Raw genomic sequence first — 70,850 nt, forward strand, 5'->3', positions numbered from 1 at the left:
TTTTATAATGGAGAGGAATTGTAACAATGTAGGGCCATTATTGGAAAAAAAAAATTGTGGGACCATGAGTAAAAAAGTTAGGTGTGAAATTCAAAGTAAAATAAATAATAAATGTGAGAGTCATGACATGTGAGTTATAGTAGAAAAGTATGAGTGTGACTATACATATTTAATTTACATGAATTATAAAAATAAGTAAGTGTATAATTCAATGAATAATTTTTATTGTTTTAAATCTTAACTTATATAGAATAATAAGTTGTTCATGAATTAGTTTTTAATTTCATTTTTAATGTCAAGACTTGACAAAAGTAAGAGTAAGTTGACTTGATAGATTTATTTTATTTTCATTGTTCACCGCCCTACAACTTGGATTGATGTGAGAATCTCTATGTTGCTAATCAAATTTATTTATGAAATTCTTTTCCTAATTGGTATCATATGAAATTGAACTTTTAATTGAGTTAAAACAATTTTTATGTGATCTAAATAATTTTGCATGCATATATTTTAAATGTACTTCACTTAGTCCAATTCCATTCTAACTTGTCATCCTAAATTATCCTTTATCCTCAAAAATTCATCTACTACAATGGACTGCGAATGTTGCCCCGTAACAAGGATATTCCATATAAATGGAACAAGTTTCCTTAATTCATGAGACCTAATCCTTCCAAATCAAAAGCTCTTGTATCTAAAAGTCAAGATTCATATGAAATAGAATCTCAATTTCATTAATAAGTTCTTAAAGCAAGAAACTCTTTCATTTCAAAAGAGTATGAAAAACAAGAAGATAGAAAAGCACATGCTTACCATGCACTCTGGAAAGAGGTAAAAAAAAAAAAAACAAATTCCAACTCATCATTTCTTGAAGAAAGCATTTACGAGCACTGGTATTATATATCTTCAATCCCGTGTGATTATTAAATATTTATTTTATTTTTATTTTTGTCAAGTTTCATTTATTTTTGCTTTTGCTTTTTCAAAAGCTGACATACATGCATCATTTTATCAACTTTAGCTTTTATTTTTTTTAAAAAATTGACAGAAATGTGCCCCTTTTATCACACGAAATATGGGAATTGCATTCCACGCCTGTCGTACCGTGTGCTCATCAGGATCATGAGCAATTACGACTCTCTATTTCATCCTAAATTAATATTTAGTGTTCATTTAAATTAATTTTTAAATATTTTTAATATTATATTTATTAATATAAAAAAATAAAATTTTAAAATTTTAATACATCTATTCATCACTAATTTAATCAGTACAAATTTAATCTAGTAGTCCAATTTAATATTAAAAAAATTTATAATTTTATAATTTGATTATACGAATAAACTCTATACAGTTCAAATATAATTTAGATAATATAATTTAACACTAAAAAATTTATATATAAATTAACCATTTAAATATACTTTAAATAGTCCAAATATAATATTAAAAATTTTTATATTTTTATTTTAATAAATATAATATTAAAAATATTTAAAAATTAATTTAAATGGATGGCAAGGATTAAATGAGGCTGAAATGGAGGATCAAGATTGCTCTTAACCCTGATAAACATTTGATTCTTATCACACTAAGGAGCATGGAATGCGGATGCTGAAATATGCTCTTTTCCTACCATCATTTATATAAAAAAGCTTAAATTATATTACGATGTAAAGTTGGTTGAAGTGTTTAAAAGGAGTGTGTAAGCACCGTCAACTAAGAAATTAAGGGTGCGTTTGAGAAACCAGCTTTTTATATTTAAAAAGTTATTTTTTACTTTGGAAAAGTTAAATGGTGTTTGGGGATTATTCAAGGTGCGTTTGGAAAACCATCTTTTTACATTCAAAAAGTTGTTTTTTACTTTGAAAAAGTTAAATGGTGTTTGGGGATTATTTAAGGTGTAAAATTAACTTTCTAAATGTGCTTTTCGAACCTGGCTGAAACAGAAAAAATTAGAAGCTGATATCTAGAGCTTTTAAAAAGTCAGTTGAGGAAAGATATAATACCTATTATTTAAAACGACCATGATACCCCTGGCTTCATATTTGTCTTTTCGTCCTACCCGAACTAGTCTTCTTCGTTCTTCAGAACTCGCCTCTCTTCATCACAGTTCTCTCTTCTCTGTGCTCTACTCTCGTCCGCCTCTTCCGCCTTTGTCATATCTCCGGTGACTCTCGTCATTCTCTCCTCCGTCTTCCCCTGCCATCTCTAGTCACATATCTGACTTCTTCATTCTCTCTTCTCTGTGCTGTGCTCTGGTCTGCCTCGTCCGCCATCAGTCGGCCTCTGTCCTCTATATCTTCGATGACTCTCGTCCTTCTCTCCACCATCTCTCCCCTGCCATCTTTACTCATAGATTTGACTTTTCTTCCTTCGCTGAGCACGTGGTCTCGTTCTGTCGTCCATCCCTGCTATTCCGGTCACCATTTTTCATTTATAGCTCACGGATCGAGCTTCTTTTGGGTCTTGGACGGCATTGTGAAGCTGATAGAGTAAAAACACCTGAGGCTTGAACTGAACTCGGACACTCGGATGCTCGAACGATTAGAGCTTCTTTTCGATCTTGGACACTCGGTGGTTCTCTGATTTTTTCTCTAGATCGCTTATGCTCTATTTTTTTTCAGTTGAAGGTACTTCTGCTCTGTTTGACCATTTCTTCCACTTGTATTGGTAATCCAAAACCTGAGAGCTTCTGGACGTTAGGAATCTGAACATTGAAGAAGAAGGACTAGTTTGAACTTTTCTCATACTCAATAAACAGGAATGTTGTGAATCTGAACGTAGTTCTGCTTTGTGTGTATGGTTCAAACTTTTCTTATGTTGAATGAATAGGAATCGAAATGGTGGAAATGCTTGGTTCTGTTTTCAGATGTTGAATTATTTAAGTTCAAAATTAGTTCTGCTCTTTATATATGTATGTAAATTTTCTTATAATCAATGACTGATTCCTGAGTTTTGATTTCTTTTCTTGAGAATGTGTGTTTTAAATTTTTTTTTTTGCTCAATTACTGATAAATTATTCTAAATTTATGTGCATTTATATGTGTCTTTTCAAGTTTTCTTTTGTTCAAACTAATGTTGAATTATAGGTTTTGGTATGGTTTCATAAATAAAAATTGGATGATTTTACTTAATTAATTATTAGTTGCTTTGTTTCCTGTTAAATGTGGGTTGACAAATAGGTCTAATTTATGTTAATTAATTATAGAGAATGTAATATTTTGATGGTAAATATGAGTAAGGAGAAGGCATTGTGGACTACCGAAAAGACCGAACTGTTCATCAAATTAGCTCGCCAACAAGTTAGAAAAAATGAGTGCAAGGGCTCTACCTTATCAAAGGAAGGTTGGGAAGCATTAATGCAACAATTCAATGCTTTGAGCTCTAGAAGCTATGATAAGAAGCAATTAAAGAACAAATGGAACAATTTGAGGAAAGATTGGAATATATGGGACAAATTGCTAAACAAAGAGACCGGCTTAGGATCGAATAGTGAAAAGAATACTGCATCAGCACCGGATAAGTAGTGGAGTCAAAAGATTAAGGTATATAATTATATACGGCATGCTATATATTTGATGCTTTATTTTGTAAATATATTGAACTCAGTTCTTGTAATGTGTAGGAGAATCCTGAGTATAGAAAATTCAGACATAGATCACTTCTATATGTACAAGAATTGACATAGTTGTTCCAGCCAGTTGCAACACGAGGTACTTACATGTAGACACCTACGGCTGATGACCTACAAGATACGTATAGGCCTCAACTAGATTTGACCAAAGGATCAGGAGACAGTGATGATATGAGAAATATTAGTGGAAGAGCTCTCCCACAAATTGGGTAGGTCAACTTGAATAATGCATACAGTGGTGGTACTAATTCGGGGAGCAAGAGAAAGAGAGGTGAAAGTGGTCAAAACAAGAAGGGAAAATGTCTTGCAACTGTAATGGTTGATTCAATGAGTCGCTTGGTGTCCACACAAGAGAATAGGGTTTCAACACTGAAGTCAATTCTTAATTCCATAGAGGGTGGGACAAAACCAGTTGATCAAAATGTAGTAGATGTTGCAAAGGAACTTTATGGAATCGAGGAGATTGCTTGTAATGAGGCACTTCTTGGACAATGTGCTGTGGCTTTGTTAGATAAGACTGCAAGGGACATGTATATTAGGCTTAGGGACAACAGAAGAGCATTAGTAGTCTATTTGAAGTGCTTGGGCAAAAAAGCAGATTAGATCAATCCTAACTTGCCTTCTCAATGTTTTAAATTTAGCTAGTGCCGTTTATGTTGTTAACTTTGTTTTGAAACTAACTGTGTTATTTGGCTCTTGTGTTATGTGTTTCTTATGTTAAGTCATGGACAATAGTGTAATGGTTGTTTAATTATGCTATGTAGTTTTTATGGATGACAATATATAATCTCGCTTATTACAATTACTTGTACATGCGGAAGACGATGAAATTGAGGCTATTACTGCAATAATATCTAGTTACTCAACAACTTTATTGAAAGAGCCTTGTAGAACCAGTTCACAATCAGGTCATGATGGGTGCAAGAAATTTTACAAGGGCATCCTCAGAGTTGTTATGACATGTTTCACATGGAAAAAGATGTTTTTTTTCAACTTTGTGATGAACTGGTGCAATATGGTTTGTGTCCAACCAGAAGAACAGGGATTCATGAAATGGTCGATATGTTCTTAAATATTATTGGACATGGGATGGGGAATAGGATGGCATAAAAATGATTTTAACATTCAACAGAGACTATTCACAGACATTTCAAAAATATATTGTGTGCTTGTGAGAAGCTAGCAAAGGAATATGTCCAACTAAAAGATCGCACTTTTCAAGATATTCATCTAAAAATTTTAGGTGATCTGTGATATTGGCCATTCTTTAAAGATGCCATAGGAGCAATCGATGGAACACATATCCCGTGCGTGGTTAGTGTTGAAGAGCAAGGGAAATATATTGGAAGGAAAGGTATTCCAACACAAAATATAATGGCCGCATATGATTGGGATATGTGCTTCACTTATGTTATGGCTGGATGGGAAGGGACTGCCCATGATGCTCGTTTGTTTGACTATGCACTCACAAGGCTGGACATAAAATTTTCACATCCACCCCACTATCTAATTTAAAATAATTTACTCAATATTTTTTGGGATCTTATAATTTTTATTGGTAGGTAAATATTATTTATTAGATGCCGGCTATCCAACGCCACATGAATATTTAGGTCCTTATAGATCTTATAGGTACCACCTCAAAGATTTCAGGCGTTCATCTGGATTTGCAAATAATAATGAGGTTTTTAATTATTATCATTCAAGCTTAAGGACCATGATTGAAATGACTTTCGGGGTTTGAAAAAATAGATTTGCAATCTTGCGACATATGCCTAGCTATCCATTTGTGATGCAAGTTCATATCGTTGGTGCAACAATGGCTATACATAATTTTATTAGAAGAAAATTTGCAACTGATTCTGACTTTAGGTGTTTTGAGAATGAAAATATGGTTAATACTAACTATGATAATGATAAACATGTATTTTCATCAACAATTTCAAGTGCAATTTCAAGCGTAACTTTTGATAGAGAGATGAATAGGGTTCGAGATTCTATTAGAGATCAGATTGTATATTATAGATCGAACCATTAATCATGTAACTATTTAATATTGATGAATGTTTAACTATTTATTACATAAATTTGTCCAAAATTAAATTTTATATTTCTTTCTTATTATTTAACATTTTAAATTTTATGTTATTTTAAAATTTGTTTCACATTTTTCAAACATTACTAATATATTATATTTGCATAATAAAAATTATAAATTATCATTTTTTAATGTTCTTTTTGGTCATTATATATTAAAAAGTACATTTTAAAAAAATAAATTTTTATTAATCCAAATAACTTTCTATTTGTCAAACTGACTTTTAAAAAAATATATTCAAACACAAATTTTGTTACAACAATTGACTTTCATCAAACTAATTTTTATCAAATAAACTTTCATCAAATTAATTTTTGTCAAATTAAGAATCAAACACACACTAAATCGGTGTGCTTTTTCTGTCTTTCTTCTAAATTTTTTATTCTATTTTAAAAGCTTTATTGATTTAGTAATATCTTATTTTTATCCTACAAAAATTTAAGAATGTTCTGTACTTGTCTTTATGAAGAACCTATACCTTACAATCCATGAGTGTGAATCATGTTGATATACTTAGAGATCCATAATTTTTTGTATCAAGGGATTTAAGAATCTTAAAGTAGCCATGCTCGCCAAGAGTGGCATTCAGGATGCCTTAACACGGATCAATATTATCCCAAAATACAGTGCACGATACTGGGGCCTATTGCTCGAGATTTTCCTATTAATTTTTGTCGATCCAACATTTTGAGCAAGTTTTGTGCAAGTGGACAAAGATCATAACACCTAATCTAACTTTTTCTTTTGGATGGGACATTATGGGAGACAATTGAAGACCAAGATGATAAAAAGCAGAAGACTTTAATTTTATTGAATTGACTCCTGTTTCCCATTGATTTCTTGCTTTACTAAATCATAAGAGCATTTGGGTTTTCTTGTCTAGCAAGGAGCAACACCCATCTCAACTAGCTACCATGGCAGCGGAGATATCATTTTCCTCTTCCTCTTCCTTCAGCTATGAATGGACTTATGATGTATTTCTCAATTTTAGAGGCGAAGATACTCGCTTTGATTTTGTCAGAAATCTTTATAATGCTCTCAATCAAAAGGGCATTCATACCTTTATGGATGACGAGGGGCTTAGAAGAGGAGAAAAAATTACTCCATCACTTGTCAAAGCAATCCGAGAATCAAGAATTGCCATTGCTATTTTCTCCAGAAACTATGCTTCCTCTACCTTTTGTTTAGATGAACTTGTTCAGATCCTTGAATGTATAAACTCAAAGGGACGATTGGTTTTGCCTATTTTTTATAATGTAGAACCGTCTGAAGTACGACATCAAAAAGAGAATTATGCAGAAGCATTCGCAAAGCATGAGACAAGGTTCGAGAATTGCGACGAGGCGAAGGTGCAAAAATGGAGGCAGGCTTTGCGAGATGTTGCTAATATCTCTGGTTTTGTTTTTAGACCTGGGTATATTTGAGTATTCTGCTTCTCTTTCCCTTTATATATGCTATTTGTTTATTCGATGTCGATTGTTATTGTCATTACTCATTATTCGTATCTAGGAAAGGCCAAGAAGCAGGGATAAAACATTAACACAAATTATGGCTCAACAAAATTTCAAATGAAGTTAAAAATCATGTAGTTTGTCTGTTTTCAGTGTTAGGATAGTCAATACAATATTAGTCAAAAGAACGCCGGTACTTGTTAGCTTTTGTATGTCATTAGAGATGAATGAAACCATAGCATGTGCTTGTTCATGGCAGAAGTAGTTTTATTATGGTGCACAGATTATTTGACGGCTAATTAATATCTTATAAGTTTATATCGAAAGGGTTAAGAAGCATGAAAATTGCAAAATATGAAGAGTTTAAAATATAAATGTCATATTTGAAGTGGTGTATTATGTCCATATTAAATATCATAACTATAGTATATAAAAAAAATATCATAACTAATTTTATGGCCCACTAAACACCGAAAAATAATAATAAAAATAAAATAGCAACTTGGAGAGCTAGACAATGCAGTAGAAGCTTCCAAGCAAGAAGAGTGGCTTGTTGAGCAAGCACATTCTTCACCTATAAATAGGATACGTAGATAAGTCATTTGTGCATCAAGTGATGAGTGAACATAAGGAGAAAGAATTGGCCCAAAAAAAAAAAAAAAGAACATAAGGAGAAAGAAGAGAGAAGAGGTTCCATGAGGTAGTGAGTAAAAAAAGTAGAAGAGAGGAAAGAGAAGGGGGGGGGGAGAAGGGTGGCTGTAGAAGGGAAGAGAAAGTGAAAAGGTTAGTAGCTTGGGGTATATTGTAATTTAAGTTTGCAATAAAATTTTCGTGTTCATTAGTCCCTCTTCTCATTTTCTTCAAATATTTTGGATCTTTCCCGCTTATAGATCCACTGGTTCATATATATGGTTGATTGAATGTTATGTATTCATGATGTGACATAATCAGATAGATACGAACTTTTTACCAAAATTTGTGATTGGGGCAGGCAAGAATATGAATGCCATTTTATTGAAAGGATCGTGAAAGATGTCTCTATGAGGATCAACCGCAAACCTTTACACATTGCTGATTACCCAGTTGGAATCGAATCTCGAGTGCAGCAAGTCCAATCTCTTTTGGATGTTAACTCTAATGAGGGAGTCCAAATGGTAGGGATTTGGGGCACTGGAGGAATAGGCAAATCAACAATTGCTCGAGCAGTATGCAATTCAATTGCTGACCTATTTGAAGGCTTCTGTTTTCTTGCTAATGTTAGAGAAAACTCACAAAAGCATGGGTTAGTGCATCTCCAAGAAATACTTTTTTCTGAAGTGATGATGGATGAAAATATCACCGTAAGATATGTCAATAAAGGAATTCCAATAATAAAACACAAGCTCCACAGAAAGAAGGTTCTAATAGTTCTTGATGATGTTGATGAACTAGACCAATTGCAAGCAATTGCTGGGGGACTTGATTGGTTTGGTTCTGGTAGCAGAATCATTATAACAACAAGGGATACGCATTTGCTAGCAAGACATGGCGTTGATAGAATTCATGAGGTTGAGAGTTTAAATCAAGAAGAAGCTCTTGAACTGCTCACTTGGAATGCCTTTAAACAAAATAGAGCCGAGCAAAGATACTTGGATAATTTAAATAATATTATACTATATGCCTCTGGTCTTCCATTGGCTTTGGAAATTATAGGTTCCAGCTTGTTTGGTATGGGAGTAGAATATTGGAATTCTGCACTAGAAAACTGGCGAGTAACTCCCAATCAAAAGATCCAACAAGTACTCAAAATAAGTTATGATGCTTTGGAAGAACATGAGCAGGAAATTTTTCTTGATATTGCTTGTTGCTTTAAAGGAGACACATTGGAATATGTCACAAGCACTCTACTGGCTTCTCATGGTAGATGCCCAAAATATGCTATTAAGGTGTTAGTTGATAGGTGTCTCATAAAGATTTGTCGTGAGGATAAATTAAGCCTTTGGCCTTCCGATAGCATTGTGACAATGCATGACTTGATTCAGGATATGGGGAAGGAAATTGTTCGGCACCAATCACCAAATGAGCCTGGAAAACGCTCTAGGTTGTGGTTCACCAAAGACATTGTTTCCGTTTTAGAAGAGAACGAGGTAAGTTGATCTGAGAGGCATATACATGTATTTGTTATTTTTAATCATTTTGATCCTTTTTACAGTTAGAGTGTTCTGTAGTTTTCCTAGCATTAAATCTTCCGCTCAAGCAACCCCAAGTGCATATATAACTTGTGTTTTCTCTTCTCTTTCTTGACTGACCTACTATATACATTTGAAATTGGGTAGAAGTGTACATTTCTTTACAATTTTTTTTTCAATTCTTGACACATGTAACAATTTTTGTGGTTCACTTATGTTTTGGTTTGAAAGGGAACTAAGAAGATTGAAGTCATAAATCTGCACATGCTGGGAGATGAAGAGGTTGATTGGGATGGAATGGCCTTCAAAAAGATGTCAAACCTTAAGATGCTTATCATTAGAAATGCACAATTTTCCACAGCTCCCAAGTATCTCCCAAGTAGTTTAAGAGTGCTGGAATGGAAGGGATATCCTTATTCATCTCTACCTTGTGATTTCAATCCCAAGCAACTAGTTATCTTAAGGGTGCCTGAAAGTCGCCTGACACTGAATACACCACTCAAGGCATGTATGCTATTTCCATTGTTCAACAATTAACGTTTTTTTATGAAGCATAATAAAATGTAGGCATGTGTCGAACGTCCACACTGATACTATACACAACATGATACTTTCCAATTATACGTAGATTCTTTAGATTTTATCCATGTCATGAATGGTGTGTGTATCATTGTTTGTGCTTTTTAGTGTTGTATGTTATGATTATAGAATACTAAGAGTTGTTATTTTTAATATTGTTTTGCAGAAGTTCCGGTCTTTAACTATCATGAATTTGAGTCGCTGTGAATTGTTAAGAGAAGTTCCTGACTTATCTGAAGCCCCAAATTTGATTGAACTATGTCTGGATGGCTGCATAAATTTAACTAATGTTCATGCTTCCGTTGGTTCTCTTGATAAACTTAAGAGGTTAAGTGCTTATTATTGCAAGAAGCTCAAGAACTTTCCAAGCATCTTTTTAAGGTCTCTTGAATTTCTTGACCTCTCAGAGTGCGAGAGCCTTCAGACATTTCCAGAAATATTAGGAACCATGGAAAATTTAAGAGAAATGAATCTAACATATAGTGGCATAGAAATATTGCCATTGTCAATCAAAAACCTCATTGGTTTAAAAGAATTAAATCTTACAAGGAAGTTACGGCATTGGGGAGTTAAAGTAGATGACATTTCATACTCACATTTGAAGTCGGAGTCTCTAAACATATTACTCAGTCAGGTTAACATCTCTCTCTCTCTCTCTCTCTCTCTCTCTCTCTGTCTACACACACACACACATCATACTTTAGACTGCTTTTTCTATGGCTTCCTACAAAGCACTTCGACCAGAAAAGTTAGTGCCATCATTTTTTATATGCCTATTTGATAATACATGACATGACAGGAAGGAGGACACCAAGTTTTGTATTATCTTCTTGTTGGAGAAATCCTATGTTGATCTAGTTAATTCTCTTCTATGACCGTATGCTTATACATAATAGTGGCTCACGTTTCCTCTAGGCATGGAAGAAATAAAAAAGTTGTGTTGTGTTATGAAGGAAAAGGAAATTCAGGGACCCATAAGTTTTGCATTGTTTGTATAAATGACAAAAAAGAAAAAACTATTTTAGAAACAAGTTAGTTCTCAGAAATCATCATGGATGTGAGTATACTCATCACATTAAGAGCCTTCCACTCTTCAATATTCTCTTTGCATCAAATTTCAATAAAGACTTCACTCCCACTTTTTATTATCCTGTACTTCCAAATCATATGAAATGGATATCACTTCACTTCACCTTGTCTATCTCACTTCACCATCTTATTTGTATCACTAGATACATTTTTATAGGGTTTGAGAAATGAGTCGCACTCTTCATAACTTGAAAAAAGCATTGCTTGTTATATTTTTAATCATATGTATTGGTATATTGATTTCATCCACAGCTAGGGACATGTAAATAGAAGCTTTTTCGTTTTTATGGCACACAAAGTTCAACATCTCACCAATGAAGGGTATTCATGACCCTAGTGAAAGTTCTTTCAATATCTCATTCATTTTGTATCACTAACTGCATGTTTGATACACAGAAAAGTATTTTCAAAAAAGGAAATGGGAAATGTACATAAAAAGAAAACGGATGGTTGTATTTTCCTTTTTCTTTCTAGAAAACACTTTTTCACCTATCAAACATTGCATAAATCTCCCCTCCTTTCTATCTTGTGAGGCATAATGACTCAGTTCTTATTAATGTTTTGCAATTAATAGGCATCTCACGAGGTTGATGGCTTCAAGTTTATAATAAGAGGAGACAGACCTCCAAAATGGCTTGACCATTATGCTTTATTAGATTCAGTGTCTTTCTGGTTCCGAAGAAAGCAACTTCCCAACGTGGCTGTGTGTTTTGCAGTATCAGCATCTAGAGATGCACGTCACGCCCCATCTATTATCCTAAATTTTAACGTCCAAATCAATGGCAAATCTTTTGACTCTCCTGCAAAACTTGATCATTATATTCCATGTCAAAACTTCTTTTTGGTGGATTTGCAAAACCTGATTCCTATGGATCAACTCAAGAATGGAGTTTTGCAAGATGAATGGAACCATGTGAAGGTTTCTTGCAACATGTTTTCCATAACTTGTGGAATTGGTATGCAACCTCCACTAGATGATGCAGTCTATACAAGATGGAGCGGAATATATGTGCACAAGCAGATATCTAGAATGGAAGATATCAGATTCTCGAATCCTAATGTGGAGTCTTTTTTCACTGAGTTCTCAGAAGGATCTTCTTCAAATCTCAGTGCCTTCGGTAAGTCATGAACCTTGATGAGAATAAAGATGTGTTTGATGATGCGTAGAAATGATGATAAAAGTTGAATACACATGCAATGCTTGTCAAATTTTAAACAAGTTTGACTTTTCATAATATTTTTGGTCTTATGTTGGCTAACGTGCATATGTATGCCAATATAATAAATCCATTTCTCAAGGTGGATTCGGTTTCTCAACCCATAAAACAAACACATTCAAATTTGAAATATAATCCGCCATGTAATGATGCCCATTCTCTAGTGTCTCTTCTAATATCCCTTCTTTTTGTCTTTCTGGCTTTCTTTTTAACCAAAACTTAACCTTCTAGGAAGAAAAATAAGGAGGAAAGAAAATTAAAAGAGAAAACTTCTAAAAATTAAAAAAAATTACTATTTTTGAAAATTTCTCCTTTTAGTTTTCTCTTCTTTTGATTGTCTTTTTATTCCATCCAAACCAAAGCCATCTAGTTGTACGATTGAGCATTTTTTTAATGATTAACTGTTTATATTGTAGATATTGAGCTTTTACCATGAACAAATTATGCAATATTATGATTAAAAAAAAAAGTCAATTGCATGTCTAGATGATCTTGGGATGTCTATTTTTTCATCTCTGAGTTTCAAGTTCTTAAAAAGGCAATAATTACGATTGAATCATACTAGCTAATCCTGTTGGTCTTGAGAAAACCAGCTATGTAAAAGATTGGCAAAAGACTGCCAACTTATGAAAGCTGGATGGTTGTTATAGTATTGCTCCTGTAGGCTAATTTTAAACCACATTTCCCCTAATCACTATCGCAACGTTTAAATTTTAATGATAATAAACGAAAGTACATATTTATTTTTTTTAATACTCAGTTTCCTACTAAAAAAATTCATGATATTTTGGTGTACATTGGGCATCTTTTATGATGTTAGGGTAATTTAGGCTCAACATATTTCAATTGCATAATTAATCAATTATTTCTTTTTTGTTTGTGAAGCAATTATTTCTTGATTTATTATTACTATTATATTTTGAGAGACGGTACAATTGATTCTCATTTTGCTTTGCAGAGGAATTAATCCAAAATTGGATGAATCTATTCGTGCAGGGAGGAAGCTTAGACGAATTTAATGATGATTTTATTAATTATGGACGCGTGATATAATCTCTCGTGGTTTTGTGGTTTTGATTTTAATCCTGAAGTTTGGATTTCTTTCCTCTCTCTTGTGGCTGTGATTTTGAATTACACCGATCGAGTACATCTAGATTTGCTTGACAACTTTTCTGTTTATTCTATTTATTTTGCATTTTACATATTTATACTCTCTTTTATTTCAAACAATAGAATTGCTACTCTTTAATTTATACGAGTTGTCAAGAAAATTAACATATTAGTTTAATGTGGGGAAGATATAGGTTCTTAAATTTATATATTTAATAATACTTTTATCAAATCAAAACATATTAAGCCTAAACTTAAGAGCATCAACAATATCAATAATAAAAGTCAGTATTTTGCTCTCCACAAGAAGTATTTTTGAACTTCATGATGTGACTTCTTTGTGTTTAATTACTTGAGTGATTGAGTAATTTAATTTGAATTATTTGAGGTTAAATGATTCCAACATTTATATTCCTCAAACATTTCTTTATGCGCTTTGCACATTGATTCGTTCTAATTTCAATTAATTTTAATGGTAACTCGATGTATAACTCGTCTTCATGGATAGTTATACTACTCTCTTTTTGGACGCATCACTCCTCATGTGATTTGCGGATGGGTCCTCTGAAATTAAAATCTTGAAATGTGCTTTTGAAGAGCTTGTGCGCGAGTTAAAGAAAAAGGAGACTAATTGCATATTTGGTTCATAGAAAAAACAGACAAAAAATGCTTTTTTTTTTTCAAAAAAGAAATGAGAAACATGCCTGGAAAGAAAATAAGATAAATAAATTTCCCATTTCTTTTTTAAAAAACAACTTTTTTACTTACCAAACATTAAGTAAATCTTACACTCTTTAAAAGTGTTTGATTCGATGGAAGGTTGTGAGGGCAGAAACTGCTCATTAAAATTCTCCATTCCCTCCCCTTTGTTTTAACCAAAGGATAACTAAACGACATACTGTTTTCGAATCAAAAAGCATTTAACTTGAAAGGATCCAAATTATGCTGACTAAGGGCAGGGTAGAATTATCCTATAATAGCCAATAACTTTGCAATCTAGTAGCATGCAAGCTCTTCTGTAAGTGGGAAAGTCGCGAATTCGACCTCGCTTATATTCTCATGGCACCGGTGCTTGCCCTTTTAACTAGAAAGAAGAAGAATTATCCTATAATACCTTATTTATTGATGCATCTAACGGTAAAAGTAATACTACACATCAACCTTTCATCATATAAAAGCATGAATGCACTAAGTACTACAAACACGAACAACAAACATTACTGCTTGAATCTTGATCCAACAGAAAAGTACCTTCTCAAACTAATCAAATGAAACAGGACATATGTAGAAGTTCTCGTTAATTTACACGATAGACTGATAAAAGTTATCGAAGAAATAAGTACTTTTACAAGAAGGGTACCTAAAACAGCTCCAGAATAACATCCACACCTTTCATGGCTCTAAAATCCATCCTTCCATGACATTTTCATGCTGCTTTCTGCATCAAGATAATGCAACAAATTTAAACACACAAATGAGCGTCAAAACATTAAAGACTAGCAAATTCAAATGGGGGGAGCATCTCATACCTGCATTGGAAGGTACAATTTGAATTCGGGTGGGAGTTCCTCTTCAGAGTAGAGACGGTCAGAGAAATATATCCTTCTTAGGCGGCAGTTCGCGTGGACCTGAACTCGCAGAGTCTCCATGTAGTTAGTGCCATAAGCTCTCTTGGTCAAATCAACAAGATTCAACTGGATTTGATTCCACCCGTCATCCATTTTCAGTGGCATGGTGCAAATGTACGGCTTTACTCGAGTCACAGCCTATATGATATGGAAACAATTAAATTAATCACTTGTGTGTATCTTTGAGAAAATCTATATAGAAGATAAAAAGTAAAAATTCTAACAAGTCACACTATTCATGAGCTATGAACAGTATAACTTGTTTCTCTCAACTCGTGTAATGCATAGGACCCTACACTAGGTTTAAGATATAAGTATGATTGTGTTCTCTCACATGGAATGTCTAGCAAATAGCACATTGAGAATGTCAAATTCTAAAAGCATAAATAGCACAACATAGTACATATGAATTCACATTAATGTAAACCTTAAAGAATCTATTCGGGAGAGTAAGCGATGTTGATGAATTAACTTCATCGCAGATGAAGGCAATGGGAGCAAAGACGTCTTAACTCTTTAAAATCAATAGTCTTCTCAAACTTTCTGACAAGTACAAAGTCATCATGCCAAAGTATTACAAATCAGAAAATCTTATATGTTAAAATCAATTATGAACCTAAAACCATGATTCTCTTGAAAATATCCCAACACCCGTTACTTGCTAAATTCAATTATGAGCCCAAAACCATGATTTTTCTAAAAATACCCAACCAGTCCATACATGTCAAAATCAATTATGAGCTCAAAATCATGATTTATAAAAGAGGTATTTGGATATATTTTTACAAAACCATGATTTTAACCTTTAAAATTGATTATTTGATGTATCCAAACATGCTTGATGTAGGATAAGGACACACAATCAGGCACAAAACACACAAAGGAGAATTTGTAAGCCTGCAAAATCTTTAGGAAAACCAACCAAAAAGTACAAACATGGGCAAACTTACAGACTTGGAAATTTGAAGCCCGAAATCGTCGTCTCACATTCTTATCGTCCAGAACTTGAATCTCGAATGTAAAATACTTCTTTAGATTCTTCACAATCACAACCAAGAACGGAAGTTTTATACCAAGTGTTGCAGCTGGATCTGCAGGACATGTGATGTACGTGGATTGGATATTGGATCCAATTATTTCAAGTACATTGGACTGTATGTCTTCATCTTGTGGTCGTTTTATGTGGCCATTGACAACTATGAAATCAACCCCACACAATATATAAGTCACATGGCATTTTAATCCTGTATAGATTAGGCCTAAAAAAAACATGTCCTCAAGCAAATCACAGAAAAAATTGCTTCCTTGTTTTTCCAAAAACCTACTTATTCGGTTTTTATTGAGGTGTTAGGTCAAGCTTTTAAAATAATAATAATAATAATTTGTTTCTGTGCTGTAGCAGATGCGGTTTTTTCTATGTTAAAATAGACCATAATATTCATATGACAATAAATGAATTTTAGTAATGCAGAAAAAATTGTCATCATGACTCAACTTCTGGATAATTGTGAGACAATTGATTGCAAAACTAGCTCTAAATATTATCATTTGATGCTGCAAACCATAAAATACTCACCTTCTTTATCCCAGATCTGCAGAGGTTTACTCCTATAAAATCCAAGCAAGTAAGAATGTCAACATCATTGCATAAAACATTCAAAATTGAAATTTGAAACAAGCATTAAATACCAAAAAAACTACATACCCAAGGCTGTATAAGATGGAAAGAAACCCAGACTGGAATGTGTTCTTGAACATTGTCTGCAGTATCATAAGCCAGAGTAATATCAACATAACAAAAAAATTAAAATCCCAACACCAGCTCCCCCCACCACCCAAAAACAAAAAAAAAGTCCCCTTCACAATTTCACCAGCAACCTCACCAGCCAAATAACAGAATCTACATGGATTAACAAAAGTATACTGTTACTGCAGCCTAGGGGTCTGGTCAGGAATGGAAAAAGCTTCAGGCTGGACAAGGCTATCCGTGGTCTAGTCCAGCCCAAGCATAGCCTGACACTAAATTGAGCTGAACTTGGTCCCCCAAGTTGGGGAATTGGACGGAAAAGGGGAAATTTTAAAGAATAATCAGCCAAGAAACTAATTCCATAACAGAATGTAAGTGTAAAGCTTAGAAAGAAATACAAATAGAAGAAATGAGCAGATTTCAAGCATTAAAATTGAGTAAGCATAGCTGTAAAATTTTGGATCAGTCTACATACTACACAAAAGTTCCTTTGTAGCAGAAGAGACCTCGTGCAATATTTACACAAATCCATCACAATCTTTCTGGTATTTCCTCCTCTAGCCCAGTAACACAACAGTTATTATTCACTAAAGCTTCACCATAATCATTTGTATATGATCCAGTAGCACCAGGATTAAGGTAAACATTAATGACATTAGTAATTCACAGGTCTCAATATTATAGAAGACACGATTACTGGTTATACCATAGTTATTTCTAGTTTTATCAATGCAACGAAATTTGCTGGTTTTCACTTTCATTTTTCCCTGATGATCAATATAATTTCTTTGATCGTGTCTCCTCAGTGGGGGCATCTGTTGCCCCAACTGAAATCTTTAAAATATGCATAGCTGATATCATACCCTTTTAATTTTTGTTCCAGATGCTTTAGCAAGCCAATTGATTCAGGCAACTCCTCCAAGCCACTGCGATTTATGGTCTTTCAATTAATTAACAATGATAACACTCCTGCAATTTATGGTCTTTCAATTAATTAAAAATGAAAAATTATATACAACAAAGCAAGAAACGGTGCGACTGCGTCCGGCGCGGGCTTGACAATGAACAGATGAAGCGGGGAACAAATTCAATTCAAAGGAACAAATCAATCTCACCGGATTTTGGCAGAAGATCGGGCTCCAGGGTTTGCAGGAGAATAACCACGCAGGGCCCAAAAAGGTAGACGGCGTCCGACGGCGAGCTTGATAAGGGCAGAATGCCGAACAAAATATGAATCTGCTATTCATATAACACCCCGGACGTTCAGACGAGAACGTGTTTTTGTTGGGTTGTAACTTATAAAATATTATTGAGAGAACTACACACAAGTTTATTAATGAGACATTAAAATTAAGCACAGTTTGTTTAAGTGTTTTTTAATAAAGAGTTATTTTCAAAAAATTTATATTATTTATTTAAATTTTTAAAAATAATAAAAAATATATTTCTAATTATTTGGCAAATTATTTTAAATAACTTCTGAAAATAATTTAGTAAATAAATAAAAACTGTTATAAAAATATGGGATATAAAAAATATTATAAAATTTTAAAATAATTGAATATAAAATATCACAAAAATAATATAAAATTTAAAATAACTAATTGATAATTGATAATGACTTTTTATTATTGGAACTAAACATATAATAAACATATTTGTGAAATAATTAAGTTAGGGGTAGAATATTACAAAGTTTAAGTCAGTTTTCTCTCTCAAACAGGTAGATTAAAGATGCCTTGGTGCTCAAAAAAAAAAATTATAAGAAACAAGTAGTCCAAAGTCAATAATGGCCTTGCACTTATAGTACAAGAATGTGTTTGGGTAACCGCATTTTATATTTGAGAAATAATTCCCAACATGTGATATGCAAAAAGTTATTTGGGTATTAGATAAATAGAAGAATGTGCTTTTGAAAAGTATTTTTAAAACAATTTGAATGTGGATTTAAAAAATAACTTAAAAAAGGATTTGAAAGTATTAATGGAAATTGGAGAGCATTAACGTAGAGAATAAATATGCACCTAATTTTATAATTAACCATGCTACTCTTATATTTAAGTGGGACATTTTATAAAGAGATTAATAAAGTTAGTGATTCAATTAATTAAAGATTATATTATACATTATAGATTGAACAATTTATCATATTAATTTCAACATTAATGAATATTAGATTATTTATTATATAATATTTTTCAACATATCACTTTATATTATTATTTTTATTATTTAATATATCAAATTTATGTCATTTTAATTTTTTTCACATTTTTTAAATATTTCTAATATATTATATTTGTATAATAAAAATTATATATTATCATAAATTAATATCTTTTTTTATTCATTATATATTCAAAAACACAAACTATTATTAATTCAAACAATTTTTAATTTATTAAATTAACTTTAAAAAAATATATTTAAATATAAATTTTGTTGCAACAACTAATTTTGGTCTAATTAATTTTTACCTGGAGAAACCCAAACACACACTAAATAGAGTTATTCCATCCGCTAAAAAATGTATGAAATTTTTTTAAGAGTTAAATATTAAAAATATAAGGTATTTTTAATCTTTTAAGATGTAATCATTGATTTTTTTTAAAAGTACTCTTATTGATAAATAACTTTATATTTATTATAAGTTGTTTAATAAAGGTAAATATAAAAAAATAAAGTTAGTTTAAAAGTATGTAAATACTTTATTGATAAGTAAAATTCAGTTAAAAATATTTTATATTTTTAAACAGAAGGAGTATATAACTATATTTGCTTATACTATGTCTGTAAGTGTTCATTTATGAATTATATGGCCAGCCAAAATAAACATGTACTCCTAAAATTTGTGATAACTATTTTATTAAATCAAATTATTTATTTTTAATATTTTGAGAGTGATAATCTCGTTGTTGGCAGAGCTTATTCCATGTGGTAAAAAAATAAACTATTTAATTCATTAATTGAATTTATATTTTTACTATACACCAAAATAATATTTAATACATTTAATAAATTTAGGTAGATTGGATCATTTCATATGAGAAACTTGTCTGCAATATTTTCTTTAATCATAAAGTTTAAGCACAAGAAATATAGTATTGGGTTGATGACTAAAATTAAAATCACGATAAATGAATTGTGATACTCAATCATCATATCATCTACGTATTTTTTTTATGCATATATCTATCTCTCTGGTAATATTCGTTAAAATTAAAATTTAAAATAAAATTTAATTTAAATCTATTAAAAAGGAGATTTTTTATTTAGTGTTTAGAGAATTAATTATTAGTTAATTAAAATTTAAAAAATAATAGCAATAGTAATAGACCTGAGAATATTTTGGCTCACAGGAGGATTGGATTCATTGCCCACTTGGGTTTTGCTTTGTTGACTGTTGGCCATCATTCGTTGATCGGAGAAGTGAGAGAATCTGAGTGACTGACTATAAAACGAGAGCGAACCAAGACATGGTTCGCTTCTTGTTGCTGCTTTCTTACGAACGATGTTTGAGTTTGGTGTTTCCTCAGCCTCCGCCGCCGCCAACTCTGTCTACACTCCCATTCTCTGTGCTTCGCTTTACTCCCCTTCTTGTCACCCAAATACCTCTTGTTTCAGTTCTCACTTGCTCGCAAAAACTGAGGTATTCTTTGTAATTTGACTCCAAAGTTTACACCTTTTTATATTTGCTTCTTTTGGCTTTTTAAACTTTTATTGGGCTTTACAATTTTTCAATGGTTTTGGTCTTCTACTGGGTATGTTCAGTTTCGTTCTTCTTTGTTGCGCTGGAGCTTTATTCCCATCAAAGCCATGGCGGAAACTGATACACTTTTAGTCCCTAAAAGTGCTTCTTCATCCTTTGCTGCTGGTAATTTCTGTTGCTTTTATTCTCCTGCTTCATTAGTCTGGGTTTAATTTGCATTGAGCTAATTTATAATTTGTCTCATATGTTATTAGTCTCATTTAGCTTTATTTAGTTTTAATACCCCAAAATTAGCGAGTGCTCATGGAAATAAGGAGGTCAAAAGTACTAGAGCTCCACTGTTTGTTATTTTCTATTAGCTCACTGCACTCAGCCACGCGCTGAATTTGGAGACTGCAATCAAATGAGCCTAACAATTTACGGACCAAATTGTCAATTTACTTATTTACATTCTTTGTACTCAAACGAGTTCGTAGCTTTCTTCAACTGCATAGCTGGTTATGGGTTTGCTGTAGAGTTTTAGGCTTTTATCCCTATACCATGTTTGTGATACGTTTTAAAATGCTAAGATCTATGTAATCTCCTGGTTGATCTTTGATTATAAAACTAAAATAATTCCTGGCTTGTTTTTGTTATTGTTGGTCTGAAGCAGGCAACAAGCAAGCATTAATATCATTGTCAGACAAGAAGGATCTTGCTTTTCTTGGGAACGGGCTCCAGGAACTAGGGTAAATTATATATTAATTTATGCTGTGTTTTGTTTCTTTATGTTGAGATTTTAAACATCCTTTCTCTTGTTCAAGTTTCTTTCTAAGAGCAATGTCATGCTTATCAACTTTGTAATGGTCCCTAAAATAAATTGTAGATATACGATTGTTTCAACTGGAGGAACAGCAGCTGCACTAGAGAGTGCTGGAGTGACTGTTACTAAAGTAGAACAGCTTACCCAGTTTCCTGAAATGGTGAGTATCCATCCTAGATTGAATTGCTTCTCCCAGATTCTTATAACTAGTATGTTCTATCTTCTATTCATGTGTGTACATTTTCTTATGTGTTTAAGGTTTTCTACCTGATGTCCTTATCGGTATGCCTTCTCACATTTTAGTTTCTTATTTAACTTGTGCAAACATATTGTTTTTGAAATAAATATTCTTTATGGGATCCATGTATGATTGAGTAATTTTAATAATTTTATAAATGATGTTTGAGTAAACAAATGCTGGACAAATTAGTGGGATTACAAAATGGTGTTGATAGGGAAGAGATTCTTGCATTTGCCACGTTATTTGGTTTTGTTCAATAAAACATATTGCATCTGGAGTTTCTTGTAACCAAACACTCATCTCTTCTACATTGAATTTTATATATTCACCATCTGATTGTCTAAAGAAAGTTGACAGCTTTTTCCTTTGTTAAATTATTAAGTTATAGATTACCACTGCATAAGAGAAGTAATTGATGCGAGAGTGGTTCTCTATTGCTCTTCTGATTATATTGTTTTGGATGTTCTCAAGATTAATGTTATCATAAAATTATCTTTTTATATTTTTTGCATGGAGTGATTTACGTATGATCATGCTAGGATTCCAGTAGGCACAATTTTTTGTTGTTCACCTAATCTTGGCTTTACAAATCACAAGTTATAAATCATGGCAATACCTGTTCCTTTACTTAAATAATGTCAACCTGTGGCTTTTTAAATTCCCTGACTTTGTGATAATTCATGTGTTTTCTTGGATACTTGCTCTTTTTCTGGTTAAAGGATGGTGCCAAATACTCAACCTATTAGGAGTTTAAAATCCTATTACTCTCTTTTGCAATCTACATAAATGACATTAGTACAAGAATGTTTTGATTTTTCTTCACAGCTCGATGGTCGTGTAAAAACTTTGCACCCCAATGTACATGGGGGCATTCTTGCCCGAAGAGACCAAAAGCATCACATGGAAGCTCTTAATACTCATGGAATTGGTAAAATATGTTAACGCTATGAATACAATTACATGATGCAAGATATATTATAAGATCAGACTTTGAGTCCTTTGTATCCATTATGTTTATGTTGGTTATCTTTCTCTAATAGAGTTCTGTTTCAGGTACTTTTGATGTTGTGGTGGTGAATTTGTACCCATTTTATGATAAAGTTACATCAGCGGGAGGCATTGAATTTGAGGATGGGGTTGAAAATATTGACATTGGTGGTCCAACAATGATTAGGGCGGCTGCAAAGGTGATTTATTTGATTGATAGGGCCAATATGTTGAACTTTTGGAAATAGGCGAAACTTATATGATATTAGAATTACTTTTTGGACTGTGCTTGGCCTTTTCGAATCCTCTTTTTCAAGGTTGGCATACCTTCCTGAGTGGAATTTATGCTAGCAAAAAAATGACCTTATCTAGAAGCAAGAAGAGGTAACTAAGTTTTGAAATTGTTTAACTAGAATTGGAGCACCAATTTTGTTTTTACGTTGCATCCTCTTAATTCCCATCAAGGCAGGTTTTCTATGATTGTCAGTGCCTTTTTGTTTTTAAACTATTTCTGGACTTTTGATATATTAGTTGCATTGAGAGTAGATTGATATTCCAGGGATTTAAATGTTTATCAGTTTAATGTTTTTAAGACATTTATTTTTTCTTCTCAAACCTGCAAACTTAGAAGATGTATTCTACTTGCTGGATTCCCGTAAGATGCTTTTAAAGAAAGATATATGCTATAATGAAGCTGAACATCTCATTTTTCCTTATGGAATATCTTATATACAAGCTGATAAGTTATTCATGGAACAGAATCACAAGGACGTTTTGGTTGTTGTTGATTCAGAAGACTACCCTGCCCTTATTGAATATTTGAAAGGAAACCAGGAGGATCAGAAATTCAGGATGAAGCTTGCTTGGAAGGCTTTTCAACATGTTGCTTCTTATGATTCTGCTGTATCTGAGTGGCTATGGAAGCAGAGTGTGGGAGGTGAGTATACCCTAGATTTATATAAAAATATAATTGAACCACAACATTTATTTGTGAAGTAGGAATGAACATAAAATTGCTATAATCCTAAGAATGCCTCATTAACACCCATGAAACTTAAATTTTGAAGCAGTTCCCCCCTTTTTATCACTTACCTCATTTTGGTGTTTGAGAAATGAATAAACTAAAACAAAATGACATGTTTCCCTTCTAGCAGCAGTATAGATAATATCCATTTATATTTATTGTGTAACTTATATATGTGGAATTGAGTATATGTGGCAATATTATTTAGATATTTTAAGGATTAATCATTGTATTGGGCACCAATGAGATGTCTTTCCTTTTAATTTGGTTGACAGATAGATTTCCTCCAAGCCTAACAGTGCCTCTTTCACTGAAAAGCCATCTTCGTTATGGTGAAAATCCTCATCAGAAAGCTGCTTTTTATGTCGATAAAAGTCTTTCTGAGTTTAATACTGGTGGTATAGCAACAGCCATACAACATCATGGAAAGGTGGGAATAAAACTTAGTTTTCTTCTAATATTTCCAGTGAATATCATTTGCATATCTCGAACATTATTTTGTGTTTGAGGATAAAAGAATAACACGAATTTACCATAATCTTGTGAGTTAATCTTACAAGTGTTTTCAATTTTTTTGTTCTATGCAGGAGATGTCATACAATAATTATTTAGATGCAGATGCTGCTTGGAACTGTGTGTGTGAGTTTAAGAACCCCACATGTGTAGTAGTAAAGCATACAAATCCATGTGGGGTAGCTTCACGCGATGATATTCTTGAAGCCTACAGGCTTGCTGTGAAAGGTGATCCAGTTAGTGCATTTGGTGGAATTGTGGCTTTCAATGTGGAAATTGATGAGGTAAATTTTGCCATTAAGCTTCAAATTATCGGGAATGTTTTATTGGATGAGTATGCTTTGTGGGAATTTCTCATATTTGGCAAGCAAATGTTGTTTTCCGTAGTTGTCTGATTTTCAAGTAGAGACACTTTGTCATTCTCAACATTTTACTGTTTATTATCCAGTAAGGGTAACAAAAAAGGAAATATTTTACATTCTGATTGCTTCATTTATTGTATTCTAGGCTCTTGCAAAGGAGATTCGAGAGTTTAGAAGCCCAACTGATGGGGAGACAAGGATGTTTTATGAAATTGTGGTTGCACCTAGCTATACAGAGAAGGGGCTTGAGGTCCTCCGTGGAAAGTCCAAGACTCTAAGGATTCTTGAGGCCAAAAAGAATGAGCCAGGAAAGCTTTCACTTCGACAAGTTGGTGGAGGGTGGTTAGCTCAGCATTCAGATGACTTAACCCCACAAGACATCCAATTTAATGTAGTCTCTGAGAAATCTCCACAAGAGAGTGAACTTCATGATGCGGAGTTTGCGTGGTTGTGTGTGAAGCACGTCAAAAGCAATGCTATTGTGATAGCAAAGGTTGCTTTATGTTGTATCTCGAATTGACACCTTGCTCTAATGCTGCAGGTTCGCCAATCTGATTTTTCCTTCGCAATCAATTTTTGCAGGACAAATTTATGCTAGGCATGGGAAGTGGGCAACCGAACCGTCTAGAGAGTTTAAGAATATCTATGAGAAAAGCTGGAGATGAGGTTAAAGGAGCAGCTCTAGCTAGTGATGCCTTCTTCCCATTTGGTAAGTATTACTATCTAATAAAGGAATTGCAATATCAGTACATGGGAAATAATTATGAGTTAGTTAAAATGAAGGAAAGAGAATAGTTAGTTGTTAGGTGGTCAGGAATGTACAAGTGCTTGATATGAGCTTCTTCCTCATTCTCCTGTGCATGCCTTTGTAAATAGGTATAAGCCTCGTACAGTAAGAATGTTGAATGAATTTAGAATTACTATTAGGTTGAACTACTATTAGGTTGTGTTTGGCAAGTTTTTCGGCATCCTTTATCGCTTCGTTTACCTTGTTATTTTATTGCATGCTTGACTCATAATTTCATGGAGTTTTGTCTCTTGGTCTCGTGTCCATGGCCGTGGGTATGCTATTACCTTGTTGTAGTAACCCAAAGCTCTTTAAAAACATGACTTTTACTTTCCAATAAAAACCATGTTCAAATCTAAAAATGGTTTTGAATATGGCTTCCAGATACTACATGGTTTGATACATAGGGAAAAAAAAACCCATTCAAGTCAAACCATAATTCCATCTGTCTATGTATTATAAATATTAGACTAAGATTTTATACACATTCCAATGTTGTATTTTTTTTTTTTAAACAGAACTTTTTTAATCTAATGTTTGAATAATTTAGTAAACTTGTATTATATGGGGATAATGTTGGGTTCAAACAAGACACAGATTGAGACTACCGTACCCCGTGTTTGTGTCGAATCTGAACGAGAAGGATCCAGTTTTCTCGAACTTGCTCAAAACCTCAATCAAATGTTGATTTAACTTTGCCTCATGGATTGAGAGGTGGGAAAAGATTTTTTGGATATCTATCTCTGAACACACATTGCTGTCTCTTGATTTATATGCAGCTTGGAATGATGCAGTGGAAGAAGCATGTCAAAGTGGAATAGGTGTAATTGCAGAACCAGGTGGTAGTATCAGGGACAAGGATGCTATAGATTGTTGCAACAAGTATGGCGTTTCACTGCTTTTTACCAATGTGAGGCACTTTAGGCATTGATAAGGGAGGGTCTGAGTTGAGTGTTGCTATTTTGTTTGGAGGTAACTTTTTGGTGGTAACATTCACACACAAGCTCAAATCTGCTCTCTTTTTGATGGTAACATTCACACTCACAAGCTCGAATCTGCTTTTTCTCCACCATTCAAGTGGCTGAATGAGTGATGAGATTGTGCCATCCTTTTTGTAGACTGGAAAATAGCGTAATAATGTTCTCCATCTTGCTTAATAATACTAGCTAAACCTTCCAGGACATCGTAAAATTGGAACGAGCTAATCCTTGTTGTCTTTTATTTGGGAAAAGTTTGCATGAGAATAATATGATAATAGGGAAAATGACAATTAAGAATCTTATAAGAACATAATGACAATTACAGATTTTGAATTATAGAAATTTTAATAACAGATTAGGGTTTTTACTTGCAATTAAAAAAAATGCGAGTAGTTAGTTAGGAAATCAATAAAATACACTTAAGATTATTTGTAATGTTAGTTATGAATTTGCGAAAGTCAGTGGTGAATTTTAATTTTTTGTTGTTAATATGCAAATAACTACTCAAAAAATTAAGAAAATATATTTGGAATTATTTATAATGTTAATTAAGAATTTATGAGAGATAGTTATGAATTGTAAGTCAATCATTTATAATTTTTTTTATTAATATATAGATAATTCAGTTGGAAAATTCACAAAATATGCTTAAAATTATTTGTAGTGTTGGTTAAAAATTTATGAAAGTCAATTGTGAATTACAAGCCAATCATGTGTGTTTTTATTTTGCTATCACTTGAAAAATTAACAAAAAATATTTGAAAATTTTTGTAGCGTTAGTTAAAAATTGATAAAAGCCTGTTATGAATCTCAAGTCAGTTCACAAAAGATAATTCATTACAGGTAAGCTTGAAATTTCAATAATTTAAAATATGTAATTGTCATTAATGTTGGGTCTCTAGTTGTCATTTTTCCATGATAATATTCTAATGGAAGCATAGTTCAATTAATACTACAACAAGTCTTGTAGATAATTTGCTATTTATATATGATTTATTTTCACATACTAGTGCCTTTCTTCACTAGAACGGACACCTTTCTAGAGCCTTGCATTTAAGGTGTTTTATAGGTCTTGGGCTTTAGGCGTGGTTTGAATAGCAAGAAAAGTGAGAGGAAAATAGAAATGAGAGAATACTAGAAATTTAAACTTAAAAAAAAATAATTTTTTAATTAATTTTGAGTGTGTTTTCCTTTTTAGTATTCAATTTTCTCTATATTTTTTTCTATCCAAACTAAAAGAGAGTTGAGTGTGACTTTTGCCTTTAACAACATTGTGCCATGACTCCACGAAGTGAGTGAAATGGACTATATAATTCACATAGCAACCATGTGTTATATTAGTCTTAAATATTTGTTCACAGGATACAGATTATCATATTTTTGTTTGATAGAAGTGAAAGTTCTTACTCTTTACATGTATGTGACAAATCTAAGGCCTGTTGTAACTGTACAACTGGACTCCCCGTACAGCAAAGAAGCAATTCATGTAGAAAGAAAGAAGTTTGATCCAAAAAAGCATGAATTTTTTTTTTTCGAGATTAAGTCAACTAAAAAAATGGAAGAATTTACTTCTAAAATTTTTTGAATGTTAGTTATATATTTAACCTTATATACTTAATATGCTTATATCAAATCAAATTATGACATGTGATTTTTAATATATTAATTTAATTAATAACAAGAATTTATTATTAAAAAAATAATCTATAAAAAATTTATATATTTTAATTTAATTGGATATAAGTATATTAAGTATATAAGATTAAGTATATAAATTTTTTCATAATATATTTTTGTTAGTCAATAAATGAGGTTCATTACTTTCCTTACATCTTAATTAAATCAATTATAGTTTTAAGTAGATATAATTAATTCCACAGAAATTATATGTTATATTAAAGTTAAACAAGAATTTTGATTTATGAATTACCAATTTTTACTTATAAATTGTGAAGTTATTTTTATAAATAAAAGTTAAATTAACTATAAAGGGTTTTATCAATTAAGTCTAACTTTAAATAACCCATAGGCTAAATAGGTAAATTTCCAATGAACTCTATTACTTTCCTTACATTTCAATTAGATCAATTCTAGCCCTAAGTAAGCATAATTAATTTTATGAAAATTCTATATTATATTAAGTGTTAAACAAGAATTTTACTTATAAATTATGAATTTTTACTTATAAATTGTAAAATTATAGTTGTAAGTGAAAATCAAATTAACTATCAAGGGCTTTATTAATTAAGTCTAACCTTAAACAATTTGTAGGCTGCACATTTAAATCTCAAATGAGCTCTATTACTTTCCTTACATTTCAATCAAACCAATTATAACCTTAAGTAGGCATAATTAACCTCATGAAAATTTCATATTACATCAAGCATTAAATAAGAAATTTGACTTATGAATTACAAATTTTTACTTGTAAATTATAAAATTGTAGTTATAAATAAAGTCAAATTAATAGGAATAGTATTATCTTTATACTCCAACTACAAATTATATTAGGAGAATTTTATTAAAAAAACACTTCAAATAATTTAATATATGACAAGGACTTCAAATAAGTAAACATTAACAATTAACAAGTAAAATTTAAGTTTTGACAAGTATTTAATCTATTTAAGTCCTTGTTTAATATTAAATTTTTTTATAAGCCTTTCATTAATTTCTTCAAATTATTCTATTTATGTCTTCAAGAATGAAAGAACTTGATTGTAATTTATGAATTTCATTAAACTTATTTGCAAATAAGTCTATTATATGAGACCTATTCCTATTTTTTTAATTTTAAACTGATATCATTTAATTCTAGAAAACACAATCGTTACCTAATTTTATCAAATTTTGCTTTTCATTACTGTAATTTTTTAAGGTCTTAAAAAAGAAATGCTACCTAATGTTATTAAAATTAAAAAATTACAGGAAAGATAAAACTATAGTGTCAGGTGCCTAGCCTTAGATTTATTAAGCATATAATTAGAGTTAGCTTCTTTTTATTTTCTCCTCTCTCCATTTTCTCTCCACTTTTCATATCAACTATTGAATCTATTTTTTAATGGTTCAAATTTAATATTTTATAAAATTATTATTATATTTATTTTTATAAAATTTTATATTTTAATAATAATTTTATAAAATATTAAATTTAAATTATTAAAAAATAGATTCAATGATGGATATGAAAAGTGGGGAGGAGGGGAAAAAATGAAAAAAAGCCAAACTGCGTATAATTACCGGATGACCACGCCTCCCACCCGTCGGCGCCTCACCTTCGCATCTCCGTATTACAATCTCATAGCTTTGTATCTCTCTTTCAATCTCCATCTTCGTCCCACTCTTCCTCTCTAGCTACGCCACTCGATTGCTTCCTTCGCCTTTCGATCTCTCAATCTCCGTCTATCACTCATGCCTCACCCACGGACGACTTCGTCTATTTCCGAAAAAATGCGTACACTTTGTCTACCTCACTAAAAATCCTAACTTTGATTATAATTATTCAGAAAACAGTTTGCTCATGGCTGCCCAAGCCATCTCTGAAAGTGCCCAGAAAATCATCACCCCTGGAACTCTGCGCAATGCAGCCAAACAATCCCAACGCTGCCTCGTTGTCCCCGTGCGTCTACGTCGCGCCATTAAAAAATACTTACGAGGTCGCACTCTTCTCTTATTTACGTCCTCGTCTAATTTGTATGGTATATCCACGTAATTCTGTAGTTTCAAACTTATGTTAATGGTGGTGGGTTTGGAATTATAGAGGAGGAGGAGCCTCATATGAAGAAGAAGGTCTTAAGATTGTCTCAATCATTCAATCAAATCAAGGATGTCAACTTGCAGCTGACTGCTTCCACGTCAAAGGAGTTAGTTGAAGATCCTTTCAAGTCTGTTATACAATCTAAACGTTGGAAGATTCAGAGCTCTTATGGTGACATTGGTCTCACTTATAGAGATGACGAGACAATTGCTTATGTTGCATCTCGAATGCCTGCTGTTTACTCTGCATGTTATAGAGTGCTCAAGGAGGCAAGTAGGGAAAAACTCAGAAAAGCCAAGAGTATATCTTTTGAATTATTAAAAAGCCTAAGCTAAGTGAGAAAGAGGAAATGAGCTTTGATTCTTTTATACCTTGTTAATAATTTCTTTTCTTATTAATAATATCCCCTAAATCATGAGCGTGAGGACCATTTATTTGATGCCTCAATCTCTGTAAGGGGTGAACTGTGCATTTGCTGCCTAGTCTTAACATTACTTTGTTACTATTCAATATTATGAATAACCAAACAAAAAACTTTTAGCATTAAGTAAAATGTTAGTATATTTGCAATGAATCTTTTAAAAAATTTGGCATTTTATGTCTCTTTTTAGGTTCGTAGAAGGCTTCCTGATTTCTCCCCGGCTAAGGTATTAGATTTTGGTGCTGGAACAGGATCAGCTTTCTGGTAAAGGGCTCTTGAACTTTGTTCTGGTGAATTGGCGGTTTTGATATTATAAATCCTATTATTTTTTAAATTAATTTGTGGTGATTGAAACTTCCTGATCCAGGGCACTTCGAGATGTCTGGCCAAAGTCTTTGGAAAAAATTAATTTAGTAGAACCATCACAGTCAATGCAGCGTGCAGGTCAGAGACTGATAGAAGGTAACTATTTGTTAATTTTTCTTTACTCATATTGGTATTTTAGTCCTTTCAATTTGAGGTGAAAGGGTGCAAGTTCAACCTGGCTAGCTTTCAAGTTATTTAGCTTGCCCTTTGTACTCAGAAAAAAATAGAGGTGAAAGAGAATAAGATATATGAAGTCTTAAAGAGAAGTATAGCCAAGCAACTGTGATGCATTGGAAATATGTATCGCTTTGGAACAGTGTGCTCTGATAATGATCATCAGATTCAAAATTTGCTGAACTTTGGTTTAGTTTTGTGCAAACAACTCTTTGTATATTATGAGAGTGCTGTCGTGCTAAAATTAGTTGACATGCTTGGCCAGATGGATGGGGCAAATCCATGATGACAAATTAGTAATCTGAGATAAGTGAATGATGCTGGGGCATATCCAGATTTTTTTTTTTTTTAACTTTCAAGAATTAGATATCACTTGTGCAAGTTAGAATACAAAGCCACTTGGACCTGCATACTAATTGCAGGAAATTATTCTTCTTTAAGCTATTCAGTGACTGTTGATGATAGAATAAACATAGCAGGAGAAAGAACAGCGAAGTATTTTCTCATTCTATTGTGAACTAAAATAAATGAAAGTTGCACCTTTGAAAGATGAAAGAAAAAGAGAAAAGATTGCTTTTTTCTCTATTAGATGAGAAGATGGTTAGAAAAAGCATGCAAAAACTTCTTTTGGGAAAGATAGGCACGCAAGCCTTGTTATGCTTGATTCTTCATTATCACATTCGAAGTTTTCTTCAATTGATGATACCTGAATAGTATCAGCTATTGAAATGAATTAATCTGTCCTGGCCTCAACTGTGCCCCATGATTGTCCTTGATATATTATAGCAAGGTACATCAATTTATATAGTGGGTAGCTTTTCTCTTCTTCCTAGAAGAAGATTCTTTTGCCATGGTAGTGAATCATATCATAAACTTTCAAGTTCAGTAATATCAAAAAAGGAAAAGGGATTTCTACTGCACCCTATTAGGGGTTTGTTTGATTTTGCTCAAGATATATCTGTGCATTAGTCTGAACTAGGATTGCATATATTGAAATCTGTCCCTTCTGATACTTATAAAAAGGAAGTTAATGATTGATGAAAATTTTTATTTTCTCTTCTGTTAATTATTCAGGTCAGAAGAATTTGCCACTTATTCATAGCTATGAAAGCATTCAAGCACTTTCAAAAAATATTGGTAAATCTGAGAGAAAGCATGACCTTGTAATTGCAGTAAGTTCATTCTTTTGGTTTTATTTTTAATTACCAACTAGTTGTTTGCTCTTCAAGTTCAATGTTTTTATTGTCAAGAGGTGATAATAGCTAACCAAAAAATCAGCCCAAAAACTTGTAAAAGTGCAGGTGTTATACCATAAAAATCTCTTGCGACATTCGTCTCAACCAAAATTCACTGATTATCTAGAATCATCTTGTTTGTCATGAAAGTAAATTGTGAAACATCTAAACTGTACTTGCCTTTTCTGTATTGCTGGCAGTGACACGCTTTCTTTCATATACATTTCCAAGCATTTCTTCATATTTTCTTTAATTGATTCTAATTACTTTTGCAATTCATTCTTATGGGTTAAAAGTCCTATGTACTTGGAGAGATACCATCACTAAAGGATCGTATTACCTTGGTTCGCCAACTTTGGGATCTAACACAGGATGTTCTGGTATGATCTCAATTTTATAGTTCGTTTGTTTCAAAATGCAATAATTTTCAAGTACTTATTCATCTGACTTATTAGCTTCTTTTATTCAGTTTTTTACTTTGGGTAACTTAAAAAGAAAAGTTACCATTTCAACAATTTTTATTAAGTAAAAAAGAAAAAAAAATTGTGAAGAAGCTTGTGGGGGTGATGCTTCTGAGCAGAGCAATTTTTAATTTCTAAATTCCCCCTTCTGTTAGGTCCTTTGTGATATTCAATCTAATGTTGTCTAATTTCTGAAATCAACACCTGGTAGGTTTTGGTTGAACCTGGGACGCCTCATGGATCTAACATTATAGCTCAGATGAGATCTCATCTATTATGGATGGAAAAAAGGGTAACATTAACCGTTCTTTTTATATTGTTATTTTAGAAAGTTTGAAATGGAGATCTTTCAAAATGATGTCGTTTTCCCTTTGTGGTTATTCTTCAGTTCTATTTAAATATTTTTGTTCTTATGAGGCATAGAATATTGTAACTTTCTAGAAATTCCGTAAAATTGCCCATGGGAGCAATGGAGTTTGTAAAGACTTGATCACTCAGAAAACTGGGGCTTTTGTTGTTGCTCCTGTAAGTATGTTACTTTTTGAGTCAACTTCCTTTTTTAACATTGCAATTTGCCATATTCACTTTCCATTTGCTTCCCGTTTTGATCATTGACTTCTTATCTGATAAATTTTCATTGTGCAGTGTCCTCATGATGGCCCTTGTCCACTGGTAAAAACTGGAAAATACTGTCATTTTGTTCAGCGGTTGGAGAGGACATCATCACAGCGTGCATACAAGGTTTCTCTTTAAATTTTCTACTTTTGTTGTTGGAATGAGTCTTATGATTGATGCGCTCTTATTTCCCTCTTTTTCTGAATAATAAAAAAAAATATCATCCTAATGAGAAATATATTTATATTCTAACAACTATATATTTTTGTAGCGTTCCAAAGGTGAGCCCTTACGTGGATTTGAAGATGAGAAGTTTTCTTATGTTGCTTTCAGGCGAGGGCAAAGACCAATGTGAGCACTTTAAATTGATGCTAAGAGTTCTGTCTCATGTAACTTTGACATGTGGACATTTATCTCACTTGGCTATGAGAAAATATAAATATTTTAACACCTGCCTTCTTTTTCCTAATTAATTTATTATTAGTTACCCCTTATTTTATTGATTTTTTATTCAAAGCCAATAAATGCTTTTTCATTATGATTCATTGGCCATTGAACAGTATAAACCATGTCTTGTATGACTTAAATTTATTTATTCATGCCATGGGATGAATTTTTAATTTTTTCCGCTCATCCCTTGGACCAGGGGACCTTGGCCTCTTGATGGCATGCAATTTGAGACTTTAAAGGAGCAGCAGGCGAAACGAAATCCAGAGGATCTTGAAATTGACTATGGTATTCCTCATGCTTGGGTACACATGTTTCTCTTAATGATTGATTTGGCACAATACAACAGTTTAGGTCACAAAATCAGATTCAAAATTATAAATGTTCAGCAGGTAAAGCGAATTAACCTGTTTACCTTGTCAATTTATAGGTATTAGTTTTTCTTAGAACTTTTTACTTTGACTAAGATATGACATAATTGCTGAATAATTATATTATGTCATTGTGTGTGTGTGTGTGTGTGTGTGTTAGCTTGACCAACTTAACCTGCAACCCTCTTCACAATTGATTGTCCCATCTCTTAGCAAAACAGGTCAGCCTAGCCCACCATCCTGGATGACAAGCCAAGTTGGGCTGGGTTGAGTTAGGTTGACTCATTTTGATTCTTCTACTTTACCTAGTCTTTGGAGAAGTGTCTCAAAAACAAACCTTTTTGTTTCCATATTTTTTATTTTGACTCCCTTTTCCTTGTCAGAGGACTTGTTGAAGTTACAAGAAGCTAGTGATTCTCCTCATGAAGGAAAGGATTTGGTTACTTACGATTCTGATGTCGTTGAAACCGAGGCAGATAACGACAGCGAGGAGGATGAGGAGGGAAGCGAAGTGGATGAAATTGGTGGTGCTGATGTTGGTGGTGGCTGGGGCAGAATAGTTTTTATGCCAGTGAGGAGGGGAAGACAGGTAGCAATGAATGTTTGTAGATCCACCCAAAGGGATGCCTCAGAGGGTTCTTTTGATCGTATTGTTGTTACACAGAGCAAAAATCCTACATTGCATCATCAAGCCAAAAGATCTATCTGGGGTGACTTGTGGCCCTGTTAAGGCAAACAATTTTGGGAAAATGGTTAAATTCTCTTTCTTTTTGGGCTGGGCCAACCCACAAGTCATTTTCATTTTTGTGGGGTAAGTGAGGCCCAAAAAGTCCAAAAATCAACCGGAGATCCCTCATTCCATCATCCCCATTGCAAAGATTGGAGTTCTTTTTTCTCCTTTCTTTTTAGAAGGGTGCTGCCAATGATTAGATTATGTGGGGAAAATAATATCCGATATGTTTTTTCAAAATGTAAGATTTCTTGGGAGGACTAGTTTTCTGTATTTTGATGGCTTGCACAAGCTAGCATGCATTCTATAGGTGTTTACTTCATTCTGTAGGTGTAGTTATATGCTCACACGTTTACGAATGCTGCTGCTTTAGTAGGATGCGACAATACGCATTCCATGGAATCTTCAAAAAGTGATGTATTATTGTTGTTTACATATAAATTTATCTGCCGGAGGTTCAAATGTTGAAGTTAGACATTTCGTTGGGATAATGATAATAAAGTTCCAAAACTGAAAATTTATTACAGTTAATTTCCCAAGTTCATGATAAAAAAAAAATTTAAAATAAATTGCAAATATTGATTTAAACAGTTATAAATAAAAATTTAAATTGTAAAATGAGATTTATATTTAAAATTTAATTGTTTTATTTGTAGTAAGAATTTTTGAATTTAAGATTATCTAAATTAATGTTTACAATTAATTTTTTTAAGGAATTAATTATCATAAATTCTTTATTTTGAGATTTTAGTGTCATTCCCTCTATTCATTTAGTAAGAAGCATTTGTATCGTACGTGCGATTTCAAGCATTATTTGCTGCGTTTTGTTGGCAAATTTTCAAATTGCTGTTTATCTGTAGAACTTTTGAAAGCCCACTAAATTATATCACGCATTATTATAATTATTATTATTAGTATTATTGCCAGAGTATGCTGTTACTAATAATTACATACTCTCGAACCTATTTGGTACTCCCTCCAGTCTGTTTTATTGGTCAAGTTCTAAAAGAAAAATGTGATCCACAATATTAGTCACTTGGTAATGATAACTCTACATTTCAAAAATGAAGTTTCCAAAATACCCTCACTCATGTGAGAGAAATACAAAAAAAAAAATATTATATTGATTGATTGTAACTTTTGCTTTTTCATTTGAGAATTAGTTTTGAAATTTCATTTGCGATTATTTTCTGTATTTTGATTGTATTGATATTGATAAAATTGATAGAAATAACTTATAAATAAAATTAAAAGAAATATATGATTTGTTGAAATTGTTGAAAAGAGAAATTTCATGATTTGGTATCTAAGAAAGGAGACAAAGTGGAATTACATGGTTTTCAATTCATGATTAGTTTTCATAACTGAAAGGAAGAAAAGTCACAGTGCACCTTGAGATCCTTATTTAAAAAAAAATTAAAAAAACCCTCATGTTTATGTTTTACAAAAGAGGGACGGTTCACTCTTTTTGCTATAAATTACTATCTCCAATCCTTCTATATGTAAAATGTATTGTTTCAATTCCTACACAAATATCAGACATATTTTGCCACACCTGTTTTCATTTCATTAACAATATTTGCCCCCTTCCAAACGGAGCCTTAATGACCAAAACAAAAACCAATTTTCCACTAGAACTGCAAAGAATAAACTACAATTAAAATGTTAAAGGCACTTTCTTAGGATTTGAACTAATGGTGATGTTTGCAACTAATTGGCTTGCATAACTACAATTAAGGTTTCTTATATAACTCATCAGTAGGCAAACTAGAAAAGTGAAGCATTTAAGCAATACAGAACTTCAATCCTACAAAGTTTAAACATTTACTTTAATAGATTTAGCTTCATCGTTGATGAAACAGCTATCGTTCCACTTATGTGCTATGAGTCCACACATTTTCCTCGCAGGTTGATTTTTCATGCTTAGCTTCCTGCAAATTTCCAAGAATTGTATCATATCTCAAACTATAGCAAATGTACAATACTGCAATTTAATTCTTTGCCAAGGTGACATTACCATCATCATCTTCTTTCCCACATGACTCTTGGATCCACCAATGCATGAAATTTCCTGCTTCTTATATTCAATAAAATGAAATGTTATTATCAATGAATTTGAAGACCAAGAGAAAAGAAAAAAAAAACATTTACATGATTCAACAAGAATGAAAACTTGAAAACATTATAAAATTACCCCTTGAAATTTTGGCTTTCGAAGTTCAGGTGGCAATTCAACCTGAAGGTCCTGAAGGCTAAAATCTATGGCTTTCTGCATCTGTAATAGTTCTTCTTCCTTATCTACTACCATCCTCTGTTGCTGTTATTCAAATGTCTCTTCTAGTCCTGACTTAAATTGTGTTATCATCTCATCTTGCAGATCTGAATAAGATACCCCAGAGATCCCAACAATAGAGCAAGTTGGGCATCTGAACATCTGGGATGAATCAGCGCCATCCAATCCTTGAATTTGATCAATTTGGTCATGATTTCTTGTAGTCCTTGCCAAGAAATCTTGATTTGAAATGTTTCGGGGTTAGACGACGTCCTGTCTTCATCCTCCTACATATAATGAAATTCTTTTAACTATTTATAAAGCAAAAAGAATTGGGACTATAATTATATTCTGCATAACAAAATTTTTCAGTAATCCAACGCAATTAATCGATTGGGTGGGAGAGACTCTGTCTGTCAACCACAGTGAGGGAAAAAAGAATTCATCTTACAAAAAAATGAAATATTTGTTTTAGCATTATTAGTTAAATGGTAGGATTTGAAATAATGGTAATGTTTGCAAATTATTGGGACAGCCAGTATATCGATTCTGTCGCTTTTATTTTCCAACAAAAAATTATTTGTCTAAATAAAAATTGACTTATCATCACAAGTCAAAGACATGAAGAAATAGATTTTATACTTAGTCAGATAATTTTCAACCTTTTTATGCCTAACGCAAGCAGAAATTCCTTATACCATATATAAATACACCATCTAAGGCTTCCTATAATCATCAGCAAGCAAAATAGAAAAGCAGTGAAGCATTTTAGAAATATATAGCACTTTAGTCCCACAAAATTTGAACATTTACATTTATAGAATTAGCTTCATTGTTGACGACAAAGTCATGGTTCCTCTTGGATTCGCTAGTGTATGGAATCTTTTGTGTCATTGTATCTTCAATATTTTTCCAGGGTGTCCTCCTGGTAACTGATGAAGACATATGAAATGTTTAGATGAGAAGGTACTTTATGCTACACAAAACAAAAACAAAAAAAAAAACAGCAGGTACATACATAAATAATATCCATCACTAACATGAGCCAAAACTTCAAAAATTTCTGAAACCTGCATGTCTCTCTTGCGTCAAAACATTCAAGCCCTTTGCTGTGACCATGCACATCCAAAGTGAATGATTCTAAGCCAGAAATGTCTAAATATACTCTGAACCTTGGAAAACAAAAGAACAAATTAAAAGATAAGGGTTATCGAACCTAACACTAGTAATTAGCCCCGAACCCACTAAAAAAAAAATGAGGGCCGGGCTTATAAAAAATATGGCTTTTTTTAAAAAAAATTTAGGCCTATTTAGGTATGAATACCAAAATAAAAAAATAATATTTTTAAAAATATATAAAATATAATAAATATTAATTAATTCTTTAAATTTTATGTCATTTTATATTAAAATATCATATATTTGAGTCTTATACATTGTTTAAGTATCCAAAAAATATATTCTATATTTTTAAAATAAAATAATTAATTTTAAAGTAAAAAAATTAATTAAAAATATATTTAAAAATAAAATTTAGATATTTGGGCTGTTCGAAGGAATTTAGGCTGAGCTTGGCCATTCGGCTTTTCAGGAAGTTTCGGCTTGAATAGGCTTAGCCCTTCCAAATTCTCAACTCTAATCAAACCTAGTGGAGGAAAATAGAGAAGAGAAATGCAGAATTTTGATGGCTCTCATGAGCTGAGAACTTGAAGAAATTCTAACCAAGGCACGCATTAAGACCTGAAACAGTGGACAGAGGGCTTAAATTGAGAAGTGAAACAACTCAATCATGATTTTTTTTAACACTTTGTTTGGTTTGAGAGGAGGAGAGGGATTTTAATAGAAGGGAGAGATTTTAATTAAAGAGAGGTACTTTGTTTGGTTCAAGAAGGAAGAGAAGGAAAAATAATTATATATACACAATTATATCCTTACCTTATTAAAATTATTCTTATTTTTTAAAATTTTAAATAAAATATATTTATGAAATTTAAAAAAGGCAAGGATAAAAATATACATCTCACCCACTAAACCAATGAAAACATTTTTAAAAAAAAAATCAAATATTAATATTAAAAAGATAAAAATGTAAAATAAAATAAAATATTAGTTAATACAAAATACAAGTTAATATATAAAACATAGTGACAAAGACCACGATCTAAACGAGGGAGAAGAAACAGTGGATGGCGATCTAAACGGAGGGAGCAACAACGAAGGACAACGATCTGAATAGAGGGAGCAGCGACGATGGCACAAGTTGGGGAAGAGAGATGGCAACACAAGTAGTTGTGAAGAACTTCAACGCCAATGACAATCTGAGCAAAGGGAGCAATGACAATGGCATGTGCTAGGGAAGACGGACAGTGGCCTGAGTTGTGGGAGATAGATGTTGGCGCGATCTTGGGGAGATGGATGCTGTAGCAATTTGGGGGAGAGGAACGATGGCCTAAGTTGGGAGAGGCATAAGAGGAGGAGGATATTTTTGAACTATTATATTATAACAAGGATAAATTCATCTTAATAAGCCATATTATACTTCTTCCTTCCTCAACCCCTCATTTTGGAGGGAAAGGTTTGAAGGGGAGGAAAAATTTCATTTTTATATCCAAATAATCGCCTCCCCACTCCTTAAACCAAACAGGGGGAAAGCGCCACATGAACCTTTTTTTTTTGGTAAAACACATGAACTTGAATATTGTGCTCAGCAGCGGTTTTTGTAACGGCCGCCTAATAACGCTTGGCTTTTGTGCGTCCAGATCCTTCATGATTGGGCGGGAAAATAATCCCTATCCATAATGTTGCGCTAAAATCATACAACGGATTTCAGACGCAACCCAGCCAAAGGGCTCCAAATGCAAATCCACATTTCCGCATGACTCAAGCGCTGTTCCGTGAGTCCAAGTCCTTGCCATGCACGGTTAAGATCTGTTTGCTCATATCACAGTTTCATGAGAATTTTGACCTCAAAGATTCCTTTTTTATTCACTCCAAGGCTCTTCTGCATATTTGGATTTTGATCCAATCTTGTAACTTGAAATTTCCCTTAAACTCTAGTTATTTAAAATTTTAGTTGTTCCCAACCCCTTGTTTTCTTCAAATTCCCATGTGCCTCTTCTACCTTTCCTCTTATTTTTCATTTCATCTCTCACTAAGTAAAGAATAAAAATAAGCTCGATAGTCTCAATCTTTTTTCGGTAAACATTAATCTCAATCTTTTGATTTATACTTCAAATCTCAACTCACCCTTAGCCATCCCAATTGCCGAGGCAATCTCGTACATAGATGCAATGCAATTTGTTCATTACGAATTCAAGACTTCCATCTCATCTCAAGACATTGAAATAATAATAAGATGAAAATTGTCACACTTAGTTCAAAAATAAATAAAAAAGTGATAATATCATCTAAAAGACTTGAAACAACATAGCATGAAGCATGTCGTGTTTAAGAGACACTCACAATAGCTAAAGCCAAAATTTGCCCATCACATTTAACACATCTATCTCCGGAAAAAAACTGAAACCTAAATGTATTTTGCTAGACGGATAGTCCTCAACAATTCACAGATCAAGGGGCCACCACAATCCTACCAGCCACTTGGTCAAGATCCCTCTGACCATTTGAAGTGATTTTCCTGCCACTGAGAAATCAAGTTCAAGATACTTCAGATCTATGTTCAAATGAATCTCAAATCATTTGAATGGTAATATTGAAAGGACAAGCATAACCCAAGAAAATAAAGTAAATGATCAATGACCATGTAAAAGAGAGCAGCATGTTTCTAAAACAGCTCCGGGTTGATATTTCAACAGATGATAGGGCATGACAAGAAAGTGAGGAGAACAAAATATCCATTCAATGGTCATCAATAGGATTGATGTTCATGGCATGAAATTAAACCCCTGCAAATTAACAAGGAAAAAAGAGTCCTTACCCCTTGGTATCGATTTCAATGATATTCATGTTCTGCAACTGTTGAAGAATGTGACGAGCAATAGCGCCACTGCTCTTGCAGAAATGAGGAGGGCGGCTACCATTTCTCTTGCTTCCACCATAAATCCGCTGGAAAGAACCAACACCAAGACCCCCTCTCAAGTAGATCTTCCTGGCCATGGAGGCTACAACCAAAGAATGAGATAAGTTCCAAAATCTATCAGTGCCTCTTCTAGCAAACAGAAGAAAATTTTCCCAAAAGCAAATGTGAATACACATATCGGGATAACAATGTGCAGCATCACGAAAACACAAAAAAAAAAAAAATTCAAGACATAAAACTCACCAGCTCTAACATAGTACCAATCAGGATCATATGGAGCCAGCTCCTTGAATCTTGCAGTCTTCACAATATCTGTCCACTCGGGAAGCTCCATCTGCTCAGAATTAAAGAACAATAATTGTAAATAGCTATAAAACAAATAACCTTGAAAACGTCAATTTTACTAACAGCTACACCAGATAAATAATATCAAGACAATTAATTCCCAAAGTAATTTAATTTTAATCCAATTGACAAATAGAAGCAAAACTGAAACACTCCAATGTACTTCGATGTGGTTGATTACACTACTAAAACCACTGAATTTTTACTTTGATGTCGCACGTGTGTGTGTGTGTGGAAGAGGGAACTAGGGTAATAGAAAAAATAATATTAATGTATAACATAGGGAATACTCATGAGCTCGCATTAATTTTTGGCACAATATGGGAAACAATATCCCACAAACACAATCACCAGACATGTATTCCAAGAAGAAAATTTTCAGATCAAACCTAAGCAGGCTCCAAGACGAATCCACACAACAGGTCATCAAAACTCGAACAAGAAAATCAAGACAGGTTTGAAAAAGATCAAATTGAAAAGGCCTCGACAATCTACATAGGAAACACAAAGCATAGAAGACTCAGAATCGGAAGGCATTCTACTTAGCAAGGAAAATCAAGACAGGATTTGATACATTTCCTATCAATCTATTATCATCTGGAAACAAGGAAGACAGAAAACCCATTCCAGGCAAATATTCCGGTCTTTTCGAGAAGAAACAAACGAGGGTAGAAGATACCTTGCCAGATCGCTTGAGATGAGCAGAATAAGCCTTCACGAACTCGTGAGGCGAGACGTCCTTGACAGTTCTAGCAGTAGCCATGGTTGAAGCAGAAAGAGGGAGAGCGAGAGAGAACCAGGCAGCCAATAGCTGAAGAAGACGGCTCAGCGAACTAGGGTTTCTGAAAATTGCGTGCGCTGGAGTTAGTACACGTCCCCATTAGGGTTTATGGATCTCTCTTTACCTGAACCGACCCGAAAGAACAATATGGATCTTCTTCGCATATTGGGCTGTTCTGGCCTGTAATGGCACATGGGCTAAACCTGATTTTAATTATAGTTAAAATTCGCTAATAATATAATTATCAAATATTACAAATTTCAATTTTAAAAATAATAAATTTAAATTATTAAAAAATTATCCTACTTAAATCTTTAATAACATATAAAAATAAAATCAACTATCATAAAATTGAATATTTAAAAATAAGATCGTAAATTATTGGCAAAAAGATCATAAATTTCATTTCCTGACTTTATTAAAAATAAGCAAAGAGATAAAATATAATTCGTGTTATTAAATCATAAATTAACTGTTATAGATTTGTCTTCTCTCCATTTACTTGTTACTTCTTCCGTTTCACTGCACATTTTTTAGTATTTACAATATATATATATATATATATTTAAATTTTTGTCACTATCATTCCGAACTGTTTAAATCAAATTTTAAAAATTTATATTTACTTATTTTATGTCTCTCTTCAAATTTCATGGGAAGCCACTCCATAGGATTCATGTGGTTTATCTTCAATAAAAGAGTGACTTAAAAAGACTAAATAAAATTGTATTAAAAAAAAAAAGACTATACATAAAAAGTGGATTTACTCCTAGATTTTAAAGGAGAAACCAACGCAAAGACCAAAAGGTGTGTAACTGTGAATCAAAATTCAAAAGGAGATTGTAAAAGTTAAATGCCAAAAGGAAAGGTAAAGCTCTGCTACTGCAGTTATCAGGAATATTTTACACCAATTTTTATTTAAACTCAATCATTTTTTTTTTAGCAAATTGATAACAATCAGATTCCCCGCTATAATATGTAATATAGCCATATGCCTCCTCACACATACATTTCCATGTAGCATTTTTGACTGACCACTTGAAGAAAACAAACATCAGAGAAAATGTTTGTTGCATTATTTCTGCACAACAGAGAACAAATCAATCACCACCACCATATAGGAATATAGTTTTAGGTTCTCTAGCAAGAAACCATCTCTATTATGTTTCATCTTCAGCTTCATCATTATCACTTTCATGTTCTGCAAAACTCAGAGCCCCACAAGCAGCAGCAGATCCAGCAACCCCATCTTCTTTTTCTTCTCCTTCTTCATCCTCGTTATCTGGGCAAAAGTAAGATTTCTTCTTCCCCTTCAATTCAGCCACTCTTTTTGCAGGTCCTGAACCTCTTGGGCTCTCATCAACAAATCGAGTTGTTTTGATCTTTGGAAGCAAATCCAAATCTGTCATCAACAATGTCGTCTCCTCCTTCTTTTCCTCCTCCTTTTCTTCTTCTTCTTCCTCCTTCCTCTTGTAAAGCACGATCTCAGGTGGAATCTCCCACCTCTTCTTTGTCCTCCCTCCCTCTGTAATTCCCTCACTCCCTCGTGCCTTCTTCCCGCCTTCTTCCTTCTCGTTCTCCTGCAACGACCTCTTCCTAGCAGCTTCAATGGCCGCCCCACACGATTGATAACTCGAAACAGTGTTGTACCTGTTAGAACAGCAAGTGTCTCAACAGTTTGTTGCTTCAATAATTCAATTCAAGTTTTTGAGGCATATAATTCAATTCAAGAATGATTAATCCAATGTTGTTCATCTATGTAGATGATACACTAGTGAATCATGATCAGCAGTTAAAAGAGCAATTTACAGGAATCAGTTTCCTTTCAGTACCTGCTTGCTACTACTCGTCCTGGCTTCAATGGCTTCTTGATGGACACAGATTTTTCCTTATCACCATCTTTGAAGAGTTTTCTCGGCTGAATCAGAGAAGATTCTTTCTTCACAAGCTTTTTCGATCCCACTATGGTGGTCGCCGCTTGTTTTTGAGATTCAATTTTACCCACATTTTTTCGCGATTTGGGACTAACAGTCATGCTTTTCCTTCTTTCCATTATCGCTGATTTTGATTCCTCGATATCTTGAGGTTGCAAGAAGCACGATTTCCGGCGACTTTGTATCGCTGTAGCAGGGGTCATTTCCAGTTTCGCTGGCGGTCGGAATCTTACTGTGGCGAATATCTCCGATGGCCCCAAACTCATGCCCCTCCGATCAAACTTCGATTTTACACTCGACGACAATGAAGGCTCCTCAATAATCTTCACACTTTGTGTCGCCGGACCTGGGGTCATATCCATCTTCCCCGGAGGGCGGAATTTCGCTTCGGCAAAGATTTCCGACGGCCCTAAACTCACACCCCTCCGATTACACTTCGATTTCACACTCGAGGACAATGGAGCCTCTTCGATCTTCTTCACACACTGTTTCGCTTCCATGAATTTCGCAGGCACGACTCTCCCTCGCTTCTCAACAGTCGTTTTCGCGATTCGCTCAGCCTTTTCAAGTCGAAGTGTTTCCAATCTAGACGACAAGCGTTTAATCTCGTTCTCGATTTCTTCAATCTCAGAATCGATCTTTCTCTCATCGTCTTGCTCGTACGCCTTCTTCTTGGTCAAAACCTTCGAGGGTTTTTTTCTCTGTGAGTTTCCTAGAACGCCATTCGAGTGAAGGGGCTTAACGGCGATCATTGACGATTTCACAGAAACAGAGGAATTCACCATTACAGGGCTCAGATTTTCCTTGCTGCGATCTGAATCGAATGATTCGGAAGGGTTCTCGAACACAGGATCAAGACTCGACGACCACGATGCTTTCATCCGTACTTCGTCACTGTCGAAGGCGGCATTGTCCCACACCTGAAGCTCCGAGACGTTCATGGCGTCGGGGAATTGTGGAAAGCTCATAGATTTGTGATTCTATAGAGAAATGGGATTCTGAGGTCTGGATTCTTGAAAGATTCTTGGATTGAAGAAGACGAGGAGGAGGAGAAAATTAGGCGTGATTCCGAAGAGTAAACTGTATTTTTTGTATTTTGGGGTAATATGACCGTTAGGGGGAAAGTAGACGTTGGCATTTGACAAGAAGGAGCGTAATCCTGACCGTTAGATGGGAAACGGCTCCTATAGACGCTCCGATTTGATTTAAAGGTATATAAATTCTTGGTGAATGAAATCTTAGGAGGCGCATGTTTTTTCTTTCCAAAGATAATTACTTTAATTTAGTGTTATATTAACAAAAAATAGGTCAAGTATTTCATTTTAAAACATCAGATTGTAAATTTTGATTAGTGTGTTTAATAAATAATATACAGAAATATTTTAAAAAAAATTATATATTCATAGATTATGATGAACAATTATAATTTTTTTTCCCCAAAAGATGAAGTCAGTAATATATTCTGTTTTGGTCACTTTTGATCATTATAAAATAATCGGTACAAATAAGCATAAGGTATCACAAAATTTTCCATTGTAAAACATCTCTAACAAGAATCAAAGAAAGATGGTTAAATTATTTGTTTTGTTTAAAAATAAAAAAAATTAATTTTACTCATATTTAAGTGAAAAAAATATATTTGCATTACATTTTCATTGTTAATAACTTTAGATAGGAGTAATATAAAAAATTTAATTAACATCTCATCAAGTAGCTTATAACAAATATCATTCAACTTTTCTATAAAATGCATTATAAATTATAATAAGTTTTGGAGTGCCATGACAATGGCAAATTTGTAATAATGTGCGGAAAAGGTTGTATTCCAAAATGATGATGATGATGATGGCGAATTAATGATGGGGTAGGAACACACACACACTGTTTTCATCCCAGTATCATAGGACTTTGACTCAGAATATATGCATGTCTATCACAAATGTTGTTGACAAAATTACCTTTGGAGATAGTAAATTAAAAATGATTATAAATTAAAATTATTTACGATGGTTCTGAGATATTTTTAAATTTAAATGTCTGAAGGATTAAAACTTTGAAGTGTGAAAAAAGAAATATATTTCTGCTACTTTTACCGTCACTATCATGAAAGAGAGCCTCGCATGTTTTTTCGGTAACATAAGGTGGCTTTAGCAATATTATAAAAAAAAAAAAAAGCAACGTCAACGTTAGTTTTTCAAACTCAGGTTCTTTGCTAGACATATTTGCTAAGCCCAAATACCTTGAATCAGCCCATATATGATCAAGGGCCCAAGCTCTTTAATTTGAAGTGTTAAAGCCCACACAAATCTGCATCAACATCTCCATCTTTTACAATTAATATTTACTGAAAATAATTTTGTTAGTCGGCGGGTTCAAGTCCTTGGAAACCAGATTGCAAACACTTTGGGCAACGAGAGGTATCATTAATCTCATAACCATATGGTTATTGTGTTGTTAAATTTTCAAACAAGGATATTATTTCAACGCTTTAGCTGTGGCTCCATGATTCATTTATGATCATTACTTGACAATTAGACCATGAGAACCTTGGTTCAAGCCTGAGAAAGCTAGTATTGATAAAGTTGCAGCATGCATTAGAATACCAAATACAATCAACTTGCTAAGTAAAATTGACATCAAATATAATTCTAAATGGAATTCACCAGATCTTGGGTGGGTTATACTTGGTGTTAATAGTTCTGTCAATCTTACTGGTGTATTTGCTTGTAAAGGTATCATCAAAAGTGACAAAGATGATTGAATTAAAAAGTTTTTCAACAATATTAGCTATCACTCTAGCATAACAGTTGAGCTTATAAAAATGTTGAAAGAATTTAATCTTTGCTGAAATGATAAGCTTTCCAAAGTTAATGTTAACTTATACTCCATGGAAACTCTATCAATTCATTGACTATAACTTCTCAAAAGGCCACGCTCTCTCACCAGTTATCAAAAAAATTAGAAATTTCATGATGAGAGACTTGGTAATCACTTTTAATCATATTTATAAAAAAACAAATAGATGCACCGACCTTTTGACTAACAAGACTTCAAGTGATAATTTTGATGTTACAATATTAGATAGTCCCCCCCCCCGACTATAAACATCTTATGACATTAGACATGACCTAATCTTAACCTCTTTGAATAGTATTTTCCATAACCTTGTATTAAGAAAAAAAACAAAGAGAATACCGAATACAATTCTTTCATCTCAGCTGCAACGTTGATGGGCTTTCTGATTTCTTTCTGACTGCTATATGTGCTCTACCTCACTTTAATTTTTGAGAAGTGCTTTAGGATGGATTGAGGAATCTATTGTCTGCTGTTGCAAAACCATGGCTGGCATTTGGCGATTTTAATGACATGCTTTTCTGAAACTGATGAAATTGGAGGAGCACATTGTAATACTAGAAGAATTCGATGGTTTCAATAAAAGGTTGCGGGTTGTGAATTGACAGATTTGGGTTCAACAGGACCCACATTTACTTGGAAAGGCCTATATGTGTAGATTGGTATTCAAGATTGATCGTGCCTTTGCTAATAATTTATTTCTGGATTTGGCGCAAGATTGCCTGGTGAAGGTGCTTCCGATGACACACTTCTTTTAATTCAAATAGGGGATTAACGAGGTTCCCAATGGTGGAAGAAGACCATTTCGTTTTCAATCCATGTGGCTACAACCCTTATTCAAATTTTCTTAGAAGGCTTGAATTGGATTTACAGAAGGAGTTGGATGAAAGTTTTGAAATTGGAAGAGATCAAAGTGGCTTCAAAATCCTTGAACGGATCGTGGATTACTAATTAAGGGAGACATGAATACACGTTGTTATAACATCTCAAGACTCAAAACCACAATGAGGACGAGGAGAAATAAAATGGAAAAATCACAACCAAGAATCAAAAGAACTAAATGAAATTAAAATTTGTTATGAAAAGATAAAACTACCCCTCATACACACAAATATTTGTTATGATGAGAGAATTGATTATTGTTAAAATAGAAATATTTTTTTTTCCTTGAATGTGTACTTATTCATTAAATCATAACACTTTCTCTCTATTTTTAAGTTAATATTTTGGAGTTATTAATGAAGGAGTTAATTATTAAGGATTTGTTTATCAAATCAGAACATTTGCTCCTTTCCACCATTGACTTAATAATGTTCTGGAGTTATTGTGAAGAAATTGATTGTCACTAAAATAAAAATGAGACTTATTTTTTTCTTAATGAGGATTTATTCTTAAAAGAGTATGTGTATGTGTGAGAGATAGTTTTGTCTTTTTACAATGAATTTTACTTACATTTAAATTTCTTGATCTTGCAGAGCAAAATCATAATTATTTGATCCTACAAAGCAATAAATGTCATTCAATGATCGTTGATTGTGATTTTCTCAAATAAATAAAATTGTGACTCTTAAAGATGATGAAGGGAGACGGGTTGGTGGATAGTGAAGATGATTTAAATATTTGGTAACTTAGTATTTTAAAAAACTTTTCAAGTCTGATAATTCAACTTCGACAATGTCAAGTACGAAGAGCTCATTTCAAATTATTGATCATCATCAACTTGTCAATCTTGCTATATTATGCCTACTGATGAAGAGATTTGGAATGCTATCTTTGCTGGTCCGCATAAAGCTCCAGATTTGATGGCTTCTCGCCAATATTGGCCCTTCATTATGTAGATTTGCGAAGGATGTGTTTGAGGGAAAGTATTCAATTGTGGAAGCAAACAAAACATTGATTTCTCTCATTCTAAAGATTGACAATCCGGTTGTAGCAGGTAAACAAATAGCAACCTGTTTATTTCTTTAACAGGCTAGCAATTTCCAATTAGGTTGGACTAGGTTAAATATATTGATTAGATTTTAAATATTGATTTACCATGTTTTAAGATACTAGCTCTTTTATTGGATTCAAATATTTTATCGATTAAATTTTACACTTTAAATTTTAATATATATGTATATATATTATCAAGCCTAACACGTAACTCAAACTTCAATATATATATATATATATATATTCACATTCTTTGACAAGCATTTATAAAAGTACTTTTAAATTATTTATCAACAAGATTCTTATATTGACAGTGAGGTTTGACTTTAAATCTTGTGAGTTATGGGCCAAATTTTTATCAACTGAGCAAATTTTGTTGATTATTATTGTTTGAATTTGTTGACAACAATTTATTATGGTCATAAATTGTAAAGGAAGGTAAAATTAGAAAATCACCTTTTTTTTTCAAAACAATTTTAAGAATGTATGGCTACTATTTTTTACTAACCATGAAGTTTGTTCGTCTTATAGTAAGGATTAAAAGTAAAAGGAGTACACAACTCATAAGCTAACAATATTTTGAGAAAAATGAAACATGACAGAGGTCTTACACTCTTACTATTACTTGGGAGCGTGTCATGATATATATATATATATATATATATATATATATAGGTGATGTATGGATCACTTTATTTAAAATAAGATATTATTCATGTAATTTAAAAGTGGAGATGATGACAACGTGAAGGAGTATCGGGACAGCAAAAGCACCAGCCATCCCAACTACATCTGGAGAACTTATTGGGACATTTCAACTGTTCTCTGCGCAAAGCATCTTCCCTATCTTATCTCTCTTGCCACTCCATTCCCTACACGTGTCATCATTCATCCACATCATCTATTTTTGACCAATTATATATATTGTAGAGAGAGAGCTTAGTTACCAGCTGACGCAACCAGAAACAGAACCAACAAGCAAGCCACCAACTTGATTGAATCTCTCCCCATTTCTTCCATATTTTAAATCTATTCTATATTTTGGAACCGTCTTGCCTTCAACTATTTACCTGTCAAACGCCTTGTGTGTGTGTGATCTTTTTTGGAGGGGGGGTGATCATGCTCCACGTCCACAAATCATAGCAATCAAGTTATATATCAATTAATATTATTTATAATTTACTAACTTATTATATATATACACACACACATTGTAAACAAATAGAGTAATCAAATCATTATATTAATATCAATCACATTTACTGTATTAACTAATTAGTACTGCAAACAAATAGAGAGTATCAAGTTTTAGCTAGAATCCTCCTAATAAACCCTCTATACAATGTCCATGAGTAATGAAGACCTTACAAAACTTATGGTCAATACCCATTTTTCCTTTTGCCACTATTTTTGAATTTGTCTCCACTAATCTTTTGCAATATCAATAAATTAGCATATATGATTGGTTAGGTTATCCCTTTATATTTGTTAAAGCTTTCTCTTTTCCCTTCCACGCTTGATTAGAGTTGAATGACACATTATATTTCCTTTGCGATTGATCTCATTGTATGACTTATCAACACAACCCCTTAACCATTCCCTTATAAAATTGGATGCCAAATTTTGCATAGATGACCCGTTTATAATCAAGTTGTCTTGTGCAGAGTGATTGTGCTCATTAATAAAGGTTTTCACTTTCATGAACTTTGACTATTCAACTCTCACCTCATATATAGTGATCTTTCATGGATAATGTCATATTAACCCTTACATTTTCCTATAACCTTATTAACAGCATTCTTCTTAAACTCATATACAAAATTGTGAGTTATATTGTACTTGTTTATAATTAATTAAATTAATATTTATAATTCATTTTTTTCCAAAAAAAAATTGTCAAAAGATTTAAAGGTCATTAATATAAATTTTTGGAACTTAACTTTGATTCTCCCATCATTCTTATTTACATTGCCAAGGAAATGACCCGAGAGCTTTCACTATCACACAACTTTGTGGGACATATCCAATCCTGCTGATTTCTGATAGGAAATTAATGCCGTTTTTGGCAAAGTCTCCAACCCACATGCTCGTGGGGACAATTTTTTTATTAAAAACAAATTTAAGTGAGCTAGATAGGTAAGGATTCAATATAACTAAAACATGCTTTTAAGAATTCAAATTTTAAAAAAAAATTATAAAAATATTAATAGATCATTCATCAATAAAATTTTTATATCAATAATAAAATTTAAACTCACATTTTTATAAATTATAACGTGAAGTCTGAATTGGGCCCCGCATTTATGGCCCTAACCCGCCAAAAATCGTTGGAAAATGACCCATGACTTTTTCACATTTATTTCCCCTTTCTTTTTTGGATCGATCTGACCCGCATAACCTTTCACAATATATAGCATGCGTCCGACGACTTTTTCAAATCCTTCACAACTTTTCACTGTTCACTAAATATTTTAGACGATGCAAGAAATTAACAGATATATTTGTCCATTATTAACTTTTATGAGTTCATTATTTGAGATTGACAACATATATGTTAATTACACACGCATTCTATATGATGTAACATGTAACCCAGAAAACTTTGTGATTATTAAAATGAGCACTCTCAGTCACAGAAGAGAATTATTAATCCAAAGATCCGCTTTAATATGTGAAATTTACATAGGCTTGTTTGATTGGATTACATGTAAAGGAATTATATGTAATCCTCATACAATTTTCACTTATTACGTGTTTAGTTGGCATTTTACATGATAAAAATTTCATTTACTTAATGCACTCCTATTACATCATATGTGATAATAAAAATTACATCAAAAAATATGTAATTAGATTCCCATTCTCTCCCATCAATTTACACAAATATCCCTGCCTCTCCTTTGTCTTCACGCTTCTTCTATCCCTGAACTTCTTGCCGGCGTCCTCAACCTCCTCCTCCGTTGTGCCGGACGCCGACAACATCCTTCTTCATCGCTGTCATTGTTGCTGCCCTCTTCAACGGCCATGGTTTGCCTACAAATTGTTCGTAGTCCAACAACGTTGTAGTACGGTGTCATCTCTCTCTCCCTTCTTCATCCCTCGATTTACAGATCTTTTATTGAAGGCATCTAAGGTTCGCCGTCCATATTGGCATTTATAGATTTCTTATGTGTTGCTATTTTTAATTTTGCCTCGATCATTATGATTCTGGACATTGATTATGGCAAGGAAGATGAAAGTGTCCAAGGGAAGGAGCAGGGAAAAAAAATTATGATGACGGTATTCCAGTCTTTTCATTTTTATGATTATTAAAATAAATATAAAATTTTTTATTTTTCTTAACATTTCCAATAGTGATACCAAACAAACTCATTGTAATCATGGTTGCATTCCATTCATTCAATGAACCATGAACCAAACAGGCCATAAATGTGTGTGAAACTAATAAATTATGATATTTTAAAAGACAGACCAGAGCCAGCAAGCTTTTCGTCAATGAGTTTGGATAATCTCTCCACCATGGAAGGTGACAAGTGATTAAGCCAATCTCCAATCTCAGCCTTCCTAAACAGATGCTTGTTCTCAAAGTTCCTGGCAAAAGTTCCAGATTTGTTCACCTGTAATTCTTTCATCTTCTCAAAGCTGCACAGCTTGATGATGCTATCAATCACACCTGTTTCTTCGTCCTCCTCCTCCAATCTGAAAGGACAACCCAAGAACTCTGCAATTCTCTTCAACTGATCTGTGGTATCTTCTTTCAGATCCTCATACTTTAGGAACAACACCTTGTTAGGTCTCTCCTTGCTTTCATTCCAGTACCTCAACATGTGGTCCCATGAAGGACCGAACCCAATTATCCCCTTACAGTACAAATCAAAGGCCTCTTCTAGTGTCAAAGACGGGATCGATCCTGGCTTGATTTTGTCCACAAAAATCCAGGAAGACACAAAAGTGTCGAATGGGTTTCTGCAGAGGTAGATTATCTTACAACCTGAGTTTTTGATTGAGCGAGGCATTGCATGGAACGGTAGGTGGGTGCCAAAGAGTCTTGGATCAGGCAAGCTTGAGAGATCAGGAGCTTCATCAAGGCCTCCATAGACAGTATACTCAAAGAAAGGAACAAGATGATGAGGATTTGAATGAAGCAGAGGGTGGTTCTTAGAAGAAGGCGAAAAGCTCTTGCGGTTAACAGTGGCGAAAGTGAGGCCTTTCAACCATGTGGTTCCAGATTTTGGGATCGTAGCAACAACAACATCTGAATCTGTGGCCTGGAAGTGATTCTGAAGCAGGGTAATGGCTTGAATCTCTGCAGGTTGGCACCAGAATCCTTGGAAGAGATACAGATAACGAGTTCTCCAACCTCTCTCTCTGGGAAGAGAGAGAATCAGATCTTTACACTCCTGGCTCAGCTTTTCTTCTCCTTCAACAATGGCTTCTAATTCTTCTTCTTCTCGATGACGATCACAGTTACTGGATCGGGGTTTTGTGAAGTGAATCGGAGCCTTTGGAGCCATTGAAGAGACAAGAAGAAGAAGGAACAAGTAAAAGAGAAAATGGTTCTGCGAGTTTCAGACAAGGAAGAAGCCCTAATTTATAGCAGAAATGGTTGTAGGTGGAAGACACGTTGAGGGCATGCAGAGAGGGACGATGCTGTCCTTTGGCCTACATGCCGGTACGTCACACTTCCATATATGACGGGCATTTAAGTCTCTCAATCTCATCAGTGGCGAGGCTAAGAATAAATTTTACAAAAAGATAAATATGACATTTTATTTTATTTTATTTTATTTTTTGCGAGCAGACCTTTCAACATATAATTTTTAAATATCACCTATGTAGGTTGTTTTTTATTGAACATTTTTTTTTTAAAAAATACGTCATTCAAATTTTTAAAAAATGATTTAACGTAAAAAATAAGTTTAAATGCAAATAACATTGGAAAATATCTCTAGTTTGGTTCACACTACAAAAATATATAAATTTATACGTACTTTTACATGTTAAAATTGAAAATAAATTTGGTCACAGCTTGCAGAGCTACTCAATCAAGAAATAACAATGCTTGAATTTTATACAATATTTGGTAGGTGGAAACTGTTTTGTATAAATTAAAGAAAAAAATTAAGAAACATACTTATCACATTTAATTTTTTTCTAAGTATGTTTCTCATTTAAAAAAAAACATTTTCTTGTGTACTGAACATGCATGCACTTAGTTTTATTAAAAAGTTTAGATTAAAATAAAATGATCATTTAGGGAAAAGATCATGACAAAATATAGAATAGATTGAGTGATCAGTCATATTCTGAGGGTGACGACTCTTATTTTTATTATTTGCGTGAATTGTCATCGTTCACTTAATATTCATTATATAAAAAATGAATGATTATTGAATTTTCTTAAACTTTTATTTCTATTGGACCACCCTAACTCAATATTGGCCGAACCCGGCCGGTCAACCTAGTTGTCTTTTACATTTGAGTAGGGACATTTTGGTCCATAAATTTTTTTTTTAAGTGCATCCGAACCTTATAAAAAGGTCTTTAACTGTCATTATTCTGATAAAATGATTTCCAAATTTTAAAAAAAATCGTACATTTTTTCAAGTCATCATGGAGATCATGATATATATTCTAAAATCGAAGTTCCATTTCAATTATGAGGATGGAATTATTAATTATTTAACCTACATCCACAACATTACTAATTAGTATAACAGTTATATATTCATTGATCATAACATAGTAAGAGATTTTGAATCCTGGAAGTCTCTACCTGTGCCTAATGAGTTGAGTTTCGATGCTCATTACAGTAATAACCACTGAAACTGGATCAATGTTTCACCCGTTCACTACTTGAGTTAGCCTTTATTTTTCATGAAGTTTTATATATTTAATAAATTTTCCAACAAGTTACTATATATATATATATATATATATATGGTATATGTATTGATCTAATAAAATAATTTTTATTCCATTGGCTTAGTATCTAAGGAAATCTGCAGGGGTATTATTACTACCTCTTGTCCAGATTAATCTAAACCTCGTTAGAAAAACTGTTATTAGCAACAACAGTTTTACTGGTAGTTCAAGGATGCCCTTGACTAATTTATTTAATGTAGTTACATATCTTAAGATTTGAACTCGAGATTTCAGGATAAGTTAATTTTTCTCCCTCAACCAATTGGACCAAGCAACTCTCGATCTAAATAAAATATCTTTAAGGCAAATAATTGCTCTCATATTAAATTAAATGTCACCTAATTAGTTTTTTTTTACCCAATTTAAACCCACTAGCTCACTTCACTGACTCTAGCGTGTAGTTCTTTTTGTCCTTTTAAAATGAGATTTTGATCCTTAACACGCTCTTGAGAATCTGGCACTAAGATTATGGCTGAGTTTGAAACGCATTCAGATAAAAGAAATCCTATTTTATCAGAAGAAAAATCGATAAGTATAAATGTATAGTTTCTAGTTGTCTACTACACACACACACACAACAAGTACTATTTTAATACACTAGAAAATTTTTACGGACATTGAAATGAAAAAAAAAAAAAAAGTTTATTGTAATAGGTGTAGCGTTCATAACATATAAAATGCATAGTTGTCCAAGCTTAACTGAAAAATTATATTGCAATAGATGTGCAATTGGTAAGGAAGTAGCAGGATTAACCAAAGATCTTGAATTCAAGGCTTACAAGTAGCTCTTGGTGGTAAAACTTATGAGGATACAAAGTGTATCGAATACGATGATAAGAACATTTATAATATTTGTATAGTTGTAACAGTTGGTGAAATTGTTGTAACATATATATTAGAATTGTTGAAATTCGTCATTGGATGTGTTGAGTACTTGGTGAATTATAGATATACAGTTGTAAACTTGTTTGTTGTATTGGTTATGATAAATGTTTTGTACGCTTCCACGCCTGGATAGTTGGATAAGTGTTCTATTTCTAAAATTGTTGTATAGGGAATATATAATTTTATAAAAATATATTAAAAAATAATACAAGAAGTGACATTTCTACGTGAAGAAAACACCACCTCTATCAATTCACTTTTGAAAAAAAAATCTATTTATTATTTTGAAAATATAAATTAGAGAGGCATCATTTTCTAGTAGAAGAAAATGCCACCTCTATTAATTTAAATAAATTAAAGTTTTTTTTATTAGAAACACCACCTCTGTTCATTTTTAAAAAAATTTCAAAAAAACAGTAATTTAGAGAGGTTGTGTTTCCTTTTAAAAATCATTTATAAAAGTGGTGTTTCCTACACTAAATGTCCTCACTGGTGCAACAATTATATGATATTTTATTAATTAATGAGACATCACCTGAAACCTTAAATAACTTTAAGATTTATAGCGTTTTGCAAACATTACAAAACTAAAATTTTAAACATTACCAAAAAAATTTTGTTGTAGTATGACTTGTCTCAATCTGTATCTTAGTAGCAATTAGCTTTACTTAAGAAAATAAAAAACTCTATACAAAGAATTATTGTATACGAAAATTTAGGTCAACTTGCTTAGTTAAACTGTTAAATTAATATTTTGACTAATTTAATAAAATATTAAATTTATGACTTGTTTGATTATAATTCAACAATAATTTTAATTTATTAGTTCTTGAGTCAGTAGTTTATTCAATAATCGATCGAATTTTCAATAAATTTTATATAGTTCTGAACTTGATGGATGGGTTCCATCTAGTTCACCCAGAGGGAAAAGAAATCTCTCCATTTCTCTTCCCTTTTTTCACTTTAATCAGTGATTAATTTTATAATTTCAAAAAATTTATTTAATAGGAGGAGGGGGAGGTGTACTTTTCACGGATCGATTTGCGGATTAGATTTGTGACGTTTACCAAAAAGACAAAAATATTCACCGTCAGATCCTCGTAAGGCCTGTTGAGTGTCTGACCAAGCAAAAGGAGGCAGATGTTGCATGTAAAAAAAAACAAAAAAAATAATGAAAAAGGAAGTTTACCCTTTTTTAAAAAAATAAAAAATGGATGAAATGTCATACATGGACGGATTTACAAGGGGCCAAGCATCCTCATGTTACAATTTTTTTTTTGAAAAAATAAATGATTCGTTTTTATTTAAAAAATGCTAAAACTAATTTTCCCCCCTTAGTGTTATGTAATCTTGTATTATGGCCCCCAATCGAGTTGTTTCTAAACTTGTCCCTGCATGCATTGTAGATGGCAGAGGGATGAGTTCTAAATTCTGGGAGTTTAATTACAAATTTAGAAACATAGCTTAAAAATGAGTTATGAATTGGGAAAACTTTATAAACCCTGAAAGTTTGATTATTATACATATTGGAAGCTCTGTTGTAAATAGAATTTTGTAAATTGTGAAAATTTAAAAAATTCTAAAATTAAAACTCGTTTGAATTCTTGACAACAATTTATATTAAAGACTAAAAGGCGTATACAACTTATAAGCTAAAAAATATATTGAGAAAAATGAAACAAGACATTAGGTCTTATTATTACTTGAAGCATGATATATAGATCACTGTATTTAAAATAAAATTTGCAAAATTAAGGAATTAAATTAAAATTTTATATACAATTAAAAGACTAAATGTACATTTTAGCTGAACTAAATTTTTTATAGCATGTGTTTTATTTTTTATCATGATTTTTTTCATGAACGTTCTTTTCCATTATGACGGGAAGGATAAATTTATGCGCTAGTGGGTTCTTGCCAAAACCATTAACCATTTCATGAAAAAGAAGAAAGAAAACATGATTAAGGTGTTAAAGTCATTTCTTTTCAATGATTTGACAACCATTTTCATTAGGCATCCCAAAAATGTGTGCACATCGTTGTTCAAGTTTAAGCATTATAAACATATGATTTTTCAGAATATATATCTTACACATATTAATTCTTTATTTCGCATAAATAATAATTTTTATTTAAATTACATATGCATATAAAGACTTATAAAAAAAATACTGAAAATATAAAATTTTATTCAAATTTCATGAAATTTCTTTCAAAGTTAATATTTTAAATTTTTATACTGTTATATATATAATTTATTATGTAGTTAACTTTATCACATGTTGTAAATTTATTTTTTAAAAAAATATTTTTATTATAAATATTAAGAATAAAAAGCTTAAGTTAACAATATGCATGTAAGTTCTCAAGAAAAAAAATAGTTGTCTATTATAACTTCTATAACTTGATACGATTATAAATCCCACACAACTTCCACTCTGAGCAATCCGTCCTTGGAGAAAACATTATTTACATTTAAGGAACTTAAATACTTGTGAATGATTTGTAAATTTCATGGGATTTTTGCGTGGTTCATCTTATATATGGAACTTGAGAGTAATTTTTTCCTTTATTTTCTAATACATTATTGCATCAATCAATTCAAGACAAAAAGTTTGTGGTAGCCACAAGCAAATTAAAGATGTGTAACAAATAGCATCCATCAATAAAGTGGGTTATGGATTCAAATGAACTGTCTGAGATGGTGGCTAGCTAGCTCTTAGCAAAAAGATGTTGGTATTGCGATTATGGAACAGTAATTTCATGTCTTTCTCTCATATATTGTGGTATCAATATAATGAAAAAGGTGAAGATAGAATATCTTCACCTTTTTCATTACACATCTTAAAAATGTGTGCATATCGTTGTCCTAGTTTACGCATCATAAATATATGATGTTTTCGAACATGAGTTTATTTTATTATTTTGAGAATAAAAAAAATAATAAAAACAAATATTTTTCATATTCTTTATTATTTTCTGTAACAATAATCTCAAAATACCTAAAATATGTTTTCTTTTTTCTATTTTTTGTAATAATGTTTAATTTTTTTTCTTCAAAACACTTTCTAAAAACACATTATTAAACAATTTTTTTTGTTTTTTGTTTTGGTGAATAGAAAATTATTTTTAAAATAGGTTTCCAAACAAGCCATATACCTTACACTTATTGATCCTTTATTTTGCATGAATAATAATTTTTTATTTGAATTATATATATAATGACTCATGAAAAAATATTGAAAAGATAAAATTTTATTCAAATTTCATGAAATTTTCTTTCAAAGTTAATATTTTATATGTATGATTTTAAATTTTTGTACTATTATATAACTTATTATATAATTAACTTTATCACATGTTGTAAATTTATTTTTAAAATTCTTTAGGATAAATATTAAAAATAAAAAGCTTAAGTTAACAATATGTGTGTAAATTCTCGGGAAAAAAATAATTGTCTCTTATAACTTCTATAACTTGATATGACCCTAAATCCCACACTCATTCCAAACAATAGCATTATTTACATTTTAGGAACCTGGATACTTGTAAACGACTTGTGAATTTCATGAGACTTTTATGTAGTTCAATATCCTATATGGGACTTGAGAGTAATTTTTCTTTTATTTTCTGATACATTATTGCATCAATCAATTCAAGATTGAACTTTGTGATAGCCACAAGCAAAGATGTGTACCAAATAACATACATCACATATTTATGAAAAAATAATAATAACATGCATCACACAAAGTGGTTGTGGCATTCAAATGAATTGATTGATATATGGTTGCTTGCTAGCTCTTGGCAAAAAGATGTTAGTATTACCATATGGAGCCATAGTGTCATGTCTTTCTCTTACATAGTGTGGTATCAATATACTAAAATGCAATTAAGCTTATTTTTTTAAGTAGATTTTGTAAAGTTTAACATTAATAATTTTTTAAGGAATATTAAAAGGTAATTTGGCTTATAAACTATAGGTCTAAAAGTATTTAGGATTCTAAACTCATTTTTGATGCAATGTTTTTCTTAAACTTTTGAAGTCATTTTTTGTTATTTTGTATAAATTTTTAGGTAATTTTTGGGTCACTTAACAATTAAAGTTAACTTTTGTTAATGATAAAAGTAACATTTTGCACATTTTTCAAAAGTAAAAAAAGAATATTGTACTAAAAATAAGTTTAAAATTTCAAATCCTCTTGAACCTATATTTTGGAGCTAAATTGCTATTTAACCCATTTTTAATAATGTTATCTATTATAAGTTTTATTTTGATAAAAAGATAACTTCAAGTCCCTATTATTAGAGTTCTTATATTAAATTTACTTATGAAAAGTATACTCTACCAAAATAACTTAGGCCATTTAATTAGATACTTTCTAAACTTATATATTCATGATTCATCTTCTAATATTTAGATGTGAGACTTTTTTTATATTATAATACTCTATTATTTTTTCTCCTTTTTTTTATTTTCTTCTTCTTCTTGCTTGAACTTGTATTTTTTTTAGTCTCAAAGGCCTCAGGTCTATTCAATGTTTTCTTTTTTTTTTTTCCTTCTCTTTTTTATTTTTTAAATGTCTTGTATTTTTTCATCTTTCAATCTTTCATTTTTCCCCCTTCTCTCTCTCTCTCTCTCATTTTTATTTTGTCTCCTTATCAAATAGCTCATGATACCATATTAGAATTCTTATACTAAATATACTTATGAAAAATATACTCTGCAAAAATAGCTTAAATTATTTGGTTAGATATTTTCTAAGCTTATATATTCATAATTCATCTTTAAATATTTAGATGTGGGACTTCTATCATATTCTAATACCCATACCATTATCATATTTTGGCTTTTGGTCCCTTTAATTTATTTCTCACGTTCCTCATCCCTTCTATTTGATCCGTGTGCATGTTAATCTTTCTAATTTGAAAAATACCATGAGTTGATTTAAACGGTGTTTATTTAACTAAAATGGATTTAACACTATTAAATTATAGGATGATTTTCAAAGAAGCAATTTGGGCCAGTTGAATTTGAAAAATGTTGAACCTAGGTCACCAAAATAAATATAGTTTGGGGCAACTCATGGTCCTTAAGGGTATATATTTTTTAAACTAGAAGGACTAGTAACATTTTCGACGGATTGAATACAAGGGATGAGGAACAAAAAAAAGAAAACTACAATGACTAAAAACAAAACACAACTAAAGTATAGGATTCAAAGTGATATTTTCCCTTTTATTTTTTATATTATTTTTTCTTATTGCCCCTTATCCACTTCATCAACTAGATTGTTTCTTAGGAAAATCAAATTTATATATGGAAGCATATGATAGCCAAACTATTAATGCAAAAAGAATTTGCTACAATTAATGTGTTCTAATATTAGTGTAATATATTTACCACTAATGCCACGTCACTAATTAAGGTAACAAGGGGGGATGAAACATGAGGGTAATCATCTTGAAAACCCTCCTGATTTGAGGGGAAAAATGCTTACAACTAATGTTGTTGACTTAAATGTACGCAATATAATTTTTTTTTAACAATTTTTAAACATTTATTGGCCGCTCCTTGAAAATTTTATGAAGCATATGTTTTATAGATATATTTTCACCATGCATTATTCACTAAAATAAATTTTATATAAGGAATAAAATGTATTAATATTTTTGTCAAAAAATCTTTTCTTCATTAAGAAAAATTTATTAATAATTTGTTCTTAACACTTTGATTCCCACTTGTTTGTTCTCAGAGAAATATGATTTACAACTAAGCTACATTGCTCATCAAGTGAGGATATTTTCAGTCATTAATTTTTTTTCTCCTTTGACAGTTAAAAATCTAATAATTTGTGTGGAATTTTGCAATTTAAAAAAACTTGGGGGTTATTATTTCTTTTTTTTTTTTAAATACGTGTCATTCTCACACAAGAAAATGATAGGCTGGGACAATCACATGCAACTTACATCACAGTTAAATATTATAAGATTTATTGACAATTTAATTGAGCAAAATGACAATTTAAAATATTTAGTTGTCAATTTGCTTTATTAAGTTATTAATGAATCTTGTGGCATTTAGCTGGGAAAACAAAACAAAAAGTTCCTGCACTTTAATTGCATTTTGTTTATAGTCCTTGTAGTTTTATTTCATTATTTTCAGTCCATTTAGTTTGATTAATCTGCAACATTAGTCCATTTAGTTTTAAAAATGCGCATGAAGACCATAAGATGGCATTGACAAGAGGAGTAATGATTTCAGTACTGTAACCCTGCTAATTTCTTTGCTGACGGGTAATTAAAAATATATCAATGACATGAAAATAAATTTAGTATGTATGATTAAAAATAAAAGACAGATAAAAAATTGTTCTTTTATATTTAGCTTAAACATAGCATCGGAGACAGAGGCAATATTAAGTGTCAGCAATTGGGTTAATAAAGTTAAATATATGTCAACAAAGAAATGAAACTATGAAAACTAAAAACAAGACACAGTCAAAACATGAGGACCTATTATTGTAGTATTACTGTTTAATTGTGTTGTAAGATTCTTAAAGTAATTTTCACGTGGACTTTTTAATTTTGGTAAGTAGATTAAATTCAGAAATGTTGCTCAAAATTTTGTGATAGCCAGCAAAAGGTACGTACCAAATATTGTACATCACGTAACGTACTAGTGGATGATGCAAGTGGGTTGATTTGATTGAAGGCTCTTGGCAAGTAGACATAAGATTAGACTATTAGTGTCACCATTTTTGGTGCAGTGTTGTTGAGATTCCCTTTTTATTTTGGCACCGATGTTCTGCAAGGCATGAGGTCTATGATTTTTGTCTATATTAGCCTTGGATAATGTAGTTTGTTACAAATTTTATATATCAGCTGGGAATCCTTGAGAAATTTTATATCAACTAGAACCTTAAGAATATAATATTGCACTCCACCACATGATACTTATATAAAAATAAGTTTTTATAAAAAAATACTCAATTATCTCTAAATTTTAAAATAATAATCTATTAAGATTTTGATAATAACTTATTCATAATTAACAACAACTCATTCAAAAAAATTGAACATTTGTTAGTCTTATTTAGATAAATATTCATTTAAATTTTAATAACAACTCATTTATAATTAACAATAATTCGTTTGAAATGAACAAGTTAAAAAAACTTATAGGATAAGTTAAATTATATTGGACAAATGTTAGTTCTGCATATAAATAAGTATCTATTCAAGTTTTGACAATAATTTAATTGTAATTAACAATAAACAATTAAAAAATGAACATGTCAAAACAACTAATAGGACAGATGGAATTGAATAGGTGTTGGCCCTCCATAGACAAGTTTTAATTTAAGTTTTGACAACAACCTTTTATAATTAACAACAACTCATCATGGTTTCCCGTTGAACTATTTATGTTTCATTAAAAGGGGTAATTGGGTCTTTTTTTATTAAAAATTATTTTCATATAAGTACCAAGGGGCTTAAGGTCCTCAATTTATATATAAAATTTCTCCAGAGGTTCTCAATTGATATTTTTTCTTATATTTTTGTCTCCACTTTTTTTTATACAACTACCATTCTAATATTTAATATTCCTATTTGGTATTTAATTATAATGAAATTCTTCCTGTCCCTTCTTTTGTAGCTAAACTTATTATTATTATCATTCCATGCATGCATTGTATGAGGTTTGAAAAATAAGCTACGTTATTTATAGTTTATGTAGAATGTAGCTAGCTAACTCCACTTTTTTTTATACAATTATTTGATATTAATCATACTGTTACATCGTATTTGAATATTGTTGAGTTTAATAAAAAAACTTTTTTAGTCAGATTTTTTTTATTTCTATTAAGATTCAAACCTTTGACTTTACTTAAGAGGAATCAAGTTTGATCCAACTAATCAATCCTTCCCCACTTCTGCAAGAATTTGCATGATTAATTCATCCTAGGCTTCTTGCTTTAATTTCAACTCTTATTATTGGAGCTTCTTGAGTAGGATAGGAGATCTCCTAAATTGCAATGATATTAATTACAATAATACTTACAAGTCTATTTAACATTGGAACTTATCATTTCTTTCTTTTTTTGGCCATCCGTTGAAATTCATTACATTATACAATGCACAAAAATAAGTTTAGTTTAAGATATTTATAATAATAAAACATAATATGATGAGCTCCACCTTTATTAGGACTAGCCACATATTTTTCCTCAATGCGATGTGAGAAATTAATAAAAATTTTCATTTTTTTGAATATTTTACTTTTTTTAATATTTAAACTCACCTGAAATAGGTAGTAAGAACATTAAAAAAAATTGGTCCCAAAGAATGGTTAAAGAAATTTTAAGATTGCATGCAACTCAAGAACAGTATCCTTCTTCATAATTTATAAATAACACTTATATCTTTGGTGTTTTATGTTATTGATTAAATCAAATTTTGGTCAAAAAAAGATTATATCAAATTTATTGTACCTTTATTTTTGTCTTTCCATGTTTTTTGTCCCAACAAAATTTGAATTTAAATTAATTGATAAAATAAAATACTTAAAAAAGTGAACTTATAAAATTTTTAACATGATTATGTACGTATAAAAATCTTAAGTTAATTTTTCTATCAAGTCATTTTTGAAATATTGATAGTTAGATCTTAAAAGATTGAAATAATAATAGTTAAGGTTCTTGATAATTTTTTGTAACAAGTTGAAAAAATCAATTTAAACAATTATAAATTCATAAATTTTAATTGCAGATAAAATATTTGAGTTTTAAATATAAATTTTTTATTATAATTAGGACTCTTATTTATAATTATCTAAATTCATAATTTATTTTTAAAAATTTTATCAAAAACTTAATTGTAATTAATGTATTTTTTTTTTGAACACTTAATTGTAATTGATGTATTTTTTTGAAGTGAGAGTTTTTATTAAAGGCCCTTACATGTGACATAATTTCAATTGAAGTTCAACAAAATTCTGAAATTCACTATAAGGCTGGAGGACTGAAATGAGATAAGTTCTCTTAATTAAATGATCAAAATATTTTTCAATTATAATTAACATTATTACTGAAATAACAAATTAATTTATTTTTTTTATACAAGTAACATTACTAGAATAAACATAGCTTCTTGTTATTCTCTTAATATTATTTGTAAAAACCATATTTAACTTGTTATTCTACTAATATTATTTGTAAAAATCATAACTTATTACTATAGCAATATTATTTGTAAAAATTATAAATTTATTTATTATTTTATTGATATTACTTGTAAGAACCATAACTTAGCTTATTATTTTAATAATATTAGTTATAATTGAAGTATATTTTGATCATTTAACTAAAAAAATTTATTTTATTTTAGCCATCCAAATTTGCAATAAAAATTTAAAATTTTTTAAGTTTCAATTGAAATTATATCATATCCAAAAGTCTTTAATAAAATTCTCTCTCTCTCTCTCCCACCCAAAGCTTTCACTATCGCACAATTTTGTAGGATACTTCCTTTATTTTTATTTATAAAAAAAATTACCTCTTTTTACTTGTTTTTTTATATAAGTAAAATTGTATATTTTAATAAATATTTATTATATAATTTTTAAATCATCCTTCATAATTTATATTAACAAAAAGTAATTAATATATGCTTATGTTGATTAACATAAAATATGTTAATTTAATTTTTTTAAAATATAATTATTATAATTAATTAATTTTTTAAATTATGTAATACAATTTTTTTATAAAAATGAAGGGAGTACATCCCATCCAACCAATAAAATCTCATATCCATAATAGATAATAAAATTTGATTCCACGTACGTGTCAAATTTTTATTACCCCAATCAATATTCGTTGGCCAATCCAACTGATTTCTGATGGGAAATTAATGAGGTTTTCTAAAAAGTCTGCAAACCACATGCTCATTGATGGGGCTGCACAAAAGATTAAATGGGATTGAATTTTAACCTAACCCGAAGTCTGGTCCTTTTCATAAAATGGACTAGATTAGATAACCTGTAATTCGGTCTGGTCCTATAAAAATCCGAAGATTAACAAGACTGGACTTGGTCCATAGGACTGGGAGACTAGTCCTGTTAGTCCAATACTCACTTGGCCTTTTTTTTTTTCTCTATGATGACCAATAATCTATTTCAACTTAACGAACTCAATTAAGATAATAAAAACACTTATAATCATAATAAATCCATAATAATTTCTAACACCAAGAAAATAATATTTTAGTTACAATACAAACTTCAAATGATTTAAATACATAACTTCAATAAAAATCGAAGGAAAGACCAAAAATAGACTAGAGAAAAAAAAATCAACAAGAATAAAAGTAATAAAAATTAGCCCACAGACATGTTCCTTCAAAATTCGAACAAATCAAGATCAGAGTGCAAAGTGCAAGGCAGGGGCTAGGGCTTTGGCGCACTGAAGAAATTGAAAATGAGAGCAAAGTTAAGTGAGTGACTGAGATGCTAAGTGCTGTTGAGTAACAGTGTTGAGGTTTTTTTTTCGATCAGAGTGCAAAGTGTAAGGCAGGATTAAGACTTTTTTTCTAAGGCTTATTAATTAATAATTTGTAAATTAATTTTAATTATATTAAAATAATTATATAGGACCAAACCGGACCACTTAATCCAGATGCTTGGTCTCTAGTCTGGTCTTACTTGAAAAATCAGTCCTGTCTTTTTAGTCTTTTTGGTCCTATAAGATCAGCATTTTACAAGATTGAACAGGACCAAATTTTCATGGGTCAGACCGGACTGAACGAGATCATGAGACTTTTGCACAGCCCTACTCATCGGGACAATTTAAACAAACTCCTTACTCTTGGCCAAAAAAAAAAAAAAGACAAGCTCCTTACTTTGCTCGACAAAAGCTCCTGGATTAATTATTGGACCACACAGTTCATTACAACTCAGAAAAAATTAATTGGACTATAAGTAAATGCTTGAGCTTAAGAAGCTTCTAGTCAACGTAACTTTGCACAATTATTTCCCCTTTTTTGGGGACGTAACCTTTCACAATTTACTGCATATGTCCTCCGACTTTTCAAACCCTTCACAACTTTTCACTGTTAATAGATTGAACGCGCTGTTCAATGTTCTTTCAGTTGGTGCAAGAAATAAACAGATATATTTATCCATTAATTAACTTTCATGAGCTCATTTGAGATTGACAACATCTATTAGTTCCATGCGCGCGCACACACATATATATATATTGAAATATTTTGAATTTATATTAAATAGTTATTGAGCTTAAAACAGATTAATTTTAATGATTCTGTGTGAATTATGATAGACATGAATCACTCAAAGTCAACTTATTAATAGACGCTCAATCTACAGGGCTAATAACCCTTTGATTGTCAGTCCCCCCCCCCCAATCTTTTAACTATCGAGGTCAAGAAAATTTCGGAGTTAAAATAATTAATTAATAATATGTATAAGCGAATATAATCTAATTATTCTTCACAGGTTCAACATCTCACTGTCTTTCACACACTCCTATATTTCTTTGTACCTTTTAAAGGCCAAGGGAATCTATCCAATAGGTTTGTGAACTTGCCCCACTTTTAGTAGAAATTCTTTTTTATATTTTCCCTACAACAATGAATTTGCAGGTATGCTTATTAAATTTAACTACGATTATTTTATTTAATTATTCACATGTCAACAACATATACATTATTCTATACGATGTTATAGCTAAGAAATTTTCTGCTTAAAAAGAACAATCTAAATCACATAAGAAATTTATTACTGCAAACCCGGTTTAATATGTCAACTAGCAACACACTATAAGTGTAAAACTAATTAAGAATTATGATGATACTTTAAATGACAGACCAGAGCCAGCAAACTTTTCATCAATGACTTCGGATAATCTCTCCACCATGGAAGGTGACAAGTGATTAACCCACTCTCCAATCTCAGCCTTCCTAAACAGATACTTGATCTCAAAGTTCCTACCAAAAGTTCCAGATTTGTTCACCTGCAATTCCTTCATCTTCTCAAAGCTGCACAGCTTGATGATGCTATCAACCAAACCAGTTTCTTCCTCCTCCAAGCTGAAAGGACAGCCCAAGAACTCTGCAATTCTCTTCAACTGATCTGTGGTATCTTCTTTCAGATCCTCATACTTCAAGAACAACACCTTGTTAGGTCTCTCCTTGCTCTCATTCCAGTACCTCAACATGTGGTCCCATGAAGGACCAAACCCAATTATCCCCTTACAGTACAGATCAAAGGCCTCTTCTAGTGTCAATAAAGGGATTGATTCTGGCTTGACTTTGTTCAAAAAAATCCAGGAAGACACAAAAGTGTCGAATGGGTTTCTGCAGATGTAGATTATCTTACAACCTGAGTTTTTGATTGAGCTAGGCATTGCATGGAACGGTAGGTGGGTGCCAAAGAGTCTTGGATCAGGCAAGCTTGAGAGATCAGGAGCTTCATCAAGGCCTCCATAGACAGTATACTCAAAGAAAGGAACAAGATGGTGTGGATTTGAATGAAGCAGAGGGTGGTTCTTAGAAGAAGGCGAAAAGCTCTTGCGATTAACAGTGGCGAAAGTGAGGCCTTTCAACCATGTGGTTCCAGATTTTGGGATCGTAGCAACAACAACATCTGAATCTGTGGCCTGGAAGTGATTCTGAAGCAGGGTAATGGCTTGAATCTCTGCAGGTTGGCACCAGAATCCTTGGAAGAGATACAGATAACGAGTTCTCCAACCTCTCTCTCTGGGAAGAGAGAGAATCAGATCTTTACACTCCTGGCTCAGCTTTTCTTCTCCTTCAACAATGGCTTCTAATTCTTCTCGACGATCAGAATTATTGGATCGGGGTTTTGTGAAGTGAATCGGAGCCTTTGGAGCCATTGGAGAGACAAGAAGAATAAGGAACCGGTAAAAGAGAAAATGGTTCTGCGAATTTCAGAGAAAGAAGAATCCCAAATTTCTAGCAGAAGTGGTCGTAGGTGGAAGAAGAGTTCATGGAACACGTTGAGAACATGCAAAGAAGGACGATGCTGTGCTGTCCATTGGCCTACATGTTGGTGTGACGTCACACTTCTATATATGACTTTTGACAAGTCTCTTATCCACTTTTGCAAATTGTTTTTTTTACAGGAAAATAAAAACAATGAGTCACAGCAAAATATAAAACTTTATGGTGGATAAATAAGACAAGTAATCCGAGTAGCTACGCCGCCACTTCTTCTTGGAAAAAAAAAAAATTACCAGTTGAGAATAATGGCTTTTTTAAAATTATTTTTACTTTATTGTTTTAAAAGTTGGTATTTTATAAAATATATTTTAAGAAAAAAATAACAAGAACAAGTATTTTTTACATTCTTTCTTGTTTATTAGAACATTAATCCAAAAATATTTAAAAGATATTTTTATTTTTTTATTATCCAAAACAATATTTGATTTTTAATTTTTTTAAAAATACTTTTTGAAAACATATTATCAAACAAATTTTTGTTATTCTTTTATTCTAAAGAACAGAAAATTATTTTTATAATAGGTTGCCAAACAAATCCTAAATTTTGTAATTACCAAACAATATTTCTTTTTACTTCTTGAATTTCAGTGCTCATTACAGTAATGATGAACTAGATTAATGCTTCACACGTTCACTACTTGAGTTAGCCTTTATTTTTCATGAAGTTTTATGTATTTAATAAATTTTCTCATTAGTTACTATATTTATGTATGTATTGATCTAAGTAAAATTTTTTTTATTCCATTGGCTTGGTATCCTAGGAACTATAATGTATTACTACTTCTCATTCACACTAATCAAAACGCCGCTAGTGGAAGTGTAATTAAAGTAACTGTATATTTTAAGATTTAAATTTAAAATTTTAGGATAAACTGATTTAACTCTCTCAGCTAGTTGAATCAACCACCTCTTGATCTAAATAAAATATCTTTAAAGTAAATCATTGTTTATCTGAATAAATTAAATGTCACCTAATTATTTTTTTTACCCAATTTAAACCCACTCACTTCACCGTCTCTTGTAGCCATTTTTTCCTTTTAAAATGAGATTTTAATACCCAACACACTCTCGAAGGTCAAAAAACAATAGATAGAGTCGTGAGAATCCGGCACTAGGATTATGGATAAGTTTGAGACGCATTCAGATAAAAGAAATCCTATTTTGTCAAACGAAAGATCGATAATTATATAATATCTAGTTGTCTACTACACGCACTCAACAACTATTATTTTAAAACTAGAAAATTCTTTGGAGACAATGAAATTAAATGAAAAGACTTGTATTGTACTGGGTGTTGCGTTCATAACATAAAATTATATTCTACAGAGGTGATCAGCAATCACTTGGTAAGGGGTTATATTGGCTCAACCAAAGATCTTAAATTTGAGTATTGGGAGTAGTGTTTGGTGGTAAAATTTTCATCTAAACTCGACTTGATCCAGATTTTAATAGTAGTTAGCTTTCAAACACATATGATTTACTTAAAAAGCTTCTACGCAGAGGGTCATTATATATAAAAATTTAGGTCAACTCTCCCAATTAAACTGTTAAACTATTCAACAAATATCTTAATTAATTTAATAAAATATAATATTTATGATTGATTTGATTATGATTTTAACCTTTAACTTTTGAATTAGTGACGTGATGGGTCTAATTTTTGATACTTATATGTTTAAACTTGATAGATGGGTCCCATCTAATTTACGTGGAGGAGGGGGATGTGTACCTTTCATGGATCCAATTGTGGATTAGATTTGTGTCGTCCACCAAAAAGACAAAAATTTTCACTGTCAGATCCTCGTAAGGCATGTTTGAGTGCTACACTAAGCAAAAGCGGCCGTTGCATTTGGGTCCCCCCCCCCCCCAAAAAAAAAAAAAGCCCCAAAGAAAAATGAAGTTAATCATTTTTCAAAAAAAAAAAGGAATGAAAATGTCATACATGATCCACTTGGTTGCAAATGGTAGAAGATGAGTTGCAAATTCAGAGAGTTCAATTGCAAATTCAGAGAGATCGTTTGACAATAAGTTATGAATTGTGAAAAATTTATAAATCCTAAAAGTTTGATTTTTATGCAAATTGAAAGCTCTGTTATAAATAAAATATTGTACATTGTGAAAATTTTAAAAG

The 70,850-nt window shown here is 31.8% G+C and overlaps 9 protein-coding genes across 11 annotated transcripts; 4 read left to right on the plus strand and 5 right to left on the minus strand.

The window, feature by feature from the left end:
* The first annotated feature begins 3,236 nt into the window (after positions 1-3,236).
* On the plus strand, positions 3,237-4,240 carry LOC129295019 (uncharacterized). Its single transcript, XM_054933502.1, has 2 exons — positions 3,237-3,526; positions 3,874-4,240. Exons 1-2 carry the CDS (start codon positions 3,237-3,239, stop codon positions 4,238-4,240), a joined length of 657 nt encoding a protein of 218 aa, XP_054789477.1.
* A 2,334-nt stretch (positions 4,241-6,574) lies between these two features.
* LOC129295008 (disease resistance protein Roq1-like) lies at positions 6,575-13,492 on the plus strand. Its single transcript, XM_054933490.1, has 6 exons — positions 6,575-7,149; positions 8,178-9,312; positions 9,586-9,858; positions 10,100-10,567; positions 11,597-12,140; positions 13,198-13,492. Exons 1-6 carry the CDS (start codon positions 6,650-6,652, stop codon positions 13,290-13,292), a joined length of 3,015 nt encoding a protein of 1,004 aa, XP_054789465.1. The 5' UTR covers positions 6,575-6,649; the 3' UTR covers positions 13,293-13,492.
* A 1,007-nt stretch (positions 13,493-14,499) lies between these two features.
* Positions 14,500-17,984, minus strand: LOC129295012 (uncharacterized). Of its 3 annotated transcripts, none has more exons than XM_054933496.1 (7): positions 17,840-17,981; positions 17,588-17,650; positions 16,683-16,738; positions 16,554-16,585; positions 15,932-16,173; positions 14,879-15,115; positions 14,500-14,787 (listed from the first exon to the last, which is right to left on the minus strand). In XM_054933496.1, exons 3-7 carry the CDS (start codon positions 16,733-16,735, stop codon positions 14,776-14,778), a joined length of 576 nt encoding a protein of 191 aa, XP_054789471.1. In that variant the 5' UTR covers positions 16,736-16,738; positions 17,588-17,650; positions 17,840-17,981; the 3' UTR covers positions 14,500-14,775. The 3 variants fall into 3 exon arrangements, with proteins under 3 accessions (XP_054789471.1, XP_054789470.1, XP_054789469.1); XM_054933495.1 differs by having other exon boundaries at positions 17,588-17,693; positions 17,840-17,980; XM_054933494.1 differs by lacking the exon at positions 17,588-17,650 and having other exon boundaries at positions 17,840-17,984.
* A 2,147-nt stretch (positions 17,985-20,131) lies between these two features.
* Positions 20,132-26,354, plus strand: LOC129295009 (uncharacterized). The gene is made up of 12 exons (XM_054933491.1): positions 20,132-20,373; positions 20,496-20,598; positions 21,086-21,161; positions 21,299-21,395; positions 22,302-22,404; positions 22,530-22,663; positions 23,223-23,400; positions 23,763-23,917; positions 24,075-24,284; positions 24,508-24,855; positions 24,945-25,071; positions 25,929-26,354. Exons 1-12 carry the CDS (start codon positions 20,236-20,238, stop codon positions 26,078-26,080), a joined length of 1,821 nt encoding a protein of 606 aa, XP_054789466.1. The 5' UTR covers positions 20,132-20,235; the 3' UTR covers positions 26,081-26,354.
* Positions 26,355-29,384: 3,030 nt separating this feature from the next.
* On the plus strand, positions 29,385-35,179 carry LOC129295010 (uncharacterized). The gene is made up of 12 exons (XM_054933492.1): positions 29,385-29,785; positions 29,890-30,155; positions 30,498-30,571; positions 30,675-30,769; positions 31,922-32,019; positions 32,379-32,462; positions 32,755-32,835; positions 32,985-33,068; positions 33,189-33,284; positions 33,430-33,509; positions 33,805-33,893; positions 34,360-35,179. The coding sequence occupies exons 1-12, from the start codon at positions 29,650-29,652 to the stop codon at positions 34,704-34,706; spliced, it is 1,530 nt and encodes a 509-aa protein (XP_054789467.1). The 5' UTR covers positions 29,385-29,649; the 3' UTR covers positions 34,707-35,179.
* A 5,125-nt stretch (positions 35,180-40,304) lies between these two features.
* LOC129295014 (40S ribosomal protein S19-3-like) lies at positions 40,305-42,226 on the minus strand. Its single transcript, XM_054933497.1, has 4 exons — positions 42,042-42,226; positions 41,261-41,351; positions 40,916-41,099; positions 40,305-40,621 (listed from the first exon to the last, which is right to left on the minus strand). The coding sequence occupies exons 1-4, from the start codon at positions 42,123-42,125 to the stop codon at positions 40,549-40,551; spliced, it is 432 nt and encodes a 143-aa protein (XP_054789472.1). The 5' UTR covers positions 42,126-42,226; the 3' UTR covers positions 40,305-40,548.
* Positions 42,227-42,973: 747 nt separating this feature from the next.
* On the minus strand, positions 42,974-45,162 carry LOC129295015 (uncharacterized). Its single transcript, XM_054933498.1, has 2 exons — positions 43,976-45,162; positions 42,974-43,793 (listed from the first exon to the last, which is right to left on the minus strand). The coding sequence occupies exons 1-2, from the start codon at positions 45,043-45,045 to the stop codon at positions 43,304-43,306; spliced, it is 1,560 nt and encodes a 519-aa protein (XP_054789473.1). The 5' UTR covers positions 45,046-45,162; the 3' UTR covers positions 42,974-43,303.
* Positions 45,163-52,124: 6,962 nt separating this feature from the next.
* On the minus strand, positions 52,125-53,496 carry LOC129295018 (cytosolic sulfotransferase 14-like). The gene has a single exon (XM_054933501.1). The coding sequence runs from the start codon at positions 53,377-53,379 to the stop codon at positions 52,315-52,317; it is 1,065 nt and encodes a 354-aa protein (XP_054789476.1). The 5' UTR covers positions 53,380-53,496; the 3' UTR covers positions 52,125-52,314.
* Positions 53,497-67,456: 13,960 nt separating this feature from the next.
* Positions 67,457-68,680, minus strand: LOC129295017 (cytosolic sulfotransferase 15-like). Its single transcript, XM_054933500.1, has one exon. It carries the CDS (start codon positions 68,590-68,592, stop codon positions 67,540-67,542), a length of 1,053 nt encoding a protein of 350 aa, XP_054789475.1. The 5' UTR covers positions 68,593-68,680; the 3' UTR covers positions 67,457-67,539.
* Between the last annotated feature and the right edge of the window lie 2,170 nt (positions 68,681-70,850).

Source organism: Prosopis cineraria, unplaced genomic scaffold, assembly GCF_029017545.1.
Source record: "Prosopis cineraria cultivar Desert tree isolate PC_DT_omini unplaced genomic scaffold, ASM2901754v1 PC34, whole genome shotgun sequence".
NCBI lineage: Eukaryota > Viridiplantae > Streptophyta > Magnoliopsida > Fabales > Fabaceae > Prosopis > Prosopis cineraria.

Coding starts and splice junctions, on each gene's coding strand:
- LOC129295019 (XM_054933502.1), top strand. CDS start 3,237: ATGAGTAAGGAGAAGGCATTGTGGACTACCGAAAAGACCGAACTGTTC. Junction 3,527..3,873: donor ACTGCATCAGCACCGGATAA/GTAGTGGAGTCA, acceptor TAATGCATACAG/TGGTGGTACTAATTCGGGGA.
- LOC129295008 (XM_054933490.1), top strand. CDS start 6,650: ATGGCAGCGGAGATATCATTTTCCTCTTCCTCTTCCTTCAGCTATGAA. Junction 9,859..10,099: donor CACTGAATACACCACTCAAG/GCATGTATGCTA, acceptor ATTGTTTTGCAG/AAGTTCCGGTCTTTAACTAT. Junction 10,568..11,596: donor TAAACATATTACTCAGTCAG/GTTAACATCTCT, acceptor TGCAATTAATAG/GCATCTCACGAGGTTGATGG.
- LOC129295012 (XM_054933494.1), bottom strand. CDS start 17,971: ATGAATAGCAGATTCATATTTTGTTCGGCATTCTGCCCTTATCAAGCT. Junction 16,174..16,553: donor GCAGATCTGGGATAAAGAAG/GTGAGTATTTTA, acceptor TTGATTTCATAG/TTGTCAATGGCCACATAAAA. Junction 15,116..15,931: donor TTCGGGCTTCAAATTTCCAA/GTCTGTAAGTTT, acceptor CATATCATATAG/GCTGTGACTCGAGTAAAGCC.
- LOC129295009 (XM_054933491.1), top strand. CDS start 20,236: ATGTTTGAGTTTGGTGTTTCCTCAGCCTCCGCCGCCGCCAACTCTGTC. Junction 22,405..22,529: donor TCTTAATACTCATGGAATTG/GTAAAATATGTT, acceptor GTTCTGTTTCAG/GTACTTTTGATGTTGTGGTG. Junction 23,401..23,762: donor ATGGAAGCAGAGTGTGGGAG/GTGAGTATACCC, acceptor TTTGGTTGACAG/ATAGATTTCCTCCAAGCCTA.
- LOC129295010 (XM_054933492.1), top strand. CDS start 29,650: ATGGCTGCCCAAGCCATCTCTGAAAGTGCCCAGAAAATCATCACCCCT. Junction 32,836..32,984: donor TATTATGGATGGAAAAAAGG/GTAACATTAACC, acceptor GTAACTTTCTAG/AAATTCCGTAAAATTGCCCA. Junction 33,069..33,188: donor GGGCTTTTGTTGTTGCTCCT/GTAAGTATGTTA, acceptor TTCATTGTGCAG/TGTCCTCATGATGGCCCTTG.
- LOC129295014 (XM_054933497.1), bottom strand. CDS start 42,125: ATGGCTACTGCTAGAACTGTCAAGGACGTCTCGCCTCACGAGTTCGTG. Junction 41,352..42,041: donor ATCTCAAGCGATCTGGCAAG/GTATCTTCTACC, acceptor AATTCTGAGCAG/ATGGAGCTTCCCGAGTGGAC. Junction 40,622..40,915: donor ATTGAAATCGATACCAAGGG/GTAAGGACTCTT, acceptor TTGATTTCTCAG/TGGCAGGAAAATCACTTCAA.
- LOC129295015 (XM_054933498.1), bottom strand. CDS start 45,045: ATGAGCTTTCCACAATTCCCCGACGCCATGAACGTCTCGGAGCTTCAG. Junction 43,794..43,975: donor GGACGAGTAGTAGCAAGCAG/GTACTGAAAGGA, acceptor CTGTTCTAACAG/GTACAACACTGTTTCGAGTT.
- LOC129295018 (XM_054933501.1), bottom strand. CDS start 53,379: ATGGCTCCAAAGGCTCCGATTCACTTCACAAAACCCCGATCCAGTAAC.
- LOC129295017 (XM_054933500.1), bottom strand. CDS start 68,592: ATGGCTCCAAAGGCTCCGATTCACTTCACAAAACCCCGATCCAATAAT.